Source organism: Erpetoichthys calabaricus, chromosome 10, assembly GCF_900747795.2.
Source record: "Erpetoichthys calabaricus chromosome 10, fErpCal1.3, whole genome shotgun sequence".
NCBI lineage: Eukaryota > Metazoa > Chordata > Cladistia > Polypteriformes > Polypteridae > Erpetoichthys > Erpetoichthys calabaricus.
The window spans coordinates 109310807-109382895 of NC_041403.2; positions in this window are offsets into that span (position 1 = coordinate 109310807).

The window sequence follows — 72089 nt, forward strand, 5'->3', positions numbered from 1 at the left end:
ATTCAGAAAGTATTCAGGCCCCTTCACTTTCTGCAAACTTTGCTGTGTTGTAGATTTAATTCCAAATGAATAAATCTGCCCTTTTTGCCCATAAATCTTCATTTAATAACCCATAATGACAAAGTGACAACATGTTTTCAGAAGGTTTGCAAATTTATTAAAAATCAAAAACTACAAGCATTCAGGCCCTTTCCTGTTTGTTTGAATTCTCCTTGTAAGAGCCATTTGCTAGTTATTTATGTTATGATAAGCTGATAGAAGTATTTTCTTAGTTATGTTAAATATTTGCCTACCAATAACGGCGCACTGCACAATAACATGCAGTGAATACACTTGACTTGAGCATTCATAGTTTTCTATGTATGCTTACCTTTCATTTGCTCCGAGGTTGATGTACTTGATGCTTCCTGAGCAGCTCTTCTTTTCTACACCCTAGCGGCCCACTTCTTCTCTTCTTTCGTTGGCATCTTTTCGTGTTAAATCTGATTAAGTCAGTGTTTGTGTTGCAATTGCTTAGTTCGCTTTCTTTAATTTTTCACTTAAGCTGGCACTTAAGTCTTCAATCTGCCTCAAGAATGATTTAAGATATGAAGAGGTAGGGGAAGTGACGGCGATGGTGGTAGGGATGAGAACGGTGCCTGTACGCATGCACCGCATGGCTGCCCTGCTGACTGCTGCTGAGAGTTGATTCTACAATAAAATAAAAGTAAAATGAGGACTAACCTCAGAGGTCAATCATCACCCTGAAAGCGGACAGTAGACGTCACCTAGTATATGTGTACTAAATTTCAGGTCAGTAGGTGAAACGGTTTGCGAGCTATTGGTGATTTAAAATCCTGGACAGACAAATGAACAGCCACGGTAGCCTATTATATATAAAGATATATTAGTGAATAGTATATGGGAGGATCTTATAACCACCACGTGCTGAATTGAATTGGTATTTTCTAACTATTTCTTGTCCCCCTGATTACAGGTTAGTCTCAGTTAGTGACCTGACTTGCCATGTGTAAGGCATGGAGGGCACACGGTTTCAAACCGGGCCTTAATGTACTCAGTTGTATATGCAGAGCCGTACGTTTAGGACATACTGAATGTGAAGTAAAGCATAGAGAAATAACTCTTCCTTAAGAATAGAAACAATTGAAGTTTAACAAGAAAAAGCTACGTTTTTTCCTTTTTTGCCTTTTATTCCACATTTGTAACAACTTTTGTCTATTCTTGTGTGGACTGTTTGCCTTGAATTTTCACTAAACCTTTTTAAAACAAACATTTTTGGACTCAGAAATTTCTTTTGGTACGCGTTTGACTCATGCTTGATCCTGGCTTTCCTACCAGCTGCTACACTCCTTGTGATGTGTCTAGAACTTGACTGGAGTTCACTTGTGACAAACATGATTGATTGACCAGTTTAGAAAGGCATACACTTTTGTATGTAAGGTTCCACACTTTACACTGCATGTCAGGCCAAACAACAAGACATGAAATCCAAGGAGCTTTCAGTAGACCTCTGTGATAAAATTGTGGTGAGGCATCGATCAACACAGGAAGATTACAAACTTACAAAAGCTTCAAATGTTCCTGGGAGCTCAGTGGCCTCAATAATTGTGAAATGGAAGAAGTTTGGAGCCAAAAGGATTCTTCCCAGAGCTGGCTGTCTGGCAATACTGAGAAAACGGGCACAAAGGGCTGTAGAAATTCGCCAGGCTAATACAATGGAGCACTTTAAAAAACTGCTAAAAACCCATGGCTTCCTCATAGCTTCATTTTAGTGTAACCCTGATATTCTGTATATGCTTTAATTATCTTTTTTTTTCATGGCTTTGCAATCCGTACTAACCCCTACTTTCTCTGCTGTTCTTTTTCCGGTTTTTTGTGGTGGCGATCTGTGCCAGCACCCCCTGATCAGTGCACCATGCAGTCCCTACATTGATGGATTGAAGGCCAGAGGTCCACATGACCATCATCATCAAGTTCTTCCATGTGAAGCCTGAAAACCATGAGGACTGATTGAGATCATTTATGTTAGGTAGAATGCCTAGAGGGGGCTGGGTGGTCTCGTGGCCTCGGAACCCCTGCACATTTTTTTTTCTCCAGCCCTCTGGAGGTTTCTTTTGTTTGTTTTCCATCCTCCTGGCCATCAGACCTTACTTTACTCTTTGTTACTTAGTATTGCCTATATTCTTATTTTTATATTTTTCTTTTTTCTTTCTCTATCTTGTAAAGCACTTTGAGCTACATCATTTGTATGAAAACCTGCTACATAAATAAAGGTTGTTGTTGTTGTTGTTAGGGAGGTGACTAAGAACTCAACAGTCACTTCAGAAGTTCCTTGCTTAGATGGGAGACCCTGTTGGAAGGAAGACCTTCTCAGTTGCACTTTATCAATTAGGTGTTTATGGTAGTATGGTTCGATGGAGGCCACTGTTGAGTAAAAGTCATATGATGGCATTTAAAGGACCCTGAGAGCATAAGGGAGAAAAAAATTCTCTGCTTTGATGAGACAAAAACCGAACTCTTTGGACAGAACTCCAAGCACTATGTCTGACAAAGACCAGGCACTGCTCATCCGCAGCCTACCATCCTTACCATGAAACATGGTGGTGGCACCATCAAGCTTTGAGGATGCGTCTAAGTGGCAGGGACAGTGAGACTGATGAGAATTGAGGAAAGGAAAAATGCAGCCAAACACGGAGAGGTCCTTGAAGAAAACCTGCTCCAGAGTGCACATGACCTTTTAGCACAATGACCCAATGCATGCAACCAAGACAATGCTGAAGTGGCTTCAGGTCAAGACTTTGAGTGTCCTTCAATGGCCCAGCCAAAGCCCAGACTTAAACCCCATAGAACATTTGGGGAGATACCTGAAGACGGCAGTTTACAGATGTTTCCCATCCAATCAAATGGAGCTTGAAAGGATCTGGCAAAAAGAATGGGATAAACTGCCCATACCCAAGAAAACTGAAAGCCATAATTTCTGACAAAGGGGCTTCTGTAAATTACTGAATTAATGGCCTGAATACTTAAATGAATGACAGATTTTAGTTTTTGATTTATAACAAATTTATAAAACCTTCCAAAAACATATTTCCACTTTGTCATTATGGGCTATTGAATGTTTATCAATGGGCAAAAATGGCAAATTTTAAATGAAATCTGCAACACAATAAAGTGTGCAGGGGTCTGAATACTTTCTGTATTCATGTGTGTTTGGCTCTGCAGGGGAATATGCCAAAGTTTAACAGCATTCATGTTAGTAGAGCTTACAGTTCCTGTGCATAATGCATCAGCATGAAATGCAGAAAGATCTGTGTGTATGCTTCGTTCATGTTGCAGTGCCAGATGATGCTTTGGTTCTGTAATTACACATTATGAAAAAAAAATGTATAAAAAACCTGAAAGAAAATCACACAGAAAACCATAACATGTTGCCATTTACTCAGAATTGTCCAAGAAACATAATTAGCATATTGTGTACTTTTCTCTACTTCTTATTATACCCTAAGCAACAACAGATGAAACAACGAGAAAGCAGATGTACAACAACAGTTGGTGTGACATTTGAGAGAAGCCGACTCCAGGAGTAAATTAAATGTTGACAAAAGCCAGTCAGCTACATCTTCATTTCATTGGAAGGAGTATGCATGGTGCCTGCCGTTCAGGTAGCCACAGTGGAAAACACATTATTGAGTGCATAATTAAAAGTAATGTCACTCACAGGAAGTGCCGATTCTTTAACTAGCGGGGCATGATCACACACTAACATCTAGGAATCAATTATCGTACCAAAACGCAAAACACAACATAGTTCCCATATGTTTGTCTTTCATTTTCTCTCTACTGTTAATGTTTATTGGCCTGGATCGATGCTGAAATGTCAAGAGTTTGCATAAGCACAAATCTTATTTGGATTTGTTAAACTAGAAAATGAGGACTGAGTAATAGCACAGATATTGAATTTTTAACCAAATTTGCAAACAATTATTTACAAATATTGTAATGTGTGCTTGTCTAAAAGTCAACTTGTCACTTAGTCTGTATATTTTCCTTGCTATGCATAATCACATACAGTCGGTACAGTACACTGCATGAAATATTTTTTTCTTTAACATATGTGGACATCAAGCTATGATCTTTATTTAAACAGTATCTTAGATAAAGCTGATGTAATTAAAAAAAAAAAAAAACTATGAAAAATTAACATATAGTTTGGTCAATTGAACAATTACGTTATTCAGGAAAAATGAAGTCCGTCCATGACTCAGCTAGCTGGTATTGCCCCCTCAAGTCGTCATTTCCTTTAACTGACTAGCAGACTCTGACATCTACTGGGACAAAGTTTTTCCCACTCCCCCATGCAGAATTCTTTTAGCCGTGTCATGTTTGAGGGGTGTCTTGCATGCACATCCCCCAACATCTTGATGGGGCTCAGATCTGGGCTCAGACATAGCAATTCCAGAACCTCCATTTCATTCTTTTTAGCCATTTCTTGGTGGAGTTACTGGTATGTTTAGTGCCACTGTCATGTGGTAATGTCCACTTTCAGTTCCGCCTTAATCTTCTGACAGATTAATTCTGTAGAAGTTGAATTTGAACCCCAGTTTAGTGTGCCCATGACATGTAATGTAGGTGTACTGACAAGACAAAAAAAACCAGCTATACTACTTACTGGGTTTATACTGAGTCTCTACTCTTCTGAGCTTTGTGACAATGCAGGTTCGGCTCCATGCTCCCATCTGTTGTCCAGGAGCCCTTGAACCCATGACTGTCGGTAATGTTTCCGATGAGCTATGCAGTGAGGCAACAACACAGCAAGGGGATGGCGAAAAAGTGCAAAAGTGCTTTTATTAAAAACAATAGAACAAAACAGTGTTCAAATAAATAAGGTGCAGTGCTTTAAAAATCTTCTTTAAATAAATAATCCATAAAACACATGTGGAGGTTTAAAAATCAATAAATAGATCCTTTAAAAGCCGAGGTTAAAACACCGCTGGAAGCAATCTCTTTACAATACAACTCCTGGTGTGTTCGTCTAACTAGTGACTCCCCTGCTTCTCCCTATTCACTCTACCTGCAGCTGACCTTCTTTCCACTTCAAAACATGTCTGGAGACCTCCCGATCCTGGCTTCGGTCGCGCACTCATCCCAGACCGGGATTTAGCTTCTCTCCAACGGCCAGGACTCCCACGCTGGAGATTATCTGCCCAAGTCTCCCAACTCCCGCTGTCTTCCACGGCGAGTCACCCACCTCGCTAGACACTTCTGCTCCTCTCAAAATGCTCAGCGGGAGCAACTACAATCAACTGCCCTAGGTGTTAGATAAACACCTCGCTAGGGCCCACAGTCCAGCTGCACTTGAACCTGCTCTTGCTCGTTTGCTCGATCTCCTTCACACTCTCTCTCTCTCTCTCTCTCACACTGGCTTTCTCTTCAGTTCCTTCCAGCAACTTCTGTCTCTTTCTCTTTCCGTTCATCTCCTTCTAACCGGCTCGCGCTTCTATATATGAAGGGGAACGTGATAGTCGAGGCAATCAGCAGCTCCTGGGAACAATTACGAATGTAGACCGTTTCCCACCTGTGCACTTAAGTGAGAAACGCTCACACCACAAACTTCCCAGAAACCACGTCAGCCACACACCACCACGCCCCTTTGCTAAGCCGCGAGCGCGGTGATTATTTATTTTAAAAACTGACCTTTGCTGAGAGCTGTGGACCCGCTATACCACAAGCTTATATTCAAAAGCTATAACAAAGAACTTTGAAGTAAGTAAGAAAAGGGCTTAAGTGTGGTTTATTATTGAAGTTAACAGCAAAGCTTCAACAATTAAAACAAAATAATATGAAAAGTGCTTTTCTTTCAAGGTGCATTTGCTTTGACACATAGGCTGCTAGGCTTGTCTGCAGTTGACAAGTCACGATAAGAGTGGAACAGGGAACTTGTGGTCGACTGGTCTGTGTAGGATAAGCTCAAAACTGTATGAGCGTACATAAGTTTAAGAGGTCAGTGTACTTTAACACTTTAAGGTCACAAACCTTTCTTTGGTTAACAAAACTGACAAGCGACCATCCAGCCAAGTGGACCAGACTGATCGTGACCTTTTAAAGTACGTATCTCTGTTCTGCCATGTCCTATTAGCAACTAGGTGTAACCAGTGGTATTAGAGCTTATGTTATGAATGGTGATTAAGATCTGAATTTGGAATGTATAAAAGGACGCAGCCCAAACTCCTCTTTGTAACACACTTCCTTTCTTTGCTTTGATGATATACGTTTAATGAGTGTTACCCCTACAAGACTGATTGATGCTTTCTCCTGTCTGTACTTATTTCCCTCAATATAAAAGGGAGAACAGCACACCGAGCAAGGGTGGCCAGTACAGTTTCTTCCACAATTCATGTTATCCTCAAGTACCTTCTGGCATAATGAAGAATTCATACTGGATCCAAAGATGGTGAGCTGCCTTTGCCATGCTGCAGCAAAACAGCCACAAAAAAAAAAATCACTAAAATGCTTTACAATTGGTATCGGACTCTTCTAGTCGAATACTGTATTTGGTTTTTACCAAACATGTCTTCTGATACTGTGGCCAAATAACTATTTTTGCCTCGTCTGTCCATACTAAAGTGTTTCGGAAGTCCTGGTGTGGTTTAGTGGGTCCACAGCTCACGTCAGAAAGGCCACTTTTTAAATAAATAATTGCCGTCTTCGCGGCTTATAGAGAGGGCGTGTTAGTGTGGCCGGAAGTGGTTCCTGGGGAAGTTCGTGATGCGAGCGGGCCTCGCTTAAGTGCACAGGTGAGGAGTCGTCCGCATCTGTAACTGTTGCCGGAAGCTGCTGATTGCCACATCTGATCCACGTCCCAATAATAAATAGAAGCACGAGGTGGCTAGGAGAATGGAATGGAAAAGAAAAGAAGAGAAGAAAAGAAAGAAATGGAGATTGCAGGAGAAGAAGGCGGCAGGAAGCAGGGAGAGGAAAGCCGGCGCAAGAGTTAGTGAACAAGCGAGCACAGGCTCGCGTGCAGTTGAGCAGTGAGCCTGGGTGTTTGGCCAGCACCCGAGGAGCCAGTCGATAGTGGTCGCTCCTGCTGAGCATGTTGAAGAGCGGGAGTGACCTGAATGAGGATGGCTTGTCGCATAAGGACAGCGAAGGCAGCGAGAGTCGGGACTTGGGAAATGAACCCCCCCAGCATGAGCGCCCTGGTCGTTGGGGGAGCCCATGTCAAGGTCTGGTGAAGCCCAATGGAGCCAGGGATCGGTGAGGCGAACAGACCTGCAGGAGAAGGCAGAGAGAAGGTCAGCTGCAGGTAGGGTGGCTCCCCTGCTGCATAGCCTGGAAGGGAGAAGCAGGGGAGTCACCAGTAGAAAGGCACCGGGTTGATTTTAAAAGACAGCTTTCAGCCACTGTTTTAACCTCGTTGTTTTTAAAAGATTTTTTTTCTATTGGATTTTAACCTCCACGATTTCACCTCTGTTTTAATGGATTATTTATTTAATGACTTATTTTGATACACTGCACTTATTTATTTGAACACTGTTTTGTTTTATTTTTTTAAATAAAAGCACTTTGGCACTTTTTGCACCATCCCCTTGTTTCATTGTTGTGCCTCACTGCCTAGCTCATCTGTGACATTACCGACGGTGTCGGGTTCAAGAGCTCCCAAAAGCAAGATAGGAGCATGGATCGAACCCGCATCGTCACACTTGGTCTTTGCCTAGGTGTTCATGGGCCAATTTTGTCCTTTCTGGAGTGCAAAGACTTACTTCTGATACTGATTTAATGGTAGAGTCATGCACTTTGACCTCAGGAGTGGTAGGAGTTACTTGTAGGTCCTGTGATGAAATATTTATTTTCTTAGATATTTCTTTCAGCATTTTGGTGTGGACAAGTGGGCAGTTGTTTGAAACCTTCTCCACTTATAGATGTTCTTATAGAGTTGTTTTTTTTCCAATTATTTAAAGATTTGTTTACATTTCTTCCCAGACACATAGATATCCATAACCTTCTTTCTGAAGGCATCAGAGAGCTCTTTCAATCCAGCCATGGTGATAACACACAGTTCAACATCAAGGAGCAAACTAAACTAAAAGTCTAAGGTTTAAATATAATGGAGTCAGACATCATCCTGTCTAATGATGTTCTGATCACGGTCATAATTAGAGACATTTCAGGCAGTAATTAATGTAGGGATGGTCTTACTTTTTTCACATGCTTAATTTGCATTTATGTTTATTTAAATTACACAGTGGAAGACAAACTCTAAATGTGACATGATGTTAATTATATTATATCACATTTGTCTATAGATACTGTTCACACGAACATCAAATCTGGATAGCTCCACATATGCTAAAAAAGAAAAAAATATTTCATGTGGTGTACTTACTTTTCATGACTGTAGTTGAATGTTTAAATTCTACTATTACTCAAATCATTTAGATTTAAGAAAAACTATGCATCATTGTGAAAAGTTTATTATTCTCTTTATGTAGGATACTAATAAGCAGAGAAGATACCCACAATATCAAAGCTCAAAAATGGTGATCCAGCCTTTATACAAAGAACACAACGCTTTCACCAATTGTCTATAATGAAAATCACTTTGCAGGATTATTCAACATTTATTCATCGATTTTCCAAGCCAGATTACTCCATTATTAGGTCTTGGGGTGCTGTAGCTAATTCAGTACTGTGTCAAATCTGTGGCAGCAAATAACTGCAGTATCTACATTCTTTGGATTTGGGAAAATCTGGAAGCCCAAAGAAAGAAAACATGAAGAGTATGCAAATTCTACACCATTGGTGACCAGTTCCAAAGGGGACTGTGTCGTTCATGTGAGATTTAATTAAATTCATTCTAATTTTACATAGTGTTCTTCTTAATATGTTGACTCATATTACACTGGACAATAAAGATTTTACTTCCAGAATATTTTGGGATGTATTTTATGGAATTTGGCATGCTGATGACAAAAACTGCCTTTAAATTTGTCATGTAACATTGTATTACAATTGCCTGTTTCTTAATTTTCTTATAATATACCTATATATATATATATATATATATATATATATATATATACATATACACATATATTGTGGTAAGCTGCCCGGACACAGACAGGCAGACATCGTTATAAGTCACCCAACAAACACTGTATTTACAACTATATACAATAAAGTGCCACACACAACCCTAAAACTCCCCCAAAGTCCAGGCCTATCCAAAATGATGCCTCTCTTCAGGCTGCCTCCTTTCCACTCCTCCCAAGCTTCGTTCTTCTCCGCTCCCGACTCAAGCCACTGAACGGAGGGAGGCGGCCCCTTTTATAATCACCCAGATGTGCTCCAGGTGCCTGGCACTCCGGGTGTCCCTGATCGTCTTCCCCCCAGCACTTACGGGTGTGGCGAAAGTGCTGAGGACCAGGGCTCTCCAGGCATCGGGGCACCCCCTGGCGGTGACCACGGGCCCCTATAGGGTTGAGCCTCCAAGCTCAGTTTCCGTGGTCCCTAAAGCCACCAGGGCGGTTGCCCCCTCGTGGTCTGAAAGAGGCATAATCCCTCCTCCAGTCCTTCCTGGCATCCTGGCTGGGTGCCACCCCCAGCCGCTTGCCACTATATATATATATATATATACTGTATATATATATATATATATATATATATATATATATATATATATATATATATATAGCCCCTGAAATGAAGGGATTGTGTTAAAAAATGCTTTAGTTGCCTCACATTTTTATGCAATCGTTTTGCTCACCCCACTGAATTAAAGCTGAAAGTCTGCACTTCAACTGCATCTGAGCTGCTTCATTTCAAATTCATTGTGGTAATGTACAGAACCAAAATTAGAAAACAGTTGTCTCTGTCCAAATATTTATGGACCTAACTGTACATATACAGTATACAGTCATATGAAAAAGTTTGGGAACCCCTCTTAAATCTTTGGATTTTTGTTTACCATTGGCTGAACTTTCAAAGTAGCAACTTCCTTTTAATATTTGACATGCTTTATGGAAACAGTAGTATTTCAGCAGTGGCATTAAGTTTATTGGATTAACAGAAAATATGCAATATGCATCATAACAAAATTAGACTGGTGCATAAATTTGGGCACCCCAACAGAGATATTACATCAATACTTAGCTGAGCCTTCTTTTGCAAATATAACAGCCTCTAGACGCCTCCTATAGCCTTTGATGAGTGTCTGGATTCTGGATGGAGGTATTTTTGACCATTCTTTCATACAAAATCTCCAGTTTAGTTAAATTTGATGGCTGCCGAGCATGGACAGCCTGCTTCAAATCATCCCATAGATTTTCGATGATATTCAAGTCAGGGGCTGTGACTGTTTTTCCAGAACATTGTACTTCTCCCTCTGCATGAATGCCTTTGTAAATTTCGAACTGTGTTTTGGGTCATTGTCTTGTTGGATTGTCCAACCCCTGCATAACTTCAACTTTGTGACTGATGCTTGAACATTATCCTGAAGAATTTGTTGATATTGGGTTGAATTCATCTGACCTTCGACTTTAACAAGTGCCCCAGTCCCTGAACTAGCCAAACAGCCCCACACCATGATGGAACCTCCACCAAATCTGACAGTAGGTAACAGATGTTTTTCTTGGAATGTTGGTGTTTTTCTTCCGCCATGCAAAGCGTTTTTTGTTATGACCAAATAACTAAATTATTGTCTCATCAGTCAAAAGCACTTTGTTCCAAAATTAATCTGGCTTGTCTAAATGAGCATTTGCATACAACAAGCAACTCTGTTTGTGGTGTGAGTGCAGAAAGGGCTTCTTTCTCATCACCCTGCCATACAGATGTTTTGTGCATATTGTGCTGAATTGTAGAACGATGTACAAATACACCATCTGCAGCAAGATGTTCTTGCAGGTCTTTGGAGGTGATCTGTGGGTTGTCTGTAACCATTCTCACAATCCTACGCATATGCCACTCCTGTATTTTTCTTGGCCTGCCAGACTTGGGTTTAACAGCAACTGTGCCTGTGGCCTTCCATTTCCTTATTACATTCCTTACAGTTGAAACTGAGAGTTTAAACCTCTGAGTTAGCTTTTTGTAGCCTTCCCCTAAACCATGATACTGAACAGTCTTTGTTTTCAGATCTTTTGAGAGTTGCTTTGTGGATCCCATGCTGTCACTCTTCAGAGGAGTATGAAAGGGAAGCACAACTTGCAATTGACCACCTTAAATACCTTTCTCATGATTGGACACACCTGTCTATGAAGTTCAAGGCTTAACGAGCTAATCCAACCAATTTGGCGTTGCAAGTAATCAGCATTGAGCAGTTACATGCATTCAAATCAGCAAAATGACAAGGGGACCCACATTTTTGCACAGCCAGTTTTTCACATTTGATTTAATTTCATACAACTAAATACTGCTTCACTCAATATCTTTGTTTGGAAAACACCCCAGTACTCAGATGTTCCTAGGAAATGAAAGACATACCACTGTTATCTTTTTTGTTGAAAGTAGAGTAAATTATTATGCAGGCTGAGAGGGGTTCCCAAACTTTTTCATATGACTGTATATATATATATATATATATATATATATATATATATATATATATATATATATATATATATATATATATATATACAGTACAACTACTATAACAGGAACATCTGTAGTGATCTAAAAGTAGTGGCACTGCTACAGGAAACTCAGCTCAGATACAACTCATACCAAGTCCTGCAAATGGGGCAGCTGTGCTAAAGAGTGTCATTACATTAAAAAGAACTGGCTGCTCTGTAAACAGTTGGTTCCAGACCAGAAAAGTGTGGAACATAAAACTCAGCAAAGATTTATTTATTTACACTTTATCCTCCTTTTAACTTATAGAGCCTTAAATGGCCAAGGTTCTGCTTAACAAAACAGTGCACACATTAGAATCTCAAGATACCAATCAAGGAAACATGACAAGCAGTCTGAAGATCTGTTAGTGGGGAATAGAAGGAATTCAAGGAATTTGTTGAGAATTTTCTTGGCAACTACAGTGTGGCAGACTACGTCCAGCTGCTTGACAGCCCACTTCAAGCATACACAACCACAAAGTGCAACAAGTCACTAAAGATTCATTTTCTGCATTCACACTCGCACTTCTTCTCTACTAATCTTGGTGCAGTTGGAATTGCACATGGTGATAGGTTCAGCCAGTACATTGTAATTATAGAAAAGTAGTATCAGGACAAATGGAATCTGTCAATGTTGGTCAACTATATTTGGACACTGAAACGAGAAGCATCAGATGTCGAGTACAAAAGAAAAAGAGCAGCAAAACATTTTTAGCTCAATTGAACTAATGCAAAGTGTCACCATCATTAAACGATTAAACATGCTTAACTGAATAATGGTTAATTTCATGTTTCTTCAGATTCAGATTCCTAAGTGCTAGAGTCAATCTAAAATTATATATTAACTAGCGGTGTAAGCCCAGGGTCCTAGAAACTATTGAAATCGTCAGAAAAAAAATTGAAATGTAAAGATGTCAGATAATTGAAAGGAACTACTCTGGGCATCTCTCTACTAGGAGGATTCGTTTTTGCCGACATGCTCACATCGTTTGTGCATTAGCGGTGGGAGGAAAAGTAAAAGGGATACCATTTTGCCAATGTTAGCAGCTAAGCAACTTTGTCTTTCTTCTGAGGTTTCATTTTGCTGGCGTGCTGGCCTCGCTTGTGTTATTAGCGTTGTCATAGATGGCCAGAGCCCTTGCCCAGCCGGGACACCTCTGCTATAGAAGGACCTGGGGAGCCAATGTGGACAGAACAATACCTCCCCCGAAACACAAGATGGCCAACCCCTTGGGTGGCAGCCATACCTTGGACTCCCGCAAGGCTTTATGGGAGATGGAGTCCGATATAGCCCTGTTGGGATCCGGGGGTGCAGCCAGAGGGTGCTATTCCTGAGCCCATGTGGGCAGTTCTTCTGCCACACTCGGAAGTGCTGCTGGAAGTAGGGCAACGAACACCTGAAGCACTTCTGGGTGCCTTATATAAGGGACTAGTGGACAGCACTCACAAGCCAGAGTAGGGTGGAAGGTGGACAAAGTTTGCCAAGGAGGAGTGGAGAAGTAAAAGAGAAGAAGAATTATAAGTATCGTGTGCTTTTGTGTTTGTGGGACTGAGTTGTGTCTTCACCCACCTAGTATCTTTTGTTTTATAAGTGTGCCTCTAGCATCTGTCTGTGTCAGGTTTGGTGGGTGGCATGCCCCCTAGAATTGTTACAGCGTCTAAGCGAGTTTTCTGTATACCCCAACTCCACGTCTCACTTCCGGGCCAGACAGACAGACACACTTCCACACATAGACAATTATATATAGGATTGTACAGAATCACCAATTTAAAAAAAAAAAAAGATCTGAAAGAAATGTTGCCCAGTGATTGTGATGGAAAATAAAAAACTAAAATCTATAATAATTAATACTACAGACCAGCAGCAATAAAGAATTCCAAGAGAAAAACTCTGATGTCATATTACTTTATTAGAAAACTGAAAGTTGAATGAAATAAGCCTCTGGCATTCCTGGACAAACTGGCCTGCCTTAGAAATATCTTTGCCGGCAACGGCTAAGCAGTAGAATAAAATACTGCAGGAAATGAGGCATGGTAGTTAAGACTTTGGAATTAAAATCCTTGAGGAGGTGGATTGAAATCCTGTCACTGATACCGTGCAACCATGAGTAAGTCACTTCACCAGCCTGTGCTCCTATTGAAAAACAAAACAAAAGTAATACAATTCACTTGTGTCTTAAATGTTGTTAGCCATCTTGGATAAAGGCATCAGCCATTTAAGTAAATGTAAATAACACAACATGTTGGCAATTGCCTTTTTTTTTTTTTTTGCCTTTCTCTATATTGACTTCCCTGGCTGGGGCCTGAATGCCAACTTTTTACTGGTAAATATGGTGTATCTGCTTTATGAGGTGTCAATCTCCTTTTAATAAGGCAAAGTCATAGATGAGCACGCAAAACCAAAAGCATTCCCTTAACCAACACTAAACATATCCCAGTTTGCTGTCTCTGGTTGTAATGTAAGTGCAATATGTTAAGAAAACAACTGCAAGCACGTCTCCAAAGAGCACCTCCTGTACCTTCTTAGTAATGTAGTGCAGGGTGAGTAAAGCAGAAACAATTCACTTTAAACAGCAGTCTTTCCAGGCCTTTGTAAATTGATGATTAAGGTGGGAAGGACTTTTGAGTCTTGTGCGTAACACCATTAAAAGCAAAGGCAGTGAGGTCAAAGTGAGCACAAATGAGGTGATGTGAACCCCACCTGTAACTTTACTCCTGTGTATGAATTAAACGACATTCTTTAATCATATTTACTTATGCGCAGTCGTCTTCTTTCAAGGGCAAAAAAGTACTGTAATCATATTTAATTAAACAAGACTAGTAGTTGTGCTGGCTCAAATTTTAAGAAACCTAAATTGGAATACCAGCCCAGTTTCAATATCTTTGGGATATGTATGCTCTCTTCATGTCTGGTCACCCACATCCTAAAGACATCTACTGAAATAATTGGGAGCTCTAATTTGTCCGCATATATTTGAATGTGCAGGTATGAGAATGAGAAGGCTGTGTAATGGGACTGGCACTCCAACCAAGGCTGGTTCCTGACCCTAAACTGGATTAAGTAGGTCCAAAAGTGAATTAATGGATGAGTGGAAAGATAGTGTGGCGGTCGGCTGAGAGCTTATGCCCAATCGGGAAGCCTGGAAGGACCGGAAGTGGGATTATACCTCCCCTGGGCCACAAGGGTCTGTATGGGGGCCCTGGTCTGTATGGTGGCCACGGGAACCGAGCATGGAAGCTCAACCCTACTGGGGTCCATGGCCACCACAAGGGGACGCCTGAAGGACTGAGGAGCCCTAGATGTCAGTACTTCCGCCACACCCAGAAGTGCTGTCGGAAGGAATACCAGAGACACCCGGAGTGTGGTGGAAGTGCCGCAGGAAGATCATCAGAGCGCACCTGGAGCACATCCAGTTGGATATAAAAGAGGCCGCCTTCCTCCAGTCATTAGCCAGAGTCGTGAGGAAGAAGATAAAGCTCGGGAGAGAGGATCAGAGGTGGTGAAGGAAGGACCATTGAGAGGCCCCGACTTTAGAAAGGTGTTTGGTGCAGGGGGCACTGTGTTGTTGTTGTGCAGGACAATTCTGTAAATAAACCGGGTGTAGTTTGGAACTGCCAGTGTCTGTCTGTTGGTGTCCGGGCTGGTTTACCACAATAGATAGTCATGCAGAAAAGAGGGGATGAGGGTGCCTGCCTGGTTACCATGTCCTCCTTCCTACCCTGCTTTCATAGCACCTGCCTACATGCAATGAGGTTCCTGTGACCCAGATAACCTTCAGGGAATCACACCACATGGCCATAGTGCCGTAACTGACGCTCCCTCACAATGCAGGTAATGTGCCTCATTTGGGACTCCATGATCAAACACTCGTTCAACACAAAGTCAAAACAGCGGTGCCCGAGGATTCTCCAAAGAGACACAGTACCAAAGGAGTCCAGTCTCAGGTCACTGGATGACATCCATGTCTCTCAACCATACAGCAAAATAGGAAGCACCAGAACTCTAAAGACCTGGGGCCTCATGCATAATGCCGTGCATAGAATTCCCACTATAACATGACGTAAGCACAAAAGCCGAAATGTGCTTACGCACAGAAAAATCCAGATGCAGGAATCTGTGCGTTCGCCAACTTCCACGTTCTTCCGCTACATAAATCCCGCTCAGCGTGGAAATAAACGCACGTGCACGCGCTTGCTGTCCCGCCCCAACTCCTCCCAGAATTACGCCTCTTTGAATATTCAAATCAATATAAATAGCCCTTAAGCCCAGTATTCTGTTAAAAGGCAATGGCAAAAGTACGAGGAAAAACAGAAGAATTTCAGCGAATACCAAATGGAAGCAAAGAAAAAAGTACTATTTGTTGGTTTAAACAGTTATATAAGCAACAAAAGGAAGTTGATCCGGTGACATAGCATGTCGGAGAAACTCGAAAGCTCAAGTTCACAAAGTCGCACAGTGCCCGAAATAAAAAAAGAAGTCACATATCAATGTCGGCGTGAAAAGGCGAGTCGCAGCCCACCGTCTGAGTGTCATATGAAAGCTTATTAGGGTACAGTGAAAAAAAGGCACACAGTGTGAAAAAAGCACGAAATGTCAACTTTAATCTCGAAATTCCCACTTTAATCACGTAGTTTATTTTGTCATTAAAGTAGAACATCATAAACTTCATCTTAAAATCATTTAATTTACTAGTTTCTCAAATCCCATCGTAACTAAAGTAGCATGTTAAATGCTTTGTTCTGTATTTGATCTTCTATGTGCTCTATGTGTATGAATCACTACCTGCTTTTTAAACGGGCTTTCTCTTTCTCTGACAGGACACATAATCCATTACATTCGTGATATTACAGCTCTCTGAATAATTAAAATACTGAGATGTATACGTGATATCTTTTTCATGATGATAGGAATGAAAGCATGTTATTAAACATGGGAACACGGTGGTGCAGTGCTTGTTCGTGTCTTACGCAAGAGGCTTGCTGCGCCATGCGCGACCTTTGATGATTTATTACAGAAGTACTGTCTCTTTCAAACGTACTAACCTCCAATTCCTGTCCTTACTTTTCTTTCTCCAAATACCCAATCGCCACACAATCAGCTCTGTAATAGACGTGAAGCCATTTGTAAGCTTAGAACGCCGATTCTTCAAAACTTTTAAGGAACATTGAAATATCTTCGTAGTATGTGTTTAATTATTCTATCCGTCTATCCTTCCAGTGTCGCGTCAGCACCAGCAAGAATACAACGCAATTCAGGAACAATCCCTTAACTAGCTAGCGCTGCGGCACCGTGTCCTCACATGTTTAATTATTAACAATACAGATTATTTAAATGAAGTTAAAGTTTTATCTGTATAATATAATCAACGTATTTTGCTGCATTTCATCTTAAAAATGACATCATCATCATATGTAAATACGTGCTTTATAAAGTGGCGCAGGTTGTGCAATATTATAACTATAGTGCAAGTTTACAGTGAGGTAATTGTACTTATAAGTACAAACAGTTCTACAAGGAGCACTTGATGGACTGATTGAGTGCGTTTATAGTTCTTGGGATAAAACTTTTTCTAAACCACAAAGTCCGTACAGGAAAGGCTTTGAACCGTTTTGCTGTGGCTGAGGCAGCGTGCTTGATACGGTATACCGATAATTCTCTTTCCAATCAGCTGGTGCTGTGATTCCTCACTCAGATACAGTGATATAAATACTCTGAGTGGTGCAATGAGAGTAATATGGAAAAAGATGATCTGCTGTGGCAACCCTTAACGGGAGCAGCTGAAAGAAGAAGAAGATGCAGTGAGAGTAACAACGCTAAAGCAGTTATGGTATTTGGAATACTATGGCTATTCCCTGGACCGTTATATTGCTGCAGGTTAATTACAATCAGATACATTACACTAATAAACAATATGCAGTTAGTTTCAGTGTATTTATAAAGCCGCGTCAGGAATGTGGATCTAAGAAAGAAAGGGTAACCACACAGGAACAGTAGCACTGCTTTGATGCTGGGTGCCGCCAGTCTGCAAAACCGAGCAGATAAATTGCGTACGCCAAGGTATGAGGTACCGTGGAAATGTGCGTGGCTTTATGCCAAGTTTAGGTTTTATACATCGCGATTTGAGCGTGGAAACGTTTGTACGCAACATTTCTGTGCGTATGCACCGTTTATACATGAGGCCCCTGGACCTTTGCTCTTTTGCATAGATATCGGGAGCACCACACACCCCTTACCAACAACCTCATGACCCTTCTATGCTCTTCCAGTCCGTCTACTCATTCTGGTGACTCTTTCTATGAAGTCAGTAGTACTTCCAGATGGAAATTTTTTTTTTACTAAGTTCAGAGGTTGGATGTGTGGTCAGTGATCCTGATATGGATGGTCCTTCACTCTCTATTTTCAGTAGGACTGATAGATTTAATTTATTTTCCTATTGTCTTCATATTTTTTCTCCTAAATTAAGGCTGAAATTAAAGGCAACATTGTAAGAGTGTTTTTTGGTAATGGATTAATTTTGTACTGTACAGTAAGTAAAGCACAATGTGACATTTTGGAGTACAGGGCTGATCAATGTTTTGTTTTTCGGCTCTCCCAAGGACAATTACCTTGCACATTTAATCTTCTAATAATGATGTTAAATAATTGTTTTTAAATGCAACCCCCTTTCAAGCCTTTTAATAGAATTACATCCATAATAAACTCAAGCAAAGCTTTCCTTTCCCACAGTGCTGATCATTTGTCAAGGAGCTCATTTTAAAACTCAGAAAAATTCAGTAAATTAAAAAACACATTTTAATAAAAAGTAGCCATTTCTGATGGATTGCATCCTCTTAAACATCTTTAAAGCACCTCCTGCTTCCACTCAAAAATAAATGAATTACCTTAATGAAAATGAATCGTTCTCAAGAAATGGAACCAGTTGCAGAGTAAACTTGTAAGACAGAAAATAATGAAGCGTTTCATTCCATAAAACAAAAATGCACTTCCAGTGAATTTGTTATGGAGAGTTACAAAGGTCATCCAACCTTTTGCTATTTATGATTTTTGTAATAAGATATGCTAGTCAAAAAAAAAAAGCTTACATTGCTCCCGTGCTTCAGAGGTGTTTAGAACTGTATCTGCGTAAAGTTCAATTAATTTATACATATTGATGTAAAACAGCTTGGTGAAAAGAAGCATCAGTGCAGTACTGAATTGTGTCAGGTTTAATTTGTCACAAACATTTAAGTTCTGAGAAATGTCTCATGCCGGAAAATCTAGTTTTCAAATTATAAAATAATGCAGAGTTGCAGTCTTGTTGCTTTAATAAAGGAAACAGCAAAAAAAAAAAGACCACAGTGTAATCAGCAGTATGCTGTAATTCCCAATATACAGAGCTTCTTGTCCTCTTGGCAGTGCTGTAAATGAACAACGGACAACAATTTTACTGACCATCTATAGCTCAGTTACTTATCTGGCATTACTTGTTTAAAATTCTCTCCATATTGATACACTGTGTTTATGTTTAATTTGACATGGTTCCATTTCTATTGAAATGTGTTGCTTTTTTACTGGTATTGTACCACATACTTTATTGTTGCCATAAATTATAGCAGCAATAAGTTTAATTGAACAAGTGATGTCAAAAAGTATAGGCTAATTGTGTTAAAGAAGGATTTCCGCAGAGCACAGAACATTAGGACCATGTTGATCAGAGCAGGAGATTCAACCCAGCGTACTCACCAATCCTGTTCACCCAGATTTTCCATAATAACATCACATCAAGACCTGAAGGTCCCTAAAATTCTACTCTCCACCACGCTACTTGGTAAATTATTCTTTGTGCCTATAGTTCTTTGTGGAAGAAAAACTTTTTAACATTTGTGCAAAATTTGCTCTCAACAAATTTGCATCTGTGTCCCCGTGTTCTTATTGATGAGTTTTTGTTACAGTAACAGCTGGGATCTACTGTACTAATTCCTTAACATCAAGAACAAATTGCTCTACTTCATCAAATATGTCAAATCGGGGAAAGCTATTGCAGAACATCAACCGGCACAGGACTTCTGCCATCAGCTGCTGACCTGCAGAAGACAGTGGACCTCAAGAAACAACTAAAATTGCTAGAGGGGATTGCCAACTCAGTGCTCAGGCCAGATACAGTTGTATGATTTAGTGCCACAAAACAAGTGTTACTCTTTGAACTGTAAGGAAGCATGGGTTGGTACCGAGCACTCATCCTCAAATGCCAGCAGAGGGGATGGTGGGCATGGAATCTCACAAAGGAAGTAAGCTTCAAAAGATTTACAGGCTAGTCAATATAGAGACCTTGTTCCATTTTGGGTTTAGAGGTTCAACCCAAAATGTGGAGTCATCATTGAGGTGACAGTGGCTGAAATGTAATGAAAACCTGAACAATTCACTCAGCAGATGGGAAAGGTGAGTGGTTTTGGGGCCTGAGGAGCCAAGAGGGCTGCCCTAGGATTGTGGGGTTCATTGTTAAGATCCACCCCTCCAAGGGGTTGTAGGTTCAAACTGATGGAACACCTGCAATGGGGGTGCCCACATGATCACCCTAATAAAGCTGACTTGTGAAAGTGTTATTGCTTGCCATCCATCTCAGGCTAGGTACAAGGAATTTCTCTGCTGATGTGATGGAATCAATGAACCTCTCATATATCTGAAAGCATTCTAATCTGAAACACTTCAATCATGCCACCTCTTAATCTCAGTTTGATGAAACTCAAAAGGTTCAGCCTCTTCAATCTTTTCTCATAGCTCATACCTTTCAGACCCAAAAACAATCTAGTTCCTCTACTCTGAACTTACTCTAGTACCACTATGTCTTTTTGTAATACATTCTGTTAGCCTCCTTAATGGCTTCTGTACACTGTCTGGGTATAGACAGTGATGACTCCACTAAGATTCCTAGGTCTTTCTTATAAGGGGTACTTTCAAGTTTCACACCTCCCATTATGTATTGAAATGTAACATTTTTGCTTCCTATGCATAAACTCCTTGTGATTCATTATATTAAATTTCATCTGCCACAAATCTGCCCAAGCATGTATGCTGTCCAAGTTCATCTGTAATGACTTGGTTAATTCCACCTAGTTTGGTATCTACAGAACCTAATGGTAACTGCACATGCCATCGAATAAGTCAGTCCAAAAACTGGCGTTACAGGTTTTCTGAAGGTCATAACTATTATTGCTGTCCTTATTTGACTATGTATATTTCTGTATATGTTCATTCTCACACCCAGCTCAGAGGATTAAGAAGGTACTATTTTATACTCATTGAAGCGCTTTGAGAATTATAAAAGTTCTATCTAAATAAAATGTATTATCATTATTTTTAGTATTACATAGTCACTTTATGAACATGGTACCTAAATGAAAGGAAGCCTTCAGAGGTATTATTATAAGGTCCATATGTTTATCATGGAGCCGAGGCTGTCGATGCATTGCATGGAGATCCAAAGTGAAAGTAAAAACTTCACTGTACACGTGAGAGTCAACTTGAATTTAAACTCTTAAATAAAACTCTTAAAAAATAAATAAATCTGCAGAGCATCAGAATTTGCTACATCTCCAGAGCCTCATGAAAAATAGAACACTTCCCCTTTTAGATTGTTCCTGTCGTTGCGCCTTAGAGGAGAGTGCATTATTGTTGATCTCAGTCTTTCATATCTCACCGGATTGAACAAGAGGCTAGCGGCCATTGAACTCTCTGAATGCAGCCAGATTAAATCCTACAGTGGGGGCTTGCTCACGCTGTAGAGCACCTCTTAAAGGTTACTGTATGTCACCTGCTTCCTGTGTACTAATGTTTCCCTGCCTTTCCTGATGCCCTCTTAATTTTGAAATAAAGTAGGAGAGCATAAACACTCAAAGGGGTCCAGTTTGAAGAATGCTGAACACCATAAAACTCATAAGACGTATAGTATATATACATATATCTCACATACAAGTGATGGATACAAAAACTGATATAAGAGTTGCTATGTGTTCAAATGAGCCCACATGACAAAAAAGGTGAACTTCTTCTTTAATGGAAGCAAAAAATCAAAATGAAATGAAATGTGAGCTTGTACTAAATGTACACCCACAGTGGAGACATAAATGTTGCCCAGACAAATCACACAATATATCTCTTGCTGTCTTGATCTCTTCTGATTAAAGAACCTCATGAAAGTATTTATCTGTTGAGCGTACACAAATCACACATTAGATGACATAAATATGCACTGTTGTTATTTCTGTCAGTCCCATTAAGTTTCAATCATTTTCATTTAATAGATACCAGGGCATCTAATATTTGTAGTGGCAGTAGATACAAATTTAATAATGATACTGTATATTTATCTGGCATTTCATACATAATCTGACAGAACTGACACCCGTGATTGCTTTATTTAGTTTTGTTGATCTTACATTCTGCTGTACACTTCATTACCAAAAAAATATTTTATTTCCTCTTATAATAACCTGCCATATTATTTGCCAAAATTATGTTTTCCATTACTGTGGGTGGGTGGTAAATATTGCCATACTGTCAGATCTTGGAGGCAGAGAGTTCTTTCTCTGTTATCACAGACTGTTCACTTAAAATTACTGTTCTTTGGTGAAACATTAAAAATAAATACGTACCATATCTAAATCTATCAGTAGTCCTTGTTCTTACATGATTAAAGAAAAAAGTCTACTACATGGTTACTTAATGATCTTTAAGAAAAAAGTACAAACTAAGGCTCTAAAGTTACTGATGGTAGAGGTTTTAAGACCCCTAGTTTCATTACAAAAATAATAATAAAAGTATAATAAGATACCTCCCAAGATGTTAGTATTAGAAATAGCTACCCTCAACAGCTATGCACCACTTAAAGGCATATTACATGACTTTTCCAGCAATTTTCAGTCATATACGCCTATTACATAATCTTAATGAGGGGACAGTCCCATAACTACCAGTCACGTTGTGCAACATACCTCGTGTCACACATGTACGCCTGGGCATCATCTTGCAGGCTCGACTAAGTTAAGTGATACAAATCTGGGATGAGAGTGCTCAGAGGGACTGCCCTGTGAGGATACCGAGTGACAGCCATGACTTCCTGAGCAACCCAACCCCTTGTGGACCCGCAGAATGAGTGACCGGAAGGAGGTGTCTTATTGGGACATGACCAATGATAGTTACAGAACTCCCTTTTGTACTGGTCAAGAAGCTCCCAAAGAACAAATAATGGGGCTATGCAGGCATTTCTGTTGTGCTGCTGTTAAATTCTTTTTTATTTATAAAAAGGGGATTCACCTGGTTGATGCCCCAACATACTTCATGGTGGTTCTTGTAGACTGTCTCTTGGTTGTGCCAGAAAATCGGTCCAACCAGTCTGACAAATATCAAGCAGGTTTAATTTGGTCTTAGGTTGTTGGGGTGAGCTCTGTGTGCATGGGAAGTGACAACCAATCCAGAAGCATAATGGCATATACTACAGCAACAAGAAATAAGGAATGATGGTGTTTTGAACATCGCAAACAGAGAGGGGCTGGTCTTGTCTGATGTTTCATGTTCAATGCATTACAATAGAATGGAAAAAATCGGGAGTGGTCTCCCTTAGACTTTCTCGTATACTCAGATATGGGGACGGATATTTGAGGAGTAAATCTCAAGACAATGATTATATTTTTGTATTATGTACATTAAAGAACCATCAACAACAAATCAAATCAAATTAATAATACAGTATATTGAACAATTATTATAAAATTAAAGTTGAATAAATCAACGCTGTAGCTGCATCAATAAAAATGCACCACTTCCGGTTAGCGGAAATAGCTCAAAAGTTGATAGAAATCTATGCTTTGTAGATCTAACTTTAACTTTGAGTTAGTTCTTGTGAGTTGTGAACTTGCACAACACTGTCCCACTCTGAGATGCTTGATAAATATGGACACAGGATCATTTTTCAAAAAGAGGGAACATACTATGTTTTCAGCAAGACTTATTCCAGGGTGCTGTACCTCAAAGGTACTTTTAAAAAGTATTACCAAAAATGTGGGTTCCATACTAAATTTTAACATGCATTTTTCAGAACAAAAATAAAGCTTTCCAATTAAGTTGCTTAACCTTGGCACAAAACCCAACCACAACTGTGCTTTGTTTTCTATCCAGCTAATAATTTTAATGGGTTGAACATTTAGAAGCAGCTGAAGATTTAAGAGTACCAAGTTTGACCACATAGTGTTTGCAAATGCTGTGTGTTTTTGTGCAGCTTTGACTGTGGCCTCTCTGAATAGGATTGAAGCAGCTTGTAGGAGAATATGAATGGGCTGGAATGATAAATATGACCTCCAAATTTGAAGGCACATCATCTCCCAGAAAAGAATGGCTTGCTCTCTGCAGGCTAAGCAGCTATTACATGTGTTAAAGTTAAAATGTCTCAGGTCTTATTCATATGTGAGGGACTGGTAAAGCAAGTTCAAAGGTCAATGGCAGTGTACGTGTTTTTCATTAAAAACAATAATAATAATTCATTACATTTATATAGCGCTTTTCTCAGTACTCAAAGCGCTATCCACACAGGGAGGAACCGGGAAGCGAACCCACAATCTTCCACAGTCTCCTTACTGCAAAGCAGCAGCACTACCACTGCGCCACGATGTGCGCAGTGTCATAGCTGAGCAGCCCTGGGGTGTTGATGGTAAAATTGGCTGGCCATGCATTTACATGCAGACATGCGTGATTCAGTTTGTTTCCTCAGTTTGTTTAGCACTATGGGGTTTGGAATTAAGGCACCTGCACCCACTCGAGTACAAAATGAGCCTGAGTAGAGAGATCAGTAGTTCAGGAAAAAGTAGAAAGATCTGAAAACTAGAGAGCAAGAATTGCTGGTGAGAGAAGTGAATTGGGCAAGCAAGCGATGAAGAGGACAGAGGCATGGCAGTCGAGAGCATGGAACTGAGCATCAGGGAGGCAGAATGGACAAAAGGGCTCTGCTAAGTCATCTTGTGGACGATGAAGGATGGTGGTGGGATGATGGAGCTGGTAACCAGCTTAGGTGGCTGTGGTACAAGCCAGTTTTTTTAAAGAATGACCACTCATGCTAGTGACTCAGCTCCCAGTTGAGCATACCTGATGGGTAAGATGTGGCCGAGAAGGGAAGAATGGCTCATAAAAGAAGACTTAATTTTACCCCTTGAATTTTAACCTGTTTCTGGATTATTTATTGCTGTTTTTAATCTACATGAAAGCACTGGTTTTATTATGGATTATTTATTGACTTATTTATGAGGAAACTGCACTGCACTGTTGTTTTGAACACCAGATTTTAAGAATATAAAAGCACTGCACACTTCTGACCCATCTGTTGTTGTGTGTGTCCATAGTTTATACCTGTCAATGTTACAAGTTCAAGGAACAAATACCAGCTGGCAACCTGGATATCATAGAGGGCAGAGGACCAATCAATGGATTATTGCAGTAGTGACAGGCCTTGAGGTACAATATCAGACAGGAGTGGTGAAGAGCAGCAAAGTCCTCAGATGAAGCTCTTATTTTGCTGGTGAATTAACATCTCCATGCTCCTTCAAGCTGTGTGTAATTACCTAAAGAATAATATCTTAAATGTAAGATGATAAAATTATATTCCTCCATTAGGGTTGCAGGCCTCAGTTTTTGAGATAGATATGTTGCTTAATAACGCAACAGGAACTCTGACTGAAGCCACTGGAGCTTCAAGTAAGAAGGAGCCAGTTCAGGTGGTTTCACCATTGTATTTCTCCCACTGGAAGTATGAAATGTTTCAGCAAGCCCGGGATTACCTGGGAATTTATAAGAAGGAATGGAGACTATTGTTAAAATAGAGTAATGTTTCGTCAGAAGGATAAAAAATGTAAATAGAATAAGATGAGAGATAATTTAGTGTAACATATTGTGACATCTTACATTTGAATTTACTGGGACTAAGGTGTTGCAATTTAAAGGTGCCCTCATCTCTTTCAGTGGGTCCCGGGTTGCTTAATTACTGCATAGAGACAAAGGAGGAGCACACACAGGAAAAAAAGAAAGTAGTAATGTGGTAGGGGAAAAAGGTATACAAAATAAAGAGAAAGAAAGGAAGAAAAGGAGTGGCAATTAAAGGAAACAAGTAGACAGATTGAGCTGTTAAGAGTCAGAGAGCAAGGCAAAGAAGCAAGCAAGAGGAAAAGAGTGAACAACAGGGTGGTGAGTTATGCCCTACAATCCCAAAAAGCAGGCTACTGGAGAGCTACGTACTGCTTTAGTATTACAGTGTCCAAATAAAAATGGCATCTGTTTGCTGCCACATTCCAGTTACTTTTATGAATCGTTAAAATATGATATCAGATCCTTCTGCATCTTATCAGCAAGTTATATTCTGGTCTCAAAAGATTTTTATTCACATCTGAACATGTCCTTAAGACATAGATTATGCCAAAATTTTTACCTTATTTATTAATTTTTTTTAAATGATATGTCAGCATTACTTTAAATTTTCTAATGTCTCTTGACACTGGTAGACGTATATGATATTTAAATTTTATCATATAGTCAGCAAACCTTTCTAGTGCAGGTTTATCATGGTAGGATTCTGCCTTGTACCTAATGCTGTTCCTGCAATACAGAATTAGGTTTAGAAAGTGGAAATATGGTTATGTAAGTGTTAGAAGAGCCTCAGAAAGAAACCTCTCTAATCAATCTCTTTATTAAACCTCTTCTTCTTCTTCTTCCTCTTCAAATTTTCCCATTTCTATGTGGAGTCGTTGTGCCTGATCAACCTTCTCCATACAGCTTAGTCCTGCATCACTTCTCCAGTCAGACCTTTCCTTCAAATCTTTTACTTTATCGGTCCATCTCAGTTTCAGCTTTGTCTTCTCCCTCTTTCTCTTCCCTTCTATTTCTGTTTATGTCACTTTTTTGCCCACTTGTGCATTGTCATCGTGACATGTCAATACTAATTAAACCTAGTTTCATGTACTTTCTTGGATATACAGTAGCTCTCAGATTGTCTCATTTCCTAATCTGTCTCTTTTTTTGTAACTCCACACATATCTCAATATTTTCATTTCTGCCACATCAGGCTTCTTCTCCCGAACTCCCTTTCTTAGCATACAGTATGTCTCAGCTCCATCCATCATTTCTGACCTTACCATTGCCTTAAAGGATTAGTGACACCATAGTTACCCCAGAATACTAGTGATGTTATTTCCACTTCTGACATTGTTAGCCCTGCCTCTTCCACCTCCTCATCTATAAAATTCAATAATAAATAGGAGGTCCTTGTTCATACCGAACACAAAGTCCAATGGAGGCACAGCTCTTCTCTAAAGAAGCTTCTCTGGTGGCTTGAGGAGCTGTAATTTTATGTCCTGGTCCTGTTTAAACCTGCTTTGTTGTTTTATTTTGTAACTTTTCACAACCTACACATTAAACGGGGTACCCCCAGGAACCCCAGTTCTTTTTCTTTATTTATCACTTCCTTTCAAAATATATATTACTTATGTTTTTTTATTATTATTATTATTATCACTATGTTACTATAAGAGCCATTTGCTAGTTATTTAGGTTATGTTATATTGATAGAAGTATTTTTTTAGTTAGGTTAAAATATTTGCCTATATATTAATGCATAGTCTATGGGGGATTCCATTATAACTCCCACTATAGTGAAATGGAATATTCTAACTATTTCTTGTCCCTTTGAATACAGACTAGTCTCAGTTTATGATCTGCCTTGCAGTAGGTAAGGCATGGAGGGCAAACAGTTTCAAGCCGTGCCATATTGAACATGGCCTATTGAAGGTGCACTATTGAATGTGCAGTGCCATACGTATAGAACGTACTGAATTATTAAGTGAAGCCTATGTAAGTTTGTCATAGTGAAATAACACAACCTTAAAGTATAGATTGTAACTGAAGTTTAACAAGAGAAAGCTACTTTTTTTTTGCTTTTTATTCTGCATGTGTAATAACTTTTTTCTTTTGTGGTGTGAACTGTTACACTTTGAATTTTCACTAAGTGTTTTTAAAATTAACTTTATTGGACTGAGAAATATCTTTTGTACGCATTTGGCTCATGCTGAACCTGCCTTACCAACTCAGCAGCTGCTCGATTTTGAGACCATGACTCTCCTTTTTATTATACATTTCTTTCTTTTCTTTTCATTTTCAATATTAATATATATAAGGCTGAATGTGGGTTTGTATATGTGTGTTTCTGTGTTTGTTTGACCTTTTGCACAGCCTCCACATTTGTTCAGGTGAACACCATAGGCTATGTATCTTCTCGAAATTTAGTAGGTGAGCCTACCCCAGGCAGCACTGGTTGGTGCCCACAACTTGGGCAGTTCCAGGTAACTCTGCACATTGTCTCAAAACATCCACGTATCCAAAAGGTGACCCTACAAAGACCTAAGGCAGAAGGTGGCATGGCTTTACCTAACTTTTAATTTTATTACTGGGCGGTAAATATACAAGCTATAAAAACCTGGACATGAACACAAATAAATGAACATACACAGGCTTGGTCCGTAATACAAATAAAATCCTGCAGTACTTCTCTATATGCCTTAAGAATACAAGTAATTGCCAATATACTAACAACCCAATTGTGCTTCATTCACTCAGAATATGGAACCAATGAAGGAAGTATTTTAATTCAGAGAAGCTTTTATCTGTGGCACCTCTGCACGATAACCACCTTCTTCCTTCCTCTCAAACATATGCAGCTTTCAATGTCTGAAAAACATTTGGGATTAAATCACTTAGAGATCTGTACATAGACAAAGTCTTTGCATCCTACGAACAATTACATTCCAAATTTAACTTTCCAGCAGCACATTTCTTTCACTACCTCCAAATTAGAAACTTTGTTAAACAAAACCTGTCCAGCTTTCCTCACCTCCCACCTACCTAAAAAATATTGGTCAGTCCTGGGGACAGCATCTCCGTAATATATAAAACCATTTTAAAGTCCCTCCCTTTCAAAGATCCCTGAGTACATTGGGAAAAGGATCTCTCACTCAACATTTCAGAAAAGGAGTGGAAGGTAGCAATGCACAGAATTCACTTGAGCTCCATATGTGCAAAGCATACAATTATTCAACTTAAAATTATATATTGAGCACATCTGTCTCGTTTTAAATTGTCCAAAATGTTTCCAGGGCAAAATCCAACCTGCAAACGTTACAATCAAGTTCCAGCCTCACTGGGTCATGTTTTGGACCAAAATCTTTAAATGCCTATCAGACAGCCTTGGTGTTACAATCCCTCCTAATTCATTAACAGCTGTTTATGGTGTACTCCCAGATGGGCTTAAAGTGAAGAAGGACAAACAAACTAATTGCCTTTACTTCACTACTAGCACATAGACCTATCTTGCTCAACTGGAAGAATCTTAACTCACCTCTTTTAAGTCAGTGGGTAACTGATGTTATATACTACTTGAAATTGGAAAAAATTAAATACTCACTTAGAGGAGCTGTGTAAACCTTTTTAAAAACCTGGCAGGATCTAATTAATAACATTTTAGAAATAAGCATTGAAATTGAGGACGCAGATTCTCTTCCCCTTTTTTAGTCTATTTATTTGCTTACTGATCTTTTCTACTATTAAAGTTTCAATCTGTTGGCCTAACTCTCTTTCTCATGGGTGGGGGTTGAGTGGACTTGAACCTAGTTTTGTAAAATTTGACTTGCTTGTACGGAATGTTGTTTGATTTTAATGAAATCAAATATATATATATATATATATATATATATATATATATATATATATATATATATATATATATATATATAGGCGGCACGGTGGTGCAGTGGGTAGCGCTGCTGCCTCGCAGTTGGGAGATCTGGGGACCTGGGTTCGCTTCCTGGGTCCTTCTTGCGTGGAGTTAGCATGTTCTCCCCGTGTCTGCGTGGGTTTCTTCCGGGTGCTCCGATTTCCTCCCACAGTCCAAAGACATGCAGGTTAGGTAGATTGGCGATTCTAAATTGGCCCTAGTGTGTGCTTGGTGTGTGGGTGTGTTTGTGTGTGTCCTGCGGTGGGTTGGTACCCTGCCTGGGATTGGTTCCTGCCTTGTGCCCTGTGTTGGCTGGGATTGGCTCCAGCAGACCCCCGTGACCCTGTGTTCGGATTCAGCGGGTTGGAAAATGGATGGATGGATAATATATATATATATATATATATATATATATATATATATATATATATATACATACATACATACATATATATATATATATATATATATATATATATATATATATATATATATATATATATATATATATATATATATATATATATCAGTATATATATCAGTATATATATCAGTATATATATCAGTATATACTGTGGCACCCGGCTGGGTTTGTCGCCCGGCCAGGACGCCCAGGAGGAGCGGACCAGAGACTGTGAAAAGCATTGTGAGGGGTGATTGGTGCTGAGGCACTGGGTGTGTGCACTTCTATTGTATATAATAGTTGTAAATAAACGCGTGTGGTGAAGAAACATCATGTCTACCTGTCTGTGTCCGGGCTGTTCCCCAAAATGAAGACAAAAGAACTCTCCAAGAAACTCTAAAAAGGTGACTGAAAGTCAAGAGACTGAAATTGCGGAAAATCCATTCATTCATCCATTATCCAACCTGCTATATCCTAACTACAGGGTCACTGGGGGTCTGCTGGAGCCAATCCCAGCCAACACAGGGCACAAGGCAGGAAACAAACCCTGGGCAGGGCGCCAGCCCACTGCAGGGCGGGCACACACACACCCACACACCAAGCACACACTAGGGCCAATTTAGAATCACCAATGCACCTAACCTGCATGTCTTCAGACTGTGGGAGGAAACCAGAGCACCCGGAGGAAACCCACACAGACACGAGGAGAACATGCAAACTCCACGCAGGGAGGACCCGGGAAGCAAACCCAGGTCCTCTAACTGTGAGGCAGCAGTGCTACCCACTGCGCCGCTGCGTCACCCCTATATATATATATACGCCTCTCTTCGCCACCTCCACTCCTCTCCTCCAAGACTCTGTTCACTTCCACCCAACTCCAGCCATCAAATGAAGGGAGGTGGCCCCTCTTATACACACTCCGGGTGTCCCTGGTCATCTTCCACCTAGCACTTCCAGGTGCTGAGGACCAGGGCTCTCCAGGCATCGTGGTGCCCCCCTGGCGGTGACCACAGGCCCCTATAGGGTTGAGCTTCCAAGCTCTGTTTCCGTGGTCCCCAAAGCCACCAGGGCGGTCGCCCCCTCGTGGTCTGGAGAAGGCGTAAGCCCTCCTCCGGTCCTTCCGGGCATCCCGGCTGGGTGCCACCCCCAGCCGCTTGCCACTATATATATATATAGTGACACTAGAGGGCGCTGTTAAGCTTCATTTTTGCTAGTTTAACTTCTAATGTTATTACTAGACATTTCATGATTTTGTGGTTTAAATACTTTTGCTGAGATCAGTAGTTCAAGTAAAAAAACAAAGAACTGTTGTAACATTCTCTTTAGTATCATGAAATACTGTCTATAATATTATTAAATCTTTAAAACATACAATATAATATAATAAAATGACATTCTCTTAGGGGGCGGCACGGTGGCGCAGTGGGTAGCGCTGCTGCCTCGCAGTTGGGACACCTGGGGACCTGGGTTCAATTCCCGGGTCCTCCCTGCGTGGAGTTTGCATGTTCTCCCCGTGTCTGCGTGGGTTTTCTCCGGGCGCTCCGGTTTCCTCCCACAGTCCAAAGACATGCAGGTTAGGTGGATTGGCGATTCTAAATTGGCCCTAGTGTGTGCTTGGTGTGTGGGTGTGTTTGTGTGTGTCCTGCGGTGGGTTGGCACCCTGCCCAGGATTGGTTCCCTGCCTTGTGCCCTGTGTTGGCTGGGATTGGCTCCAGCAGACCCCCGTGACCCTGTGTTCGGATTCAGCGGGTTGGAAAATGGATGGATGGATGGACATTCTCTTACAAATACTTAAAAAATAACCTGAATAAGTTACAATTACAATGCAATAATTTATATTTCCGATATCACTTTTCAGTAACCCTTGTGATGTAAAGTTAGAATAATGTAATTGTGGCTGTTGTTGTAAAAGGTGACTAAATTTTGTTGGCACGCTGGTGAACATCCAGCCATAAAAATACCTCCTCCAGTACCAACAACATTTGGGGGTTTGGGTAACTTGTAAACCTGGATGAAGCCCTGAAAATGCCCCCTGAACTGGCAGAAAGATATCAGATGTCTTGAAAAACACGACTCCAGAGTCATTTACCAGCACAACACATTTTTTCACAGCACAGGCACGTTAACTGACTTGCTTAAGTTCACACAGCGAGCAAGCAGTGGTGGGCAATATGGTTATAAAGCTAATTATCACTGCAACTCGCACTATATTGATTTGAACACTGTGGTTGATATGGTGATAAAATACACGCCTGCTGCTTTGAAGTCGAAGGATATTCAACTTCAGAGCAGCACTGTTGTTATTATTTTACTTTTTGGTTCCACATTACTTTAACCATCAGCTATCACTCTTCTTTGCATTTCCTTCAGTGCAGAACTAATATTGTGTTTTTTCCCTATATATATTATAGTGTGTTTTATGCAATTGTATGCAAGTTTCTGAAATGACTAGGAATACTTCTCAATAAAAACCTGCTATGGTATATAAAATAAAGAATGACTGGTTATGCTGATCATATATATTTAATGTGGCTACTCACCATTTTCACATACAAATCACACTTTCCAGTTATTTTGGTCTTGTATTAAGCAGTTGTAATAAACACAATCAAACAAGAATGTATTAATCTTGCTTTATATAGCTACAGAAAAAAACACAAGTAAACATGGAACTGTGAATGATTATTTAGGGAGCAGTATTCAATGTTTTTCACCCTAACAGAAACTTTAAAACCGTAAAAATATCACTGGTGATTTTCATGTTTTCCAATTGCGAAATCACCTGCAAGGCAAATTTTAGTATTAGTTTTGCAAAACTGTGTGCAAATTGAAACTTGTGAATTCAAAAAGCTTATTTAAGTAAAATTGATTTGTTTGATTCAGCATTAAGAGCTGTTGCTGACAGCTGTAATTCTGAATGAAAATATAATTAGATAAATCATACATTATTATATATACACATTTAATTACAGTATATATTAATCATAAAAGTAAATAATATCGTATAGCATTTCCCTGTTTGAAATCACAAAGCCATGACAACATATTTAAAACTAGCTGTCCCCCGTAGTAGTGAAACAGGAGAAACTTTAAAAATCAATAAAAAAAAAATGTAATTCTGGTCAAGCGGAAGGTAGGTACACTTCAACGTCAAATGATGGCACTGTATCTGATCCTGTTCAGCTCTGATGGGAGAGCATCCCCCACGTGGTGAGAAAAGCACAAGGCCGTGATGTCTCTGGCAATCAGCAGCTGCCCTCTAAAACACACGTATCTCCGATCTCTCTCTCAAAACTGTCAAAAGTTACTCCTTAACAATCTGTAGATGATAATGTCTGTTGTGGAATAATAAAAATCTGAATCAATGTATTAAATAAAAGTTGAACAAATAATCTTGGGCTGAGGGCTTTTAACCCAGTCCAAGGGAGGGGAAGAAGATTTGGGGACTACGCCTTAGTGCAATGAATATTTGGGTAAACAAGTCTAAAGAAAACGCCTTGGTGATTATTATCTGTGTGTATTTGAGTGTATAAAAATATATATAAGAAAGTGTATATGTATATTGTATTTGCAAGTATAAGAGTTCTGTGTGTTAAATTATATGAAATGCATTGAGATTGTGATGAAGGAAAGTTAAGGATATTAAGCATTAGAGCCTAATTATATAAAATAGCCATAAGATTAATAAAAGAAATAAATAAAGGGTGGATCAGCTTTCTAGGGACCGCACCCTGCCCTAGTTAGCAAAAGCAGAAGTTCATTCCACTTCTAAGGAAAGGCTACTTGTAAAGGTGCAAAAATGAGATAACTATGTGTACGTGCTTAAGAGGAAATAAAAGCCGGTTTGGAAAACCGCAAAGGGCCTCCTGTGACGTGGATGCTGTCAGTGACAAACTGTCAGCATTCTGCAGCGGGTCTCTGCTCACCAAGAAAGATCAAGAAATAATAAAAGAAGTTGTTTGTTTGAATTTGTGTTTGTCTGCTGTTGTTTCGAACCTTCGACCACAGTTTTCTGGTGCCGTGACCCGGATCGGAGACGGACAGCTGACTCCTCGGGCTGGATCGTCCAAGAGGACCGGTAAGAGGACCGATTAACAGCTGAATCGGGAAGGACCAGCTCCGGAAAAAGTTAGGACTGGCCTGCCTCGGGCGCATCCTGTGTGGGGGGTCTCTGGCCTCCTCCGATCGAATGCGAAGGTCGAACCAACTGGGATTTCCCTAGCAGGACAAGAACTTCTTGGTGAGTAGACCGAGGGAATCCGATTGAGTGAATGACCTAGCTCAGGGATTTGACCGGGTTTATGGAAAAGAAAATTGACCAATGAAATACTGTATCACTTAACAGATAGTAAACTGGAAAGCAGAGAATAATACTTGGGTCCCTCGGGGACAGTGTAAGGTGCTGAGAACGTTAGTAAGTTACTCCCTGTGAAGTGGAATAGAAAGGGGTGAGTGGCACACTCCTAGATATAGAGGAAAGGGAGTGAGACGAGTAGAATATATATTGAGTATCTGGGAAAAACACTGTGTGGGAGGGCGAGTTTCTGTCTCCAATGTCTGGTCATATTCCTGCTCCTACGGGTTGATCTGTGGTGGACACCAAGAGCGGTTACCAGCTAGGAGGCACTTGATGAAGGGATCGGCATTAACTTGTCGAAAGGCCCGGACTCCGTGCTGAACAGACTGTCAGTCCGCTAAAGCCACGAAACCACAAGAGTGCTGATCCGGGAGCGGAAGGGACTGGAGACGGAACGTTGCGAGGGCTGATCTATTCTTCTGATGTCCAGTGCTATTTAGTTATGAGAAAGCAAAATAGTAAACCGGTCAAGAAGGTTTCCTCAGGAAATCAAAAGTCTCTGTTGGAAGGACTATTTTTGGAAAATGCATCGGGCTCTAGTTCTCACTCAGGTCCGAAAGGAGGTTCACCCAGGAAACTGATAGAAAAGAAAACTGGGTTAGATTTTAAGAAAGCATGTACAAAATTGAATAAACAAAGCGGTGGTAGATGGCCAGTTGAGGGAACTGGGGATATTTCAGAAATACAAGAAATAAGAAAAAATTTATGTAGAAACACTCAAGGATGTTGTAATAAGGGTCCTTACTGGATGGATATGTTTGATAGGTGGGAACTAGTGATAAAGGATAAAACCTTAGAGGCAGCCCAAAAGCGTAATGAATTGCTCACTGCTGAAATTAAGACCCGGAAAGAGAAGGAAGAAATGTTGTTAGCTTTACAAAAGACTAATATAGAAGCAGAGCCCAATCCCGAGCACAAAAGAAAGAAAACAGAAAAGAAGGACCCCCTATACCCCGTAATTTATTCACCCCCACCTACCCCTTCACTTCCTGCCCCCACTGCACCCCAAGCACCCCAGGTAGCTGATGAACCATCCGGAGCAGGGTTCTTTGATGAACAATATCATTATGACTCATCTTCTCACTTAAATCCTGATGATGGTGATCCAGACTCCGGGTCCGGACATCAGTGTTCGGATCAATCCCCAATCTCCCAACGAACTAGAAGCCAGACTTCTTGACCGGCCCCGGCCTCTGGATTCACCTTCATCTCCCCAAAACCCCAAAAAACCTCCCGGCCTGACATTCTCATGCCCCCTAATTGAGGTCCCTAATCCCCGTCATGACCACACCCAGGCTGCAGGGCCCAATAACCCCACTACTGTGATGATTCATCGTAATTGGGACATTCAAGAATTAAAAGATATGGTGTCCGAACTGCCCGACCCTAAGGGGGTTGGAGGGTTAAAATTTGTGGACTACCTCCAACAGCTAGATGATATGTACAAACCCAATGCTGCAGAGTGGACACAAGTGCTGCGACGAAAACTAGGTACCACATGGACAACTGTGAGTCGGGGGCTGAGGGATGGACAGCCTTGGGCTTGGAATCAAAGCCTTAACCGTGGTGGGGGCCAAGAAATCCAATTTGTATCCCAATGGGAAGCGCTGAAACAAACTATTGCAGAGAAATATAAGAAAGGCACAGACTGGTCCCTTATCTCAGCTGCCAAGCAAAAGAGAGACGAGACAGTCGATGAGTGGGCACACCGAATACAAGACCTTATGGCTAATCATTCAGGCTTAGAAAATGTTGATGATCGGACTCGCGCTGCCGTTCCCCCTTTTGTTTCGGGACTGAGAAATGACATTCAAAGTAAAGTCCGCACGTCCTGCATAGGCTGGGAAAGTGCTGCGTTTGAGGAAGTGAAACGTCATGCAGAGCATGCTGAGAAACAGACAAGGCTAAAAGAGTCTGATACACAAACTAAGCTTCTTGCAGCACAACTACAATATTACACAGGGGGAACGAGCAGGGGCAGAGGGTTCCAAGGCCGTGGATGTGGCAACTTTTCCAGAGGACGAGAGCGTGGAAGGGGACGGGGGTTCCCGTCTTCCAACCCTGACAATCCCTTCACTCAGATGCCCAACCCTTTGGAGCAAACACCAGCGTCATATGCTTGTTACGGCTGCGGTGAATTTGGACACTTCAGACGGGACTGCCCAAGCAAGCGCCCCCCACCACCACCTCCTCCCCCTGAGCCTAACCTCTGAAAGTGCAACTCAGCACGGACAGCTCTTCATTAACTCATCGCTTCCTGTTAAATCATCTGTGCCCTGTCAATCTACTAGGAAGAGACCTCATGACTAAACTGTCAGTCTCAATCTCACTGACAGAACAAGGATTTTACTGCTCCACTCCTAAGCTCCTGTGCCAAATCTCCCCACACCCCAAACCCTCTTTTGCAGCCTGGACCCCAGACATCTCCCCACACACTCTTCTCCTTAAAGCCCTGCACTCTTTTCCCTCATGCCTTTATCCCCACTTACAGGTCCCCGACACCCTACACTGTACTGCCCAATATTTCCCCACTGAAGTAGACACACCTTGGTTAGAATCTTTTCTCTCTTCAGGTATTTGCCCCGAGACCCTTCATATTCCTTGCATTTTTATTTCATCTACTAAAGCTGCTGCTTCAGTACACCTCACATATTCACAAAGCATTTTCTATTTAGGGGGTTCAGTCCCCCATATGTCTTTGGCCAAATCTAACACCGTTCGATGGGTCGAAATTGGGGAATGGGTCGAGCAATGTCTAAATAGGACTGATTGGCTATACGTCGCTCCAGGCATTTTTGATACCTCAGACCATCTGATAACAAAAGTGTTAATCCAAATTGACCTGCCGGTCGTTCGTTCCCTCTGTCAACCATCTGTTTCTCTATGCTCTCTACAAACTGATTTTTTCCCATGGCTTTCTTCAATTCCTGACACCCTATGGTCTCAGGGAAAAAACGATTTTGGCAGGATCACAAATTGTGAACCTCTGGTTGTTTTTCCGAAATCATCCTTCCGTCCTCGCCGTGCGCAATATCCTCTTTCTCCCGAGGCCGAACTGGGAATTGCAGCTGTGCATAAAGAGCTTGTTGAAAGGGGGGCTATAATTCCTATCAAATATTCTCCTGTAAACTCTCCTATTCTACCAGTAAAGAAAGCTGATGGCTCTTGGCGCTTTGTCCAAGATCTCAGACAAGTTAATTCTGCTATTTTTCCTAGGGCACCGATTGTCCCTAATCCTTCCACTATACTTTCTACAATTCCTGCAACAGCTCGTTATTTCTCAGTAATTGACTTAGCAAATGCTTTCTTTTCTATTCCTGTACATCCTGATTCTCAGTTTTGGTTTGCTTTTACTTTTCAAAACCGCCGTTGGACATGGACCGTTATGCCACAAGGTTATACAGAGGCTCCTTGTGTATATGGCCAAGCGCTTGCTCAGAACCTGGAAGGCTTCTGGCCTGACAGGGAAAGTGCATTGATACAGTACATCGACGATTTATTACTCTGTAGCGAAACAGAGAAAGCATGCACACAAGATACAGAATCACTGCTCAAGTATCTTGCTGAAAATGGGCACAAGGTCTCTAAGGCCAAACTGCAGTTAGTTCAGACCACTGTCAAGTACTTGGGTCATGACATCACGTGTGGTACCAGAGCTCTGTCAAAAGACCGCATAACCACCATCCAAAACTTGCCCAGACCGGTCACAAAACAACAGGTTATGTCTGTATTGGGCATTTTAGGTTATTGTCGACAATGGATTTTAAATTTCTCTGAAAGAGCACAGCCTTTACAAAATCTAGCTAACACTGCTGACCTTCCTCTTTCTGGTCGCATACAGTGGAATGAGCAGGCTGATAAGGCTCTTAGTGATTTAAAGAGCGCACTGATTTCTGCCCCAGCTTTGGGTCTCCCTGACTATTCTCGTCCATTCACTTTGTTCGTGGACGAAAAGGGGGGATACATGAATGCAGTTCTAACACAATTGCACGGGGACAAACAAAGGCCAATAGCCTATTTTTCGAAAAAATTGGATCCAGTGGCTACAGGACTTCCAACTTGTCTCAGAGCAGTAGCAGCCACAACAGAAGCTGTGCTAGCCAGTACAGATATAGTGCTCATGAGCCCCCTAACAGTAAAGGTGCCTCACGCCGTACACTCCATTTTAGTACAGGCTAAAACCTCACATCTCACTACTGCTAGGGCAATACACTATCAAAATGTACTCTGTACCCTGTCAAATGTCACAATTGAAAGGTGCACCACCTTAAATCCAGCTACTCTTCTTCCAACTGAAGAAGAGGGGGAGCCCCACAACTGTCATGACGAAATAACTAAAGTCTTAAAACCCAGACCAGACCTGCAGGAAACACCCTTAGAAATTGGGGAGATAATTTTTGTGGATGGATGTTCCTTACGATTGGAAAATGGAACACCCTCAACCAGCTATGCAGTGGTCAAAGGTGACCACCTGCTGGAAGCAAACCGAATTTCTTCAAGTTTTAGTGCACAAGCAGCTGAATTAATAGCTCTTACCCGAGCTTGTCAGTTGTCAGAAGGAAAAGTCATAACAATCTATACTGATTCCAGGTATGCCTTTGGAGTCTGCCATGATCATGGAGCATTATGGAAATTGAGGGGATTTAAGACCAGTACTGGCAAACCTATCCAACACCAAAAATTAGTAGAATCCCTCTTAGAAGCCATAACCAAACCATCAAAACTGGCAATAGTGAAATGCCAGGCCCATACTGGGAAACAGGACCCTGTCAGCAAAGGAAACGAATTAGCTGATCACTTTGCTAAACAGGCTGCTTATAATAACACACCAATCTCTTTATTTTTACAGAAAGATGACAAAGACCCCGATAATCAAATTATCTCTTTACAGAGAGCAGCCACGGACAGAGAAAAGAGAAAATGGTTCAAAGAAGGATCCCTCTCTGATGGGGTCTGGACCCATAAGCAAAATAACAAACCTTTCCTCCCAAAGGCTTCTTTTCCAGGTATGGCAAAAGTCGCACATGGCCTGGACCACGCTGGAAAGGATGCAATGGTTCAAGATGTCGAGAGACATTGGGAAGCTGTAGGATTCTCTACATATGCAGAGCAATTCTGCAGACGCTGTGCATTATAAAAAATTTAATGTAGGAAAGGGTACCCAGGTAAGTCCCGCCGTCACACCTAACCCAATGGGTCCATTCGAACATCTCCAAATGGACTTCATTGAACTGACACCATCAAAAGGGTACCGATACTGTTTGGTAATTGTTGATGTGTTCTCCCGATGGGTGGAAGCTTTCCCTTCCAAACATGCAGATGCCAAAACTGTGGCAAAAGCCTTAATAAAAGAAATCATTCCAAGATGGGGAATACCACAAAAATTGCAGACTGATAATGGTAGTCATTTTGTGAACTCTGTAATAAATGAATTGACCACTTGGCTCCAGATAAATGTACATCATTACTGCAAGTACCATCCCCAAAGTGGAGGTATTGTAGAGAGGTGCAACGGCACCCTAAAATCTAAACTGGCAAAAATCTGTGAGCAGACAAATTTAACCTGGCCAGATGCTTTACCCCTGGCCTTGATAACAACAACAACATTTATTTATATAGCACATTTTCATACAAAAAGTAGCTCAAAGTGCTTTACATAATGAAGAAAAGAAGAATAAAAGACAAATAAGAAATTAAAATAAGACAACCTTAGTTAACATAAGAAGGAGTAAGGTCCGATGGCCAGAGTGGACAGAAAAAACAAAAAAAAACTCCAGAAGGCTGGAGAAAAAAATAAAATCTGTAGGGGTTCCAGGCCACGAGACCGCCCAGTCCCCTTTGGGCATTCTACCTAACATAAATGAAATAGTCCTCTTTGTAGTTAGGGTTCTCACGGAGTCACTTGATGCTGATGGTTATACAGACTTCTGGCTTTTAATCCATCCATCATTGTTGGAACATCATGGTGCTTTGGGTAGATGGTGGTGGCACAAGCCACCACCGACAATTAGGGCTGTCGCCATTCGAAATTCTGACCGGACGGCCCATGCCTGTTGGCATGGTCATTGGTAATGTCAATCTGCATACTGTGGACAATGATCTTCTCTCCAGTCTTACAGGTCTCCGAGCCTCCCTGAAGGAAGTCCACGAGCAGGTTAATCAGGCCTGGAGAACCAGTCCTCCATCAAAGGACTCCCTGATTCCTCTGGGAACCTGGATCCTGGTTAGAGATACTCGAAGGAAGCACTGGCATCAGCCTCGTTGGAGGGGACCATTCCAAGTGCTGCTATCTACACCACATGCAGTTAAGGTCGAAGGACTGCCTGCCTGGATACACGCCTCACATTGCAAGAAATGGCACTCTTGACTCTATTACTGATTCATCCCTCTTCCCAATAACATTTCCATTAGTTGGTTTATCTCCCACGTCACCGCCCGTGCTGATGTTTGGTGGATGTGCCGAAGATCTAAATTACTGGACATCCTCCCACCTGAATGGACTGGTACCTGTACCCCTATACAATTGGTCATGCCCTTTCGTCTCCTTCCTTTAAATGGCCAACAACTTCCATCCTCTCCCCATCCCCATCGTGTTCGCAGATCCTTAACATCATTTGCAAATTTCTCATTACATGGTCCAGGTGTGTATATTGACTCAATAGGTGTGCCTAGAGGTGTTCCTAACAAATTCAAAGCCAGAGATCAAGTAGCTGCTGGTTTTGAATCTCTTTTTCCCATAATCACCATAAATAAAAATGTGGATTGGATAAATTATTTGTATTACAACCAACAGCGTTTTCTAAATTTTACTAAAGAAGCTGTTGAAGGAATACATGAGCAATTAGATAAAACCTCTCTTATGACCTGGCAAAATCGCTTAGCACTAGATATGCTTCTAGCCGAAAAAGGTGGTGTGTGTGCTATGTTTGGAGATGCTTGCTGCACGTACATTCCAAATAACACTGCCCCTGATGGCTCCATCACCCGTGCCCTCGCTGGTCTGACTGCTCTCTCCCTGGAATTAGCTGAAAACTCAGGCATTGATACCCCTCTTGATGAGTGGTTTATATCCACATTTGGCTCTTGGGGCCAATGGTTCAAATCCATTTTTGTTTCCCTTTTAGTTGCTTTAGCTATTATTCTTTTGGTTTGCTGTTGTCTTATTCCATTAATTCGTCATTTTATCCAAAAGCTTTTTTCTGCCTCTATGACTAAAGCCTATTTCCTCCACACAGAACACATGAATCTTCTTTCCCAATCTAGATCATGTTCTCAGACCACTCTCGATCAAGATTGTTTGGTTTGAACTATTCTTTGTTCAAAAAGGGGGGAATGTGGAATAATAAAAATCTGAATCAATGTATTAAATAAAAGTTGAACAAATAATCTTGGGCTGAGGGCTTTTAACCCAGTCCAAGGGAGGGGAAGAAGATTTGGGGACTACGCCTTAGTGCAATGAATATTTGGGTAAACAAGTCTAAAGAAAACGCCTTGGTGATTATTATCTGTGTGTATTTGAGTGTATAAAAATATATATAAGAAAGTGTATATGTATATTGTATTTGCAAGTATAAGAGTTCTGTGTGTTAAATTATATGAAATGCATTGAGATTGTGATGAAGGAAAGTTAAGGATATTAAGCATTAGAGCCTAATTATATAAAATAGCCATAAGATTAATAAAAGAAATAAATAAAGGGTGGATCAGCTTTCTAGGGACCGCACCCTGCCCTAGTTAGCAAAAGCAGAAGTTCATTCCACTTCTAAGGAAAGGCTACTTGTAAAGGTGCAAAAATGAGATAACTATGTGTACGTGCTTAAGAGGAAATAAAAGCCGGTTTGGAAAACCGCAAAGGGCCTCCTGTGACGTGGATGCTGTCAGTGACAAACTGTCAGCATTCTGCAGCGGGTCTCTGCTCACCAAGAAAGATCAAGAAATAATAAAAGAAGTTGTTTGTTTGAATTTGTGTTTGTCTGCTGTTGTTTCGAACCTTCGACCACACTGTTGAACAAACAGGCATTGCTAGCTAAGTGCAGGCAAGGTACACTCCAACATGTGATGATAGGTAGAGCGACTCGAACAGAGGCTGGCACATGAGTGAGTCAGTGAGGATGGCCCCGCCCCTCAGCCTGCAGGCACCATCTTGGATTCGTGCAAATAAATTGGTGCCGCATGCGAACTGTAATACTAAGCACGATAGAAAAAAACTCGATCTAAATCCGTTAAGTAGTTCTCTTGTGAAAAGCGGATAGACATACATACAGACAAACAGACCGACGTTAGATTTTACATATATATATATATATCTATGGAGATGAAAAATTAAAACAGGACAATATGTTAATCCTAAGTAAACAAAAAATGTGTGACTTATTGTCTCGTTGGGCCTCGTTGTCGGGTAATGACTCAGTTTTCCGGGAATAATTCAGTTGCCATCAAATGAATGAGAATCAATCGACTTATTCTTTGGTTATGAGTCCGTTCAGTAATCAGATGAATAAAAACTGTGTGCCTTACTCTCAAGTAATGATTTATTTTGAACTCACATGACTCACTGCAAGATTTAAGCTGGATGCAATGCATATGTCATAAAAACTGTGCACCAAAATAAATCTGGGAGCAAATAATTATTAGAAATTAAAATAATATTTTCATAAGATTTAACTTCATGTAAGTAAACTGTTGAATGTACAAACTGTCGTACATGTATCAGTTTTGCATTATGTTTATATGTTCTTTTTAGAACATTTCCAATAACAAATTGTACAAAAGAATCTATACATTCTAATATAAATGTGTTGTTACTGTATTCTCCTTGTATGATGAGCAAGAGAATCATCAGTGATAGAGTTCTCATTCACTTGTAATGATCCAGTTAAAATCAAAAATTACTATACTGTATATGAAGTGAATCATGAATTAGACAGGCACTGTTTGCACATTCGCTTTAAACATCTGCCTGCAAAATGGAAGACGCTGCAGCACTCCTGTTGAATTCTGATGAATTGATTTGTGTATGCTCGTGAATCGATGTACATGCTCACTGAAAAGAGTTTGCTCTAAAAGAAAAAATTGCTCACAATTCTCCCATCACTGATTCATATAAAGGACAACCCTACTGCCATCTACCAGAAGGGACAGAACTTTCAGTTCCATACTGTCCACAATATTTTGTCCCCCAGGTGTAATTCACCCTCTGATTAACAGATGATCAGCCATCTAAGTCAGATACTGCCCTCTGAGGTCTTGGGGGGAAACATGTTATTCATCCAACAAGGTTACATTCCTTCTGTAATCTTACTGGCTCTTTTCATTTTACTCCTTTCAGGGCACTCTATATTACTGTTGGCCATGTGCCCCCATCAATGGTAGCAGTGTATTTCCATCAGCAAACATTGAGCTGCCAACACAAGCTGCCTATGTCCTTGCAGGCCTTCAAAAGTGAGCAAAAAAAACATGCATTTCCAGCCCAGACCGAGTCCTACATCACAAAATCAAAAAGAGTATAGCCCAATTTAAACATTTGTAACACTTCTTCAGGAAACAGGCCACTGCCCTTCTCTTTTTACATCTCTATTTTTTGAATTTTAGACAAAGAAATTCTAATGTATCCTGTACATCTAACCAATCAAGTTTTTGCAATGCACCAATGTGGAGAGTCTTAACTTGGTAGAGATGCAGAATTTTGAAAAGGGCCAAACCACACGTTATATGAGGCTGATAAAATTTCTTTTGTAATTGGGTGTCATTGCATTGAAACTCAAATAAAGAGCAGTGCTGGATGCCTGAGTTTAAAATAACTTGATGACGCTAGTGAAAAGAAAAATCACAAAGATTCTTTTTCCTAATACCTCTTTTTAGCTAGAACCTCTGTTAGCATGATTTTAATTACATTTTAACCTAACATATTGGCTTCTGCATCTGGTATAAATGAGCGTGGGTGTGTGACCGATTGTGCCAAATTTATCATTTTTAATTAAAAGTGCAATTCAAATGCAATTTAATAAGACATACTTCAGAGAATGCAATTTAATTTCAGTTTATTCATATACAGTGGCACTTGCACAGGTGTACATACATAGCAACAACTAAACTTCATAGCTAATTGAATTTTACATACATCAGCTCAAATATTTAGTCAAATAAATAATACAACAGAGGCCAGTTTCTTAGGTTAAAATGTAATTAAAGTCATGCTAACAGAGATTCCAGCTAACAGGAGACGTTGCCAGACAGCAAAGGGGACAATAACGAAAACCCCAGTTATGAACATTTATTGAGAACTAGAAAATATTTTTTTATACTGAAGATAATGTGCTTTTATTACTTGCCTACTATACAGTATACACATATCATTCCATGTGTATTAAATAAGGTCCATTTAAGCACCGTGTAGTGAAAAAAGCTTCTTCTTCTTCTTTCGGCTGCTCCCGTTAGGGGTTGCCACAGCGGATCATCTTCTTCCATATCTTCCTGTCCTCTGCATCTTGTTCTGTGACACCCATCACCTTCATGTCCTCTCTCACCACATCCATAAATCTTCTCTTAGGCCTTCCTCTTTTCCTCTTCCTTGGCAGCTCTATCCTTAGCATCCTTTTCCCAATATACCCAGCATCTCTTCTCTGCACATATCCAAACCAACGCAATCTCACCTGACTTTGTCTACAAACCGTTCAACTTGAGCTGACCCTCTAATGTACTCATTTCTAATCCTGTCCATTATCGCCACACCCAGTGCAAATCTTAGCAACTTAACAGCTCTGTCTGGAGTGTGCCTCACACTAACCTGCAGTCTATGGGTGACAGGGCCTTCAGCTCCATAGCACTCAGACTTTGGAATGACATCCCAAAATATAATTAGATCAGCTGACTCCATTCATTCTTTTAAAAAACAACTTAAAACTCATCTATTTAGGAAGGCTTTTAACTTAACTTAACATTCTTCCCGTTTCTTTCAGTTTACCTCTTTGTCCAGGTTGTCAGGATGATTTGTGTGTCTGTTATATCACAAATTAGGTTATTTGTTAGGTTTTTCTTTTTGTATTGAATTTAGTATTTTACTCTGATTTATTTTTCTTTATTCTATTTAATGCTTGTTATCTGTTTCATTGTTCTATTCAGGAAAACATTTGTATCCAATGTTACATATACCCTGGTGTTTTTTCTAAGACCCTGTGAAGCGCCTTGAGCATGGGAAAGGTGCTACATAAATAAAATGTATTATTATTATTATTTTTTGGTCAGTGCCACTGTCTCCATAGTGAAAAAGCATTTTGAAGACTTTCTACAAAAGCGCCAGTTGGCATTTGATAACTTTGCTCATTAAAAAAATACGAGTGTTGTTTGTTCACTCAGGTACTCTTTATCTGGTAATCGATTATTTTGTTGAAGACCTGAAAACATTCGATTACAATCATTTAGAATAATTGGTGAAATCAGGGAGAGGGCAATACAATTGTTAATATTATTACTTCTCCTCAACCACACATGAGGTTAGCTTTGATCATTTCACTTTAACTTTCCTCACACCAGTTTACAGATTTCAATCAATGAACAGCTTAAGGATCAAGTAAAGCCAAACTTGAATTGCCTGTTGGTATAAGGTATAACACAGCTTCATTAACTGGTTACATCTTTAGCAAACATTACCGGTGATGATTAAAGCATTTTAAATAAATATTCTATCCACAGTTTTGCACCTTTGCCAGAGCATTCCAATTTTTCTTGCTAAATCTTCCTTTAACATGTTGATTGCCAGAAGGAAAACAAGTAAATTTTTTCCTGATCTCTTTGTAAAATCCAGGTTTTTTTTAATATCGTAACGAAATACCTTTTGTTACTGAGCAAAACTCACAATGAAATTTATTTTCTCTAAAGAAAATTTGTTTTACCTCATAGTTGGAGCAAGAAAAATAAAATTCATTGTGCACAGCAGCTGCACAATAACTCGTCTGGGTCTAATAAATTAGAAGTTTGTAGAGGTTAAGCACTAATTGTTGAGAGAAACTCAGATGGTCGAATAAATATTCGAAGTATGACTAATAAGAATAAGCTAGCTGAAAGTGAAATATTATGTTCTGTGATACCATGCTGGTTTTTCATTCTTATTTTAGCTGCCCACAATCCTCTATTTACATCTGTTATGAATATTTGGTGTTATAATCCTGAGCAGAATTTACAAGGTTGTAGGTGGCATCTGTCTATAGATTGCCTATTACAAGTTAACTCATATTTAGCAGTCAATGTGCTACAGAAAGTAGACATAATTATAACTTTGCTGATTCAGAATTGAAAGAGGATGGGGTTAAAAAATTTCTAGAGACTAAAAGCAAATATACATAATTTTAAAATATGAAATAATTCAGACCATGCCACTTTATGTAACTTTTGCAGCGATTTTAATAAATTTAAATAATCTTCTCTCGTCAGGACCGATAATAACATGCTCCCATGATTCCCATGCAGTTTGACAAACGTACCAACTTAGTTCCAACTAGGGATTTGCCCTTGCAAAAGATTTTCAAGTATGACATTCCTTCTGAGAAGGGATCGTGTAATGGCAGCAATTTTCTACCCTTTTGACTCAATTTGGAAAGAAAATCCCACACAACCTTCTCTCTATACACTTTGCTTTGTGCAGAATCTACCACAATGGCTAACATAATAGAAATCTGATGCTTAAGTTTGTGGTGAAACTGCATTTCTGTAATAGGAAAACAAAATGGAACCCTCTAACATTAACAATTATTTACTGAGTACCTTTGTGACTTCTATTTAGCCTTGCATGCACAGCTGGCAGGATAGCCTTTGTTTCACTGCATACTTACATAACAGAAAAACTGGTTAAAATATTGATCTGTGTTTTTATATTGGCAGTGTTTAAGGCAGGCAGTGCACTGCATAACTTACACTGCTGGACCACTTTACTATCATAATGTTAGATTATCTCACTAGGAATCATAGAGGATGACAGATTACGTTACCACCTCATGACTTTGGAACAAAATTTCATATTTCTAAGGTATCATGTGCTAGCAGCATTTAACAGCCAAATAACATGCTGCCTAACAGTGTCAGTTGTACTGCCTCAGAAGCGACAGAAATAAGACTACAGGATAAGTTACTTAGCCAGAATTATAGCCTATCTTTTCTCAACCCAATACACTAACCAAGAATCAAAGCCTAAACGTCAGAAGCCTAAGTCCTTTACACTAGACAACACTTAAAGATTAGCTTGCTAATACACATCCAAATCTCAGATGATGCAGAAGTGTCTGCGCACTTTCATGCTTAGGAGCATAGCACTCCTCTGGGTAATCCTGGGTATAATTCCTATAGAAACTATCAACACAAACTTTCAAAAATGGCAGCACATTCAAAAATGGCAGCACCCATAATAGAAGAAAGTTGCAAAAATATTTCTCTTTCAGGTTGTACAAAAAAAAATCTAATTTCTTGGGTTAAAAAAACTCTTCAGAAAAGCCACTAAATGAATCTTTTTCATATATGTTGAGTTCAGCCTCAGTCACCACCTGACATTTTCCTTTTTCAATTTTGTTGTGGTGTTACAAACACGAGGGATTAAACAGACAGGTTCTCAACTTCACAGTGCAAAACATCTGTTTTTCTTCCCTTCTCATAGCTCCATTGTATTTATAGCTGAGTTCTCATTGGTTGTCAGCCCTCACACACACAGAAGCCCAACCCTATCAGGTTTCATTGCTGGGAATGTCCCATACATGATTGGAGGTCACCATCGCTTGCCTCAACAGTCCCAGACGCACTAATACTATGTAAATAAAGGCTGTAAAAGGTCTGTCTTTAATATCCTGAAGCAGCTTTTCATTTGTCTTGTGTATGTCCTTTATTTCTTTCCTTATATCATTTATTTATTTCTTTATATATTTCTTTAAATCATTATTGAGCTCTTTTATGTCTTGAGCGGTGGCCATTGTGCTGACCCATAAAAGGTCTGTCTAATCAACATTATTAATTATAATAAAAATAAGAGCACGCTTTGGATGCTTGAATAGTTTGTGACTAAATTCTGACATAACCAATGTTATCCAAGGGGTTTTTTAATAAAGCATGGTTTTAAGAACTGCACACGTCATCTGTGGTTGCTGAAATTTCTTCTTTTAATTTTTCATGCCAAATGTTTAACTATATGCTGTATGTCTCCATATTTTTTCAGATTCGATGATATTCATAATATATACTGTGCATTGTTTCTCTGCAAAATAAAATTGTGAAATCTCTACATAAAAATTCAAAATAATGAAAAAACAGTTTCATTAAAATGTACATTTCTGAATTTCAAAGTTAGCAGATATGTCACCTTAAGTTATGTATTTTTCTAACAGGCAAGGTGAAAAAATTAAAATCAATAAACAGAGCAAAAACCTAGCCATCTCCTGAAGATTATTGGTCTATGCTTGTTTCCAACTGAGTAGAGAGTTATATAAACATGATTTTTTAATAATTTGGAGGTTATTTAATGAAATAAAGAAATATGATGTTACTGAAGTGCTAGTAATTTGACTGGAAAACAGCAATTCTCTAATACAATTGATTTTCTGGACTGTTCAAACAAAGATATTCTGCTCTTTTGAAACATCAGTGGTGTACCAAAAGAAATTAAATGCATTGTTGTGGTTTATCCTGAAGGGAACTTTTTGGAGAATTAATATTATTACCTATAAAATTTCTCTTTTGAGAACATTATTTGATTTTTATTAAAAAGCTATATATTTACTTGTTATTCTTCATGCTGCATCAAGTAATTGTGTCATTTAATGCTTCATTAAAAATAAGCAACACAATTCACAGTATATTCAAATTACTTTTTTACATCGGCAATATAATTATCATTAATAAGCTGGGAGTTTATTTTCTAATAGCAATGTACAAAATTGAAGCAGATAACTTCAACAAATTAATTAATTTATTTTGTGCCGTATCACAAAAACAACTAACATTGAGAAGAGTCCGTTTTGATGAAATTTGAAGTAGAGATAAAAAGGTTAGAAATTGACAGTTTTCTTTTTTAATATGTGTGGGGTTTGAGGGAGTTCTGGGGAGTTAGAATCTTGAAGGTTGAGTACTAAGGGTGATTTTATTTGTCTAACTACACAGCAACATGGTTCATATTTACTTCATTACCTTAGTTTACATACTGTAGGAAATAATGTAATAATGTAACATGCTATGTCTTTCTCTTAAGTGTGATTAGCAGTCAGTATATAATTTAAAGTGGTATTCCACCCCAATAATGATATTCTTATATATTACTTACTCCGTGTGATCTGTAGTCATGACCAAGAAAAGTGATTAATCACATGTTTTCATGGAGAATGAATATAACAGACTTTCAGATAGAATGGATGTCTATGAAAAACCAATGCTGGAACAGGGCAAATAGTATAAAAGCGTCCATGAAAAAAATTTCACATAGCTCGTGTCACACAATCCATATATGAAGTCATCCATTGATACTGTATACTCACAATGCAAAATGTATGTATTTCTTCTAAAATACTGTTAAATAAATATTAGCAGAAGATCAGAGTACAGGAACCAGCTTTTTGAACTGAATACAGGACTTGTGACCAATTAATGAAAGGGAGAGGCGGGCCATCTAATCAAATGCCCGATTCCAAGTGATTGCAAATCCTCTGTGTATTTCGGTAAACTTCCAGAACTATTTATTTAACAGTATTTTAGCTAAAAATACATGTAGATTTTTAAAACATGAGTATTGTGAGATTTTGTTATGGACATTTTATTATGTTGGGGTCCACCATTGGTCTCCATAGATATCCATTCTATCAGAAAGATATTCTTGGTGTGTCATTTCAGTGGAAGCAAAATGCAATTCGTTTTACTATTTATTTTTTTATTTTTTTTTTGCAAAATGAAGCATTGAGTTTTGGAGTGTACGCGTGAAGAAAAACTTTGCAGTGTATTCTAATGGTGACCTAATGTTAACACTGTTAATTAATTTATTGAAAAAAGCCAAGGTTCAGTAAAAAGTACACATCCAAGTCTTTCCCAGAGTATGTGGTATATTTGTTAATTGTTGGAACACCATACAGTTCACATAGCTATCTGCTTGTGTAATAAGGTTCTAGTTTCATGAGAAACACTTCTGCTGCAAGTTGGGACTCAACCTTGCTTCCTTCGCTCGGGGTTTGAGCCAAACGAGAACTCAATGAAGTGACAGCAGAGGTGCATTTACATAGCATGTTAACACTACTTAAGCTCTGCTACACTCTTCTACTGCAGGGCCTTGACACCCACAGCAACATTGTGATTGGATTGTAATTGCCCAGAAGGTGCCTCTGCTATGAGCAATGGATAAATACTATAGAATACAAAAAAACAGTCCTGTCAGAGATCAGCCATTTTAGCTAGTGAAATGAAAGGAAGATTTAATTGGCTTAAGTACTAATCAGGCTTTTTCAGATTAAGGGTGCCATTTTGGTGTCACTAGCTCACTCTGCTTAAGATCTGCTACACTTGCACAGTACATATTTCTAAGGGCTTCTTACAAACGTTTATTACATGATAGAATGTACAAAGTTGTCAGCAACATTTACATTAAATAATGTCACTTTTACTGGCATAAACCAAACTGGCAGTACAATATGGCATGATGCCAAGGTAACTCTCCTGCACTTTCTCCAGACGCTAACCCTAACCCAAATTGCAGTGATATGGATGGAGCTCAAGGGAACTCTGTATTTTCTCTAATCTAACCCTAACCCTAATTATCAAGGTTAATACTTATTCTTATCCTTTGTGTCACTGTAAGCATTGCTTTAGTATATATTTTATAATCCTAAATAATGAAAAAACATAATCTTGATCTTGGTTTCAAGAAGTACTTTAATGCAATAATAAACCAAAGGTCTTAGCTAACAAGTGATATTAAGTGTGTACGTCTACACAATTTTCACTCTTCAAGTTTTTAATTTTATTTCCCTTAACATGATAATGCAGCATTACAACAGACTTCAAAAGGGAAATTGGACTTGTAAAAGAGAAACATATTGGTAACAGTTTCATTGAAATGGTTAGGGATGAAGCACCACCATAAATAAGTGAGCACTTGACCAAGAAATATCTTTCACTGTTAGATATGCCAGAACACCTGCACATTTAATTTACTAATAATATAAAGAATCTGCGTCTAGGGATCAATGTTGGACTTGTCTTGTTTGAGTTTGGGGTAAAGTTCTGATGGTCAACAAAGACTATCCTTTCTGAAATATCTTTGTTTCTGTTTCTGTTGTGTTTAAATATGATGTTTATTTAAACTGCTTTGATTGATAGCAAAATTGATGCAATTTTACCCTTGCTGATTTGTATAGTTACTTTTGTGCAGAAAAACACTGTACTAACTCCAAAGTGAGACAGAAAAGCTTTTTTTAAATGAAAGGGATCAGGAGAAAAAACATTGGGAAAAAATCAAGCCAATGGCATTACCTTACCAATCTATCGTCAAGTTCAAAACACTAATCAAAAATCTAAGGTTGAAGAAAATAAAAGCAAGTTTGTATATCAGGAAGGATTTAGTCAAAATGGAATCACAAACCAACATCTAATCTCAGATACTTAAGAGGTGTGTATGCTGGCCTTTATATGGTCAATCTGGTGACGTCACACACTGCACTGTCCCAGTGCTATTTAGGACTGATTGTCATTGAGACTATGATGCAAGAAGGCAGTGTGGTGTAGAGAGTATGGCTTTGGACTTCAAACCGTGAGGGTGTGGGTTTCCAATCTCACTACTGACACTGTGTCACCCTGAGCAAGTCACTTGACCTGCCTGTGCTCCAATTGAAAAACCAAAAGAAATGTAAACAATTGTATCAGAACTGTTGTAAGTCACCTTGGATAAAGGCACCAGCTGAATAAGTAAATGTAAAATGATGCTTATGAAGCAGAAAAGAGAAGTCCTCAAAAAAAATTGCGTTTTGAAATAATGTAAAAAAGCTTTTTTCTAGCAGCTTTCTATGAATATGCTAACATTAAAAATGAATTCTCAGGGTAGAAAAAAACAAGATTGAACACATAAACATCAAAAATGGTAACTGTTAAGGTAAATCCCAGATCATAACACGTTACTTGTGTCTCAATTTGATTTTGAAGTTATGCCTTTAGTCAGAGTCACTAAAGTCAAATAAGTCAAAAATTTATTTAAACAGGTAAAACTGAAAAGTGGACACAATCCTATCTTTGAAATATGTATCATGTTATAAAATTTAAAAAATAAAGTTAACTAAATGCAAAAACAGAATGAGTTAAGAAACATTTTGAGCTACTTCTAAGATAGTATGTGTATAAAAAAACTTTGCTTACTTAGTAAGACGGTAGCAGGTAAAACTTGAAGATGCTGGCCCAAAATTCGCTTTAGAAAGATGTATCCTAAGAGTGTCTCTGGATGAGGATGTAATCCTTAGTAGGAAAAGGCAGGTAGGTTACCTTGAGGCATAACCACATCCAGTAATGAAAACATCTTGGGCGCATCAAATCTTGAGACCAAGGCATCCAACAGAGAGCACTTTCTACAACAACAAAAGTGAATGTTTAGTAAATTTCTGGAAGGTTAAATGTTTGTCCTCTCATTTCAGCCATTAGTATCAGTCAACACAAGTACTGAGCAAGTAATATACAAAAAGATGTTTCATTCAGAGTGCTATTCACATGCATATAATCTCTGTGGATATAGCATTATCAAGATTCTTGATATTCATGAATCCAGTATATAATTAAGTCAGTCTTGTTGCCCTATATATACTGTATGTGTCATACAGTAGCTCTTTCACATAGCTGGTAATACCGCTAACAATTTCCAATCCACAAATACTATAAATCATAGTAAGGTTTTGATTTGTTCACATATAAAGTTCATTTGGAGATGAAGGATGTTTAATATATCATATTTATGATATCATTCATCATCTTTAAAAAACGCATACAGAATTGTCCAAACAGAACTCTTTTAATTCAATTGGCCTAAGGTAGGTAAATCAATTTATGTCATTTGTTTGTAGCAGTGAGTAACGCATGATATTTCACAAAGGACACATGTCCTAAATGTTCTACACTTTCTTAGTGACTTTCAGTCAGTTGTCATTTCCAATGACATTTTTTTCCTTAAAATTAGAATAATGCAAGCCAATTTTTGATCAATAAATGTAATAAAAACAGGCATCTGTTGAAGCATGTAAAAGAATTAAAAATATTAGTAAATAAAAATGACCTTAGTACAAAATACTATTAGGAATCTCATACCTGGCTATTCCAAGTATTGTACAACATAGTGCTTGAGCAAAACAAGGAAGAATTAAATTCCACTTTCATCTTTTTCACTCCCCTACCAGTTAACTGCACTCCAACTTATATTGCCACCAAGAAAAATATAATCCAGGTTTAAGTAAATGTATTATAATTAAAAAAATACTAAAAAGTTTCCTCATGATTACAAAACTGTATGAAAAATTAATAATGTTTAATGAGCTTATTTAAAGTATGCCAGTCCAGGGCCGTCTTAATGTAGGGGCACAATGGGCACTGGACGGGGGCCCCAGGAGCATATGGGTCCACAATATTTCTGATGGCTATGTATGTTTCTGTTTTGCTATCAAAAACATGGGTCCCAGTACGCTACTTTGGCCAGCAGCCTATGATGCTGTTAAGACCGCCCTGAGTTTAACCAAATAAACACTTCATTTTACTCTTTGCCTAGTGAACAACATATTAAGAAACTTCTGTTCAGAACATTTTTTTAACTAGAGACCTGCTGTTTAAAGATTTACTTACAGAGGAACCAAAAACCTCTTGGTGTACTGCCTATGGAAGGCCAAACAATTGGAAAACAAAAAGAATCACCACTCTGCACCATAGATATTTAGCCAAAGCACAAATAAATCCTACAAAAACTATCAACCATGAGCTCTGTCTTTAGCATCTATAAAAAGTCAATTCAGCATACCAGTACAAATGCAGCTTAGGTTATTCTGAAATGACATAAACTGATTAAGACAAAAAACGTCAGCAGTCCGGTAAGGACCCTATTCTCTTCTTACAACTTTCTATGTAAACCTGGACATCTCCAAACCTGTGACTCTTGCTCTACTAAATAAAACTTACCAGCCTATCACAGAAATGCAGCTGTGGTCTGTAGCTCCAATTGTGGTCACTATCAGGATAAACTTGAGTTGACTGAGTCTATGATTACAGTGCTTTTCTAGACCACAGGTGGTTTATTAGAAAGACTTCAGAGAAGGCAGAGAAGTGGATTCTAACTTTGATTTACACAATACAGAATAATATTTTCTTAATTAGGATTGTTAATGTCCCAAAAGAAGAAGCAAAGCAAATGGCTGTGACAGTTCATGACAGTACAAGCTGGATGGATAGCAGCTCTTCTTGCTACAAGTCTAGGCACCCAATGGTCGTTATGTCAATCTTGCATTGCATGTCTGAATTGATAGGCTAGTATAAAATGGACCTGGGATTTTAGACATGATAATCTTTTTGAATATATTTAATCATAGCTTAACTGAAAATGTTTAAATATTTTTCCTTCCCTTTTCTCTTTATGGATGTATAACAATGCATACTGTATATACTCACGGAAAAGTTCTCTCACGGATAAGTTGGGACTTGATTTTACAGTATAATTTCTGGTATTTTATAATGTCGGTCATATAAGTCAAATGCGAAAAACTTACGCTATTGGTACAAGAGATTATGATATGCTAACGCCCACCTGAGAGAGTAACCACAGAGCACACTGCCTTTTTTTTCACCGCATGCTCCTAATCTCTCTGTCTCTCTCTATTGTGCCTACATGACCACACAGTAATACCCAAACTACAGTGGAACCTTGGGTCACGACCGTAATTCGTTCCAAAACTCTGGTCGCAACCCGATTTGGTCGTGACCCGAAGTAATTTCCCCCATAGGATTGTACGTAAATACGATTAATCCATTCCAGACCGTATGAGCTATATGTAAATATATTTTTTTAAAGATTTTTAAGCACAAAAATAGTTAATTATACCATAGAATGCATAGTGTAATAGTAAACTAAATGTTTACTTACCTGTTCTGTAATGTTTACTTCTTCTGCTTGCACTCTCTCGCTTGCTCTCTCTCTCTCTCTCGCTCTCTCTCTCTCTCTCGCTCGCTCGCGCTCGCTCTCTCTCTCTCACTCGCTCGCTGCACAGGGAATGCACAGGGAAAGACTGAACATGTGCGGAAATCATCGGCGCATACGAACCGGAAGGGAAACTGGCTTGTTCGTCACCCGAGTGTGTGGTCGTAAACAGATGAAAAAGTTTGGCAAACTTTTTGGTCATAACCCGATTTGTACGTGGTCCAAGACGTTCATGACCCGAGGTTCCACTGTATTCTGAAGTGGCGTTTGCACTGATTTGTGTTTTTTATATCTCACACCCTCATACACCTTTATCATAAGAGCATCCCTTATCTACAATGGATCATTCGATCAGAAGAAAATATGAAGCTGGTTTTAAATTAAACGTCATTGAAGTAGCGAAAGAAATTGGTAACTGCACTGCTGCAACAAAATTCAATGCATCTGAGAAACTGGTGCGAGATTAGAGGAGTGAAGAAGATGTGGAAAAAAAAATGAAGTGTTACATTTTTGAACAGGCATATAAGTCAGGGTCTGATTTTATGATCGATTTTTCAGGTTTCAAGTCCCGACTTATATGTGAGTATATACGGTATGCACTTGTTTAGTATTTCGTTTCCATTAATAAAAAAATCTATATACTTTTATAATCTGAATTCACTAACTTTTATTGAAAATATTTGGGCATAATGGGTTACTCCATGTACTTACAGGACTTTCTTGCAACTACGTGTCAAAAAAATCCAGTAAAAGGTCACAACACAGGAAAAAGAAATCCATATCAGTAATTGTGGTGAGGTTTGCGTTGATTATTTAGCTTTCAACCTATCTTAAATGGGTAGCACAACTAGTAAAAAATATAAAAGTGTGGGAATGCAGAACAGTTATGGTAGGAAAAAGAAACAGGCATCAAATTAAGTGTTGGTGCAGTTAGCTGATGGGAGCAAAGAAGATGAAAGTGGAATTTAACTCTTCCTTTTTTTGATCCAGCAGTTTGTTGTAGAGTACTTGGAGTAGCCAGGTAGTGTATTTTTTGTGATTTCTAATGAATTGCTTTGTCTTGCATATGTACATGCCTTTGCCTGGTAATTTTAGAAAGCCATTGTTAGGAATCTGGAAGAAGACTGCATTATAGTAGACTAATGGATGCTGTGGCTTAAGGTGTTTGCTCTATTGAGAACACCCCAACCCCAAACTAAAGCTAAGTACATCAGTATTTGAAATATTTTAAATATAGTAAAACAAATAAATAAAGAAGGGTACAGAATTTTTGGATACTACAGAGGCAAAAAGCTTCTCAGCTTTCCTAAACAAGACAGTGTGCCCTATGTTTCCGCTTACCACCCAGGAAAGTACAGTCTGTGGTCTTTCTTTCACCTCCTGCCAGTTGAGTCTTCACAAACACTAATCCTTTTGACTCTATGCTCAACGGCCTTATGGCTAATAGCTATTAAACCCTTAGGCTTAGCTTGGCCTCCAAGTCAAAGTGAATTTTATAAAAGCAAAAGTATTAGACTACTTGATGAGTCAATATTGATATAGTGTCAGTAAGGATGGTTGCCAAAGTGAGTTCAGCGATGAACCAATGCCCCATACACATTTTCTGCTTTGTGCCCAATGATGAAGGGAATGCATCTTCAGATGCCTTGTAGGTTTGGAGTTGTGGGTTCAAATTCTGGCTTGATCACTATGTGTGTGTAATTTTATACATTGTTTCTGTGTCAGAGGGAGTCAAACTGACCCTGTGTAACTGAGGGGGACTGTTCCCTGCAATGGATTGACGCCCAGGCCAAGGGTGGTTTTGCCTTATGATCAAATATTACTAGAATAGTTTTAGGCTGCTGCAACCCTGAATTGAGTTAAGTGGGAGTGTAAAATGAGTAGCTGGTCACTGACAATGACAAAATGAAGTAAAATCAAATTCAAGACATTGTGCGTAAAATTGTTTCATAAACAACTGATGAAATTAAAGATGTGTGTCAGTACTTTTCTATAAAGATTCTGTTTATAGTATCTGCTTTCTTCTGTATTCCACTCCGTTTATTAAACATAAAAAAAAACAAACTAGGAATTGTGATAAAATCTATCTTAAGTGTAAAAAATCCAATCTAAAAGTTTCTTGTGGGAGGAATCTAGAGTAGGAAGCTGTTCAAAGCAACTTTAATGAGTGATTTATGACCTAAAGAGAGTGCACAATGATGTCTCCCTGTGTCTGCCCCCAATGCTGATGCAAGTGCTTCTCAACTTTTCATTAAAAATAATAAGTGTAAAACTGCACCTTGGATGAGTACACCAATAATCTACTGTATACATTTGGGAGGATTGCCATCTGCTGCAGACTTGGTTATGTTTTTGTACATTAAACCAGACATTTAAGAAATTGTAAAATATATTAATTTACCTGAGTAAAAATTACACAATATTCCAAATTCAGAACCAAAGGGGGTGGGATTCTCTGCAAGAACCAGTCCTGAGCAGGGTACCAAAATCCACTCACACAAATATCAATATTCACTCAACCAATTTAGATTCTCCACTTAACTTTACTAAAACATCTTTGGAAGGAAAATCACCTCAAAAAATATGAAACATATATGAAAAATGACTACTATTAAGCAACATATTCCATTGGCAAAATACTGTTAAAAATACTAGCAGAAGTGATTCAAGATTCTTTATTCGTCACATGCATAGTTATACAGGACAACATGCAGTGAAATGCTAGGGTCATTTAACTGCAACAGCAAATGGGTCCAGTGGTCAGCTTAGTAATACCACAAAGCACTTCGTTCTTTCTAATACCCCTCTATTCTCAGTAAACAAGGATGGCAAAAGAAATGCTTTAGATGTTTGGGACTGTATGTGATTTGATTGGAATAAGGTAAAAACAAAGCTAGTCGAGAAAGTAAAAGCATATGGCCAAGCAGTACAGATTGAAAATTCGATTGTGGTAGATTTCATTTTGGACAATAACAATTATATGTAAAAACATGCATACTTTAATGCATAGATAACATCATTACATAGGTGTATATGAACTAAATTAATGTAATATTATTATTATATATACGGGAAGGCTTTCTTGAAACCAGTTTCTTAATATAAAGCCAATATTTACTGTTAATGAAACATTTGATCCCTGTTCCATCATACGTCATCTACACTACTTTTCGATCAATTTCTCTGCTCTCCTGAAACAATAATTTGTTCTTGTTGTGTGAGTGGACACCACATTTCCAGTAACTCCTTGCTGGGTTGGAACCATGAATGCTACTTCTTCGTATTTTTTGGTTTAGCATGGTTTCACAAATGAATGTGTATTCCGACAATAATAAACTGGATGGATTGTTGAAGATTTGAATTCATGTACCGTGGAAAGCATCAATAGTGGGGAGGGCTGGGAGGGGAGTTGGGGTTCACAGATTTTGCTGCAGGTCTCTGTATTATTACAGGAGTGAGCACAGGTGGCAGAGATTTCATAATGTTGTAAAGATGATCCAAAGTTGATCCATTCAATGTTGATTTAAAAAGGCTCCAAACCACGATGCTTTATTGACATCAAAGCCTAAAATTATAACTGCCTCATCAAGAAATGGGCTTGAATAAAAGTTACTAATGCCATCCTCAGTTGTTCTCTGTCTACTATATTTTTGGAAAAGCAAGTTATCTTGGACTAAAATTCAGTTTCATTGTGGCTTATCTTGATCAAAATTAGTAACAAGATGTAGGTGTACAACAGTTAGCTAAATTTTATTTTAATAAATAAGGACTGTCATCAGTTCATTTCAAAGATATTTTCACATGTACAAAGTGTAATCAAATTCCTAATTGCATATTTGACCAACACCCACTTAAAATATAACATCACAAAATAATAGGTAGTGGTGAGCAGAACAGTTGAGTTTTCTTTTGCATATAATTTTTACAAAACTGAAGCTAAATCTCATTTTACACATGATTTCACAACCACAACACTTACTTAAAAGGGTGTTTTGAAGTTTTAATAGTTTTTTGGGGAAGCTGAAAGACAGAAGTATTGCTTCTTAAGGGTTTGGCAACACTGTACACCTCTGCTGGATCCTATATTTCTCAGAAAAGGGTCTAAATTAAAATAAACTGGGCAAAAATGGTCTTTTGGAAATTCAAAATGGCCAAACACAACCCACGAGAGGACAAAATGACATACTCTCAAACAAAGCTGTAATCCAGCAAGGCGATAAAACCATTATCAAGATTAGTTGATAAGGAAACGCTGTGCGTAAAGTTTAGATGATGTCCCGCTTTGGCTGGTGATTAAACTTTGTGTGTCCCCATCAGCCCCAGTATGCTCCTGCTGCCTGATGGGAATTAAAACTAAGGATGTTCCCTTTCACAAAATGTTGCTCACATAGCAAAGCCCACAGCACTGTGGTGGCCCACTGTCACCCTTCCCAAGGTCTCTTTGTCCTATTTCCCTCTGGTAGAAGGAACTGAAGTATGGAAAGCCATTCTGCCAGGTTCTACAACAGCTTCTACCCCTTAACTGTCCAGACTCTGAATTCTGTGCTGCCCCAACACTCAGGTCTACTCCTAGCAGGTTATTTATATGCAGTATATTTGTTACTACTGTTGTTTTTATTATTATAAGTTGTTGTGGTTGTTATTATTTATTTATTACTGTCTATTTCAATTTATTACTATCTATTCATTACCTAATATTTAATTATTTATATGATGTACTGCAGCCCTGCGAAATGTTCTTTCATACCACTATATGCTGCAACACTGCATATGGATGATGTGACAATAAAGTCACTTGACTTGACTTGATTTGACATTGAAGGTCACCACATGCCCTCATCTGAATGTGAAATTCTGGATGAATGATTACTTAAACAGTTCTGAAAATCTTTACAGAATGCTCTAACAAACATCAAATTCAAAGCAAAAAAATGTTTCTCAATTTTTATTGTCATTTAATCATTCAATCCTAGGGGTATATCAGGGAGATTTGTTTTCAATAAAACTGGAACTAATAGGAAGGCAAGGTGGTGTAATGGTTAAAGCTTTAGACTTCAAACCCTGAGACTGTGTGACCAAAAGAAATGGAAGCAATTGTATCATAAATGTTGTAAGTCGCCTTGGATGAAGGTGTTAGCCAAATAAATAACATGAATGGACTGAAGTTATCAAACCAGTGTTTGTGTTGTTGATGCCATTTTGATTTCAGGGTGTGGAATACTTAAATCTATAAATGACTGGTATTTGTATTGGTCAGTCATTTTGAATCACACAAAAAGAGTTTCCATTGCACATGAAGTGGAGTGTGTTACCTCATTTTTCTGAAGTTTTAAAGTTGGACTGCAGCAAAGAAAGAACCAAATTAAGGCCAAAAGTAATAGAGCTGATCTTTTCAAAGTGTCTTACTTAGGGATATTCAGGGAACAGCTGCTGTAAAAGGCACAGAAATACATTAGAAGTAATGGGGAAGAAGATATGGACATGTTATATGGATCAGAAAAATTAGACAATTTGACAGCACGAAATTAACATTCAAAGAGTAGACAGTGAAAGGGAGGTAAGGGATCATGCCGAAGAGAACCTGCCATGCTGCCTCATAAACACTTGTCAAAAGGGCACTGAAAGGTCTTCAACAGAATTACAGTGTGTATGTAAGCTGTGTATGTTTCAAACTCAAACTGACAACAATTTAATAAAGTAATATTTCACATTTTGGGTGGCACGGTGGCGCAGTGGGTAGCGCTGCTGCCTCGCAGTTGGGAGATCTGGGGACCTGGGTTCGCTTCCCGGATCCTCCCTGCGTGGAGTTTGCATGTTCTCCCCGTGTCTGCGTGGGTTTCCTCCGGGCGCTCCGGTTTCCTCCCACAGTCCAAAGACATGCAGGTCAGGTGGATTGGTGATTCTAAATTGGCCCTAGTGTGTGCTTGGTGTGTGGGTGTATTTGTGTGTGTCCTGCGGTGGGTTGGCACCCTGCCCAGGATTGGTTCCTGCCTTGTGCCCTGTGTTGGCTGGGATTGGCTCCAGCAGACCCCTGTGACCTTGTGTTCGGATTCAGCGGGTTGGAAAATGGATGGATGGATGGATGGATATTTCACATTTTACCAAACATAAGGCAACTAATCTGTGTAATGTGCTGTATATACTCCTACAAGTGCATTAATGGAATTTAAAACCAGACTTCACTTCCACCTCTACTTCTCAAACATTGACATAATTAAAGGTGGAGGTCTTGTGTTTAAGACTGTTGAGGTTATAGCAGAACTGATCTTGAAATTCCTAGTGTTGGAATGCAGAGATGAAAAGTCTACACCACCCAGCCCTTGCAGTGAACAAAGAGATGCAGACAGAAGCAGGCACATTAGTAATTAGGCTTAATATTTTAAATAAAAGACTGTAGTTTATTCTGTGCTGCTTATAACCCATGGTTATTTACAGCCTTGGGCAAAGTGAAAGAGACCCAGATTACTGAGGACCTAAGCAGATAATCTGAACAGCTGTTTTCAGATCCTGCCTTCTGGTCAGAGATACAAGACTCCAAAACTTGAAACAAACAAGTAGAGGCAGTTAAACATTCACTGAGAACAATCTCCTCCATGAATGGGATATGGCAACACAGCGACTGCATCTGTCTACGCCTTTTCAAACTTTGTACCTGTTACAATCTGTTTAGCTCATTTTATGGTCTGGCCTCCTAAAGTTTAATTTCATCACGTCGCTTGTCAATGTATGTATGTTCACATAATGAATTTCTGTTTTCACCCTATCAATGATACAGGACCTATTAAATCCCTTTAAAACTTAAATGTGGAATAATAAAAATAGCAACAAACTAATTTAGGCTCTTTGTTTATTAACAACATTTTGTATTTCATTCCATCCATCTATTTTCCTAATCTTTTCTTTAACCATTACAGGTTTGCAGTGTAACAGCAGATTTCATTAACATGGTACACAGGCAGGAATTACAGTACAAATAAAGGGCCTTCACCACCTTAGAAGTGCTCAGATTTTCAGTTGAGAAACTAAGTATTTCACTACACATCATACTGTATGTATAATTTGTATGCAACAAATAAAATTTGATTTGATTCTATTTTGTTATTCAACATTGAATCACAGTGAATTTAAATTTTTTGTCACTGATCAACAGAAAAAGACTGTTTAATATCAAAGTGAAACCAGATCTCCGCAAAGTTATCTAAATAAAAAACACAAACTGACTGACAGCATAAGTACTCACCCCCTTTAATATTATACACCTAAATCATCACTCGTGCAACTAGATCGTGTTAGCAATCACAGAATTAGTTCAATGGAGATCACCTGTTTGGAGTTTGATTGTAGTATACATGCATCTTGTCTTCAAAATCCAACTTGTGGGGAGTCAGTATGGTGACCTAACCTACTCAATGAGGACAACAGGACATTCTAAGTAAATCTATAAAAAGGTGATTAAAAAGCTCAACTCAGGGGATGGAGACCAGAAAATACCAAAGTCACTGAATATCCCTTGGAATCCAGCTAAATCAATCATGAAGACATGGAAAGAGTAAGGCAAAGCTGTACATTTGCATAGAGAAGGTCATCCACAAAAATTGAGTGATCATGCAAGAAGAAAGCAAGTGAGGGAGTCTACCAAGAGACACATGAGGACTCTGTTACAGGTACAAACTAAAGTGTTTGAGAATGGGGAGACAGTGCAGACAACAACTGTTCCTAAGCTTCGACAGTTGCAGGTTTATGAAAGAGTGACATAGAATGCCACTGTTTAAAAAAACAAACACCTATGATATCTCGGGTAGAGTTTGCGAGATGACACATAGGAAACTCTGAAGTCAGCTGGAAACCCGTTCTGTGGTCTGATTAAACCAAAACTGTGCTTTTTGACCATCAGACTAAACTCCATGTTCGGCCTAAGCCAAGCACTGCACATTATCTCAAATGCACCCTTCTCATCCTCACCATGATGCATGGTGGGGGACACATCATGCTGTGGGGATGCTTCTCCTGTGAAGGTAAAATAAATGCAGCAAATCCTAGAGGGAAACCTGATGCTGGGAGAAGATTTGTTTTCCAGCAAGACAACAACCTCAAGCATAAAGAAAAAGCTTCAAAGCAACAATGTTATTGCCCAGGGGTAGCTGAGTCAGAGTTCAAATCTTAATACATCAGAGAATATGCAGTTGGACTTGGACAAGCTTGATCACTCACAATCCTCCGGTCACCTGGCAGAGCTTGAACAATTTTGCAAAGAAGAATGGAGAAAAAAAATCGCAGGGTTCAGATGTGCCATCCTGATCTGTGCACCCAGGCTCAAAGATGTCATGGCTGCCATAGGTGCATCTACTAAATACTGACATGAGGGTGCTGAATACTTATGTGACCCATTATTTTATATTTGCAATTTGTTTAGACCAGTTAGCAGAGATTTGTATTCACTTTGACATTAAAGGGTGTTTTGCTGTTGATCAGTATCAAAAATGTCAATTCAAATCCACTGGGATCCAATGTTGAAAAATTAATAAAATGTGAAACTTCCAAGCAGACAAATACTTTTTATAGGCACTGTAACTGAAATCACATAACTATCCATTGTATTCATACCAGGTCAGTTTAGATTTGCTTATTGATCTAAAACTCTTTTAGGACCCCCCAAACGGGACGACATGCCGAAATGCGACTGCTGCGTCTGTGGAGAACTGCTCGTCAGTTGCCGAGGCAACCACAGGTTCGCAGTGCAGCAGAGCACCGCAAAAACAACTACGAGCCGATCAAGATTGCGCTATAAGTGCCTGTCGCTGATGAGTGACGCAAGGAACATTATAAATGCAGTGAACTGTATAACTTAGCCACTGACTTGTCCCCGACTACGCCCATTTGCTGTGTCTGTGTATAGGAGAGTGGTAGATTTTGCTGCAATAAATAACTGTGCTGTTCCTGTTTCAAGTGGAATTAAGCTGGTTTTGTTAAGGTACTGAGACTTAGCCTCCTGTTTTGGAGTACAAGACTGGGACTCACGCATCACAATGTGCATACATACTTACACATATGGGATGCCGGAGAAAATGCAAAAGGTCACGCAAAATCAAGGAGAACATGCAAGCTCCAAACAAGCAGTTACCCAAAAGGAAATCAAGCTCAGACCTGGTGGCCATGATGTAGTAGTACTAAACACTGCACTATCATGCCACACTGGTTTCAATTTGTTTTTTAAATTAATACATTTTTGTGCAAGGTCAAAGTAATGTGACTGCAGAAGAAGATTTAATAATATATTTAAAGATTCACAATATACAGTAGACTGTATTGAAAGATTTGTCCCTTTTTATTTCAAGAGAAGGCTGATTATGTGTCATACAGAGAGATATTAGCAGGGACTAAGCCCAACAATGTGTCATTTCCTGACCAAAAAAAAAAGAAAAATTGTGATGCACAGTAAAAATGGAAAGATATCAAAGTCCACATTAAAGAAATGTATTCCTTTGACATTAAGGCCATGAATAAAGTTAGCATGTCTCTTTTGACTCTTAATAGACAGAATTCTTAATGTTTTGTTAGGTAATGTATTTATTTGCATGGAGACTACTTCGAAATAAAGAAAGGAATCCTTACTCAAACATGAATCAAAAACTGCTGTGCGAGTCAACAGGTTTGTCAACTAAACATCCTATTTATCAATTTACTTCTCACCCATTTTCAGCCCCTGTATCTTGGTGTTCAGGGTCACGAGAGGCTGTAAACAATGGCCTTAATTCAGAAAGTACATGTAGCCCTGAGCGGGACGTCAGTCTATTGTAGAGAACACTCAGGAAGACAATGTGCTACAATCAATCAATCTTAATTTTATAAAGGCTGCTTTCATAACAGGTTTCTTCACTGAATCCAATACAATGATATTCAGTTCAACAAATTCCGCCCAGTTTGTTAAATTCTATACACAATCATTTACATGCATGAAAATAAAGAAATTGCATATGTAAAAATGTATTTAATTTATACGTATTTTAAAATAACATCTAGTGTCTAAATTCTAATAAAATGCAGCATGATGGTGCAGTAGGTGGTACTAATGCCTCACAGACCCAGCTTTGCAGGTTTGTCCCTTTGTTGCTTGTATGGAGTTTGCACATTCTCTCCAGATTTTCCTCCCACATGCCCAAATGCACATCAGGCTAATTAATTTATTTTCCAAACACACTTTTTCCATTATAGTAGTGAGGATCTAGAGCGTGAGTAGCATCAGTCAAGGGTCTCATAACCATCTGTGAGTGGAACAACTCTTTAACTGAGGACGTACTACCATGCACATCCAGACTTATTTGGTTTGGGTTTGCCTTTTATCCTGATACATCTTTTGAGATGTGGGAAGAAAAGAGACTACCTCAAGAAAAACTATGTAGATACAATCTCCACACAGAGCGTGACTGGCCTGGTAATTGAACCCAGACCATTATACGTTTGTGCGATTGTTAGTTGTTTGTTGGAACAAACTGTCAAGACATGTAGTTGAAGCTGAAACCCTGACAACCTTTAAGAAGAGTCTGGATGAGATATTGTGACAGCTTAGCTACTAGCTAAACAAATTAGCTAGATGGATTGAATGGCCTCCCCCCATTTTGTTGCTTATGTTCATATGTTCTAAATCTCACACAAACACATACAAAATAAGAAACTGAAAACAAGATATTAAAGTTTGAAATACAGTGAGCACTGGAACTAATTTTTGTAATCCCTGCCTGCTTCCAGTGCATGCTAGGGGACTGCACAACATCTTTTTACCGTGTTCAAACACTGAATTTAAAAACTTCTTTACAAATTGTTCTGGTTCCCCTGTGTATTTCAAAGAGAAAAGCAGGTTATAGTCACTTGAAAGTTCAGCATAAAATGATGAGGAAAACTAGTATGAGTGGGCTTTCAATCTTGTTAAAAAACAATAAATCCATATATATAATTATCTCTCTCTCACACAGAGTATATATTCCCTTAGGGGGGAAATGAACAAATAAATGAATATATTAAAAGGCAAACAGCAGCCTGTTCTAGGAGTGAAGTGAAGGTCCACACACACACAATTGAACTACCTAATAAGAACTAGTTACTTGTCAGAGAGCAGACCCAGGGGTAATACCACAGACGGCTTGACTGAGTTCAATACAGCACTGGTGTGAGAAGAGTTCATTGATCTCAAGGTGAAAAGGGCAATCTGTTTTACTCTAATTGCTTCTGATTATCCTATTGCTAGTTTTACACACACCTTTCAGTAAAAGCCAGGGTCTTACCAGAGTCGTTCACAGTAGTGTATCAGTACCTGCAAGCACTGGTCAGCCTACCTCAAATGGTAAATGTGTGAAGAAACTAAAGTCAAATGTATCTGATTCCCAGATGAGGACAGTCAAGCAAGCCAATGATGCTAATTAGTTGAAATAATGAGCCAATTAACCTCCCCGCAAACAAACATTATGCACTTTTGTCACTGCTATCTCACTTATGTTAACTGATTTATACAACACCTCTCCATGGTACTCACCAAAACTTATAACAAGCCAGAAATGGCATAATATTCAAGTGTGTTCCTGGACTTAGTTAACTGTTTGGAAAGTTGGAGAATTTTCAAAGTTTGTAGTGATTTCACAATGGAGTTAGTTAATCACATTATTGTTTATGAAATCTATCCCTTTAAGCAGCACTTTTACTAGGTAGATGAGTATGTCCAGCACCTCTGTATCAGTCAGGTGTTACATATGTCAATTGTGGTCTTTAGAGGGTGCGATTAAGCAAAACTATAATGTTACCTGTGATGCAAAAATAAGTAAAAAGAAATGAGCAAATGCATTATACGTGTGTGTGTGCACTGAAAGGAACGTCAGCACGATAAAATGTATTTGCCTTAAATAAAGTTGGCTGCTGCCAGCAATGAGCCCAACTCTCGATATTCAGTCAGTAGTAATCACACCACAACAGTAAATTCTAGAAGAAGCCATACTTTTACCAAAATATCTCCTCTCCTATTTCAGGTCCATGTTTCCTGCCCTGGGGCCTCATGTATAACGCCATGCGTAGAACTCACACTATAACATGGCATAAGCACAAAAGCGGGAATGTGCGTATGCACAGAAAAATACAGATGCAGGAATCTGTGCGCACACAAACTTTCACGTTCCTCCACTACATAAATCCCGATCAGCGTGAAAAGTAACTCATGTGCACGCGCCTTCTGTCCCGCCCCAACTCCTCCCAGAATTACGCCTCTTTGAATATGCAAATCGATATAAATAGCCTTCTGTGAAAAGACAATGGGAAAAGCACGGGGGAAAATATAAGAATTTCAGCGAATACCAAGTGGAGGCAAAGGAAAAACGTACTATTTGTTGGTTTAAACAGTGGTATAATCAACAAAAGAAAGTTGATCGAGTGATATAGTGTGTCGGAGAAACTCGAAAGCTCAAATTCACAAAGTCGCACAGTGCCCGAAATAAAAAAGAAATCACATATCAAAGTCGCCGTGAAAAGGCAAGTCGTAGCCCATCATCTGAGTGTCATATGAAAGCTTATTAGGGTACAGACAAAAAATAGGCACACAGTGGGAAAAAAGCACGAAATGTCAACTTTAATCTCGAAATTTCCACTTTAATCACGTAGTTTATTTTGCCATTAAAGTAGAACATCATAACTTCATCTTAAAATCGTTTAATTTACTAGTTTCTCAAGTAGCACGTTAAATGCTTTGTTCTGTATTTGATCTTCTATGTGCTCTATGTGTGTGAATCACTACGTGCTTCTGTTCTTTCTCTTTCTCCGGCAGAACACATAATCCATTACATTCGTGATATTACAGCTCTCTAAATAATTAAAATACTGAGATGTATACGTGATATCATTTTCATGATGATAGCAATGAAAGCATTTTATTAAACATGGGAAAACGGTGGCACAGTGCTTGTTCATATCTTACGCAAGAGGTTTGCTGCGCCATGCGTGACCTTCGATGAAATAATTTATCACAGCAGTACTGTCTCTTTCAAACGTACTATTTCTATCCCTACTTTTCTTTCTCCAAATACCCAATTGCCACACAATCAGCTATGTAATAGAGGTGAAGCCATTTGTAAGCTTAGAACGCCGATTCTTCAAAACTTTTAAGGAACATTGAAATATCTTCGTAGTACATGTTTAATTATTTAATCTGTCTATCTTTCCAGTGTCGCGTCAGCGCAAGAATACAACGCAATGCAGGAACAATCCCTGAACTAGCTAGCGCTGCGGCACCATGTCCTCACATGTTTAATTATTAACAATACAGATTATTTAAATGAAGTTAAAGTTTTATCTGTATAATATAATCAACATATTTTGCTGCATTTCATCTTAAAAATGAATACCGTCATCATATGTACATACACTTTTTATTAAGTGCCGCAGGCTGTGCAATATTATAACTGTAGTGCAAGTTTACAGTGAGGTAATTGTACTTATAAGTACAAACAGTTCTACAAGGAGCACTTGATGGACTGATTGAGTGCGTTTATAGTTCTTGGGATGAAACTTTTTCTAAACCGCGAAGTCCGTACTGGGAAGTCTCTAAAGCATTTTGCCATGGCTAAGGCAGCGTCTGCTTCATGCTGTGTACCGATAATTCTCTTTCCCATCAGCTGCTGCTGTGATTCACACTCAGATACAGTGATATAAATACTCCGAGTGGTGCAGTGAGAGTAATATGGAAATAGATGATCCGCAGTGGCAACCCTTAACGGGAGCAGCAAAAAGAAGACCAAGATGCAGTGAGCGTAACAATGCTAAAGCAGTTATGGTATTTGGAATACTATGGCTATTCCCTGGACCATTATATTGCTACAGGTTAATTACGATCAGATGCATTACACTAATAAACAATATGCAGTTAATTTCAGTGTATTTATAAAGCCGCATCAGGAATGTGGAGCTAAGAAAGAAAGGATGAGCACACAGGAACAGTAGTTAGACCATTCTGTGGACCATTATATTGTTACAGGTTAATTACAATCAGATGCATTAAATTTATGAACGATATGCGGTTAATTTCAGTGTATTTGATAAAGCCGCCGCCGTGGATGTGGATCTAAGAAAGGGTAACCACACAGGAACAGTAGCACTGCTTTGACGCTGGGTGCCGCCAGTCTGCAAAACCGAGTGGAGAAATTGCATACGCCAAGGTATGAGTTACCGTGGAAATGTGCGTGGCTTTACGCCAAGTTTAGGTTTTATACATAGCGATTTGAGCGTGGAAAGGTTCGTACGCAACATTTCTGTGCGTACGCACCATTTATACATGAGGCCCCTGGAGATTACATGACTCTAGAATCTGCTCGCTTCTGTGGGCTTGACTTGTATTGAGTAACAATGAGTTACATTCAGAATTAATACTGATCATAGAATGCAAAGTACAGTGAGTCATATTCAGAATTAACAGCAATAATAGAATGCAGTTACATTCTGTTATGTGTTTGTAGCATATATAAACTACTTGTTTTTTAACAGCACTTTATAATATCATGAGGTTGAAAGTGGAACCAAAATAGACTTCGGGTTGATGAAGAGGCTTTCACTGTCAGCAGATTGTGATGCTCCATGCCTTACGAACCCTGGCACTCTCTGGGCATCTGCAGTCCTATCTGAGTGGATCAGTAGTGAAGAAATTCAAGACACGGACAATTTAAGAAATAAAAAAAAGGGGCTTCTTTATTTACAGGGAAAAGTAAAACAAAAACAAATATACAAAAAAGAAAATCTTTCAAAGTTTGTATTGTTTCATCAGCAAAAAGAAAAAAAAATACTCATATGCATAGTTGTAGCACTGCCACATAAATTTATGTTCTGGTTTGTGTTTTGTCTCTCTATGTGAATCCTGTCTCCGTTTGAGCACAACTATAGCATAAGACTGGCGGGTTGGATAAGGAGGACCTTTGCGAGGTATGGGACTATCATTGCAATTTTATGGAGTTCCAAGAAAAACAGACACACTATTGAAAAGGAGCGCGAAAAGGCAGGAAAAGAGGAAAAACAGCCCGAATTTTATGGCAGAGGGGAAAGACGTGGCCAGGAGAAGGATTGTTTCTTGTGGAGCACCAAAAGTCCGATGTAGTTTGGGGGTGGCCACCTCGAAGAATTATGATACACTGAGGGAAGTGGACTAGACAGTGGATGGGATCTGGATCAGAATGAGCAATTAATCTTTTTTTCTGGGATTGGCACGTCTGAAGAATTGAAATATTGGGAGATACGATTATCTTATAAAGAGACTAAATTGAGTGGACGTTGTGGGATATTTTTGAGTACATGATTTTATGGTATTTTGTTTATTGTATATGTTGGGAGAGGAGAGGGTGGGCGGTTTCGGAATCGGCTTATGTCCTTGGAGTTTGGGGGATTGCATATAAATCATTAATTACATTTTTTCTCTGCATCTTTTCTCTGGATTATTTCTGTAAAATACACTTTTATTAGAGGATGTCATTTTCGGCACCAAGAAAAGGGGTCTGATAGTTTGGGATTGACATGCAATTCATAGTTAATTTTTCACTATAAACTTAGTGAAGCGTAGTGGTTACGATCGCTACATGGTGACACAAACAAAAGGAAAACAAGGAAAAAAAAATAACTATTAACACAAAAAAGAAGAATTCTTCCTTTTTCCAGTCACACGTGCGCATGGGAGGCAGTTAAATGGCCTGAATAAGAACAATTCCTTGCCAGACCAAGTTATGGGAAATTCTGCCTGTCCCCGATAACACCACTTCTGGTTCCAGGCTCAATGACTCCAATTTCCAGTTCCGCCCCCCAACCTGATGACATCAGTTCTGGTCACGGACCCAATGATGACATCACTTCCTCTGCTCTCACTTAAAGCCACCATCTTTGTGCCAGTAAATCAGTTCTGTTTTGAACTCTAACCTGTACACATCAATTATCTCTATTTGCAGCCAGGAACAATATACAGGTGGCTGTCCCAAACCTATTTGTGGCTCCTTTCTTTGTTTGTCTTTGACAAAGTTTAACACTGTATACACCTGGCAATCTAAGCACACAGCTCACCTGATTAGCTCTTCTCTCCCTCCTTTCTTTCTATGTCAGCCAGGTGTAATTCACTCAGGTAGATCACGGCAGAATGACCCCCATTACCTTTCAATGCACTGGCATTACATGGCCGTAGGAGTGGCAAGTCCAATCCACCTCTGTGCCACATGCACCTCTCCAAACGGATGCGCAGTTGCAACACACCACAGTCTTACTCCAGAACTCTGTTCGTGTACATGCCAGTCAGTCTCTGTCTTTGTATCTGTCACCTCTCTTTGACAAGTATTCTCCTCAGTCTAATTACCTGCGCCTAGTCCCAGAAACTGTGCCAGCACTATGCTTAATTCTTTTTTTTTTCTCCAGCGTGTTTCCTATTTGCAGGAGCTTCTCCTCTCATCAGCTGAAGGTATGTATGTACCACACAGTGTTTCACACTCCCAGATGCCTGTGCACACAAATCCATGAAAGTGTGATTTACTAGAGCCCTTCCTTGGCACTTCTTTCTCTCTCCAAAGGTAAGCAGTTTATTGCAATAACTGTTTAAATAAAAAGACAGCTATAAACATCTTTGTGCACCAATCATTTTCTGTGATGCATTCAGTCACACAGGTTCCAACTCAAGTGATGAATAAATTGCCCTGTTTGATGTATTATTGTTAGTAGTCACTTTTGAGGGATCTACAGCTAATTATAGATCACATTACTTAAATATAAAATTTTTCAA